Source organism: Pezoporus flaviventris, unplaced genomic scaffold (assembly GCF_033815535.1).
Source record: "Pezoporus flaviventris isolate CSIRO_AGI_PZ_B2104156 unplaced genomic scaffold, CSIRO_AGI_Pfla_v1 ptg000047l, whole genome shotgun sequence".
Classification (NCBI taxonomy): domain Eukaryota; kingdom Metazoa; phylum Chordata; class Aves; order Psittaciformes; family Psittacidae; genus Pezoporus; species Pezoporus flaviventris.
Window position 1 is genome coordinate 431,102 of NW_026892595.1, and position 63,878 is coordinate 494,979.

Below are 63,878 nucleotides of genomic sequence, written 5' to 3' on the forward strand. Positions count from 1 at the left end.
ACAGATAGGCCATGCTGCCAAGCAGCAGTTGGAGAGTGACTTCTCCAGGCCTTTAGTAGTTCAGGATATGTGTCAGCAAATGCTTCTCACTGCTCCTTCTGCTTGTGCAAATACATCTGTGATGAGTTAGGACTTTTTTCACAGCCCATCAGGTTTCTGGGGTCTCTAGTCCTTCCACATTTCTCTATCCTTCTTTCAGCCTATCCCTGAGTGTCTGATTTGTGGGTTAGGTTGTCTCTGTCAGCTCTCATTTCTTTTGGGCTGGTTGGCATCTCATAAGAGTGGAAGCACATCCTGCTTTCCTGGCACTAGTGGGAGAGATCTGTCACTACCATAATACAGATTACACATATACACACACTCTCTGTCTCCAGATGCCAAAATAGTGTGTGCATCATCGGGTTTATTGACTGTCTCAGCTCGGGCTGAGGACATTATGAAGTCTCTTCTATTGCTGGACTTGTGCACCCATCAGCACAGGATCTGCCTTCTGGTGCTTAGGATCAGGCACCTGAGATATGGGTGTTAAATGACCCCGAGGGAAGCACATTGCCAGAGCCAGCTGAACTGCAAAAGCGGCTCCTCCTGAAGAGGAAAACAAATGCCATTTCTTAGTCTTTGAGCTTGGTCCTCTATTATCTTTGCAAAGCCCCCAGAATAGATTAAGAAAATACAAGGATTGTGATAATTACACAAAGTGAACAGAAGGCAAATGTTGGTTGATAATGGAGAGTTATTGTCAAAATGCCATTTTCACTTGTTCATCAACAGAACAAGCTCAGTTATTATTAACAGCTAAGGACTGTGAATTCCAAAAAATCATTCGCTTCCCAGAAAACAGCCATATAATGACTGCAGTGACATTTTAATACCACCTTTTATTACTGCTGAAGAAATCATTCACACCAACACACAACAGTCTCCCTCTCCCCAGCCTCTATAAAGACAGCAATTATAAAGTGCCACAGATAAGATTTTTCTTGGGTGCTGCTAGGGAAAAAATGCACCATTTCTGGTAATGCAATGATGTGAAATACTTCTACATATGGCCTTGCCTACATTTGCTCTGTAATGGACTGTGGGTTTTTTCCATAAAGTTTATTGAGGCGTTATTTTAAAAGTGAGGTCTTTGAAACAAAATGGCATGCTGGTTCTCAGTATAGATGAAGAACAAGGGAATCTGGGAACAGATAAAGGTGCTGAGTTCATCAAAGCTTTAATTCCAGTTTGTAATGTTCTTTATATTAACGATGCCCACTCAGTCTGGCACAAAATGTATGGTTTTGAAGTTTCCTAAACACACTTGAATTACTGGGATCAGTCCTATAATATTGTAATACTAAAACAAACACCTGCATTGATAGTTTTGCACCCTTTAATGTTTGCAAAGAGTATACCATAAAAATAAGAGGCTGGAAGACTTACTAGATTGAATTGCAACCAGATTATATGTTGATAAAAGAACTTTTTATCTTTCATTTTGTTTTTACAAACTCATGAAAAGAGATAAAATTTTGCTCTATCTGTCTACTAAACACACCCTGAAATAGCTTCAAAAAAGTAATTTCTCCATTTGACAATGGAGAATGCTGTGAGACATCTCTTTTTAGAGAGGGAGTAGTTTTAGAAGACGGTTTTGGTACTTCCAGGAAACTCCAACACACAAGTGCAAAGCAATCATTGATGAAACTTACCTCAGCTCAGCAACTTGGTAAGTTTTCCTCCAGGCTTAAAAGCGTGGATGTGCACTTTGTCTGCTATGTTCTGTGAGTAAGTGGTCCTGAAACAAAATACATGTCTCCTAGGAATATCTATGTGCATTTCTAACAGGAAGTGTGAGATGGGGCATCTAACATGATTGGAAATTGTAGCAGTAAATGCTATGGCATAAAATCCCTCATAAAAGAGTGAGCTGCACCATGGCAACTCCATCAGACTCTGAACCTGTATGATGGTGTATTTGTAGACTCCTGGGAAAAAAGAGTCAGCTCCTTATATTTAAGCAACACATTCATCACTATAGAAACATAGGACATGGACTAGAACACATACAGCCCTAAGGCCACAAGTTCACTGGTTAACCATGATTTCAGTGCTGTGCAGATTTTTATGTCAACCATCTGCACAGGGATAATATTCACCCTACAGCAAATATCAAAATATAAATTTAGGCAGGCAGCAAGATTTGGGGGGTTTGCCCTTTTCCTTCCAGAAGGGCTAGCATGATTCATCTTCTCTTGTAGTTTCCCAAGTAAGCCCACAGCAGGTTGTGTATATAAGCACACTTGTTGAAGCATCTGTACTTTGCTCAGGCTCATAGAAAGGTTATATATAATTTGTGGTCCACAGAGTTAAGGGTGACACAGAAACATAGAAAGTCAAGGTAAGGACTTCTGTCAAAATAGAGAGACTGTGGGAGGATGTAACTTTAGACTGACCAGGGCAGATGTGCAGGGATTGTGGACATGTAGCAGATATGATCTAGGAGTGGAATAGGTGTGTTGTATTAATATTAATTCTTTATTTGTACTGTGGTAGGATCAGAAAGCCTGTATTTGGTTATCAGACCCTGGTGCTGAGTTCTGTATGAACACGTAAGTAGGCAGAGTCCCCATCCCAAAGATTATACCATCTAATTATAGTCAATATTTCTACCATCCCTGAGGAATCATGATTGCAGGGTTCAGGCCCCCAAAACCTTGAGACTGGCACAAAAATAATGAAAATGAAAAAAAATAATAATACTGCAACTGGGATTATTTTTATTTGCCTTCTGGTGTCTATGCCTTTTCAATACACTTGAGTCATGTTTTCTCCACAGCCCTAAAGACTAAAAATGTAGGTCTTGCCTACATAGGATTATTTTTTTTTGGCTTAACCTTATGTGTGAATTTAAAAAGATATTGTTAGATCAGTATAACCCTTTCTTCCAGCTGGCCACTCACACTGGGACCTAGATGATGTAGTTTAGGCAAAGTTACAATTTAACTCACTTCCAAAAAGCAGCTAAAACACTGCCTTGTAATGGAGTCCCTATCCCAAGATAGTTCTATCAGTACAATTTTGTATATTCCTATTGCCATGAAATACAGCTGTGAGGATCTTTTGGCAAAACAAGGCGCTACTTAAACACCCCCAAAAACCCCAAGTCATGAAAAACACATGACTCCAGGAGCTGAATGCTAAATGCTGAAGAAAAAGATTTCATGCGAGCCTCAGATGTCAGCAGTGCCTCTGCTGAAGGCAGAAAATGAGTAGGAAGGAGGACAACACGAACTGCGATTAAATCCAGCTGGGACAGAAGCCAAACTCTTCTGGGTCACTCACACTTAGCCTATTTATAATTTTAGTACAATACAGATCATGAACAATATCAAAAGAAATAACATGTGCTTTAATGACCTCTTCTTGTCCCTGAATTCTCTAATTCTCTGCCTACTGTCATCCTCACGTTTAATTGCTTTTACACTCTGCCCTTAACTACAACTCTGTCTAGCATAGTGGTATACAGATTTAAATGTTCACACTTTCACTACATTTAATTCTAGCAATGCACAGAACTTCAATTATCCTCAACTGGCAAAACAAAATAGTGATACAAGCTGACAAAGACTTTACATTTCTTGGGTTCTGAAACAAAAGGGTTTCTAATTCATCAAACTTACACTTTACATTTGGCTTTAAGATCATGAATGCTCTTTTCCTTTGTGACACCCAGTTCCTCACTCGCAACTGTGTATAAAAGCTGGTTGTTTTTCTGTTTCACCCCTCTAATCCTGTGCCAGTGTAACCCAGTTGATTGCAGTTGGATGAACCTAGAGGCAGAGCATGGAAAAGCAAGCACAGTGTATTTCAGAGAAATCCTAAGGTTCTGAGTGTGACCAGTGTTCACTGATGATTTGCTATTATTAACACAATACAAACAACCCCCCTTTCTTTGTCACCTCGTACCATCATTTACCTCCACATGTGGATACCACACTCCCTTGTTCTTATCACTCTGTTAAGATGCTGTCGAGATATATTTTTTATGAGTTTGTTCACATGTTGTGTTCTATTCTCAACGTGGCTGCATTGCTTTTTTGGAATTTAGTGTCCAATAACAGTGATTCTTGCCCTGTGAAGTTAACATACCCCATAAGTCTGCCTAGAAAGTAGCTAGAGCTCGCAATGAACCCCAAGGTCATTTTCTAATAAGCCAGATAATGTTTGATAGATGGGTAAACAATAGATATTTATAGTTAGGTTTTCTTTCAGGTTACTTATCTAAACCTCATTCAAATCTCCTGGCACTAATTGAAACAGGCCAGAAATCCTGCAAAAATTTCTTTAATATTTCTTTTGATGGCAAATACAGCTAATAAAAGCCTGAGGTTTTTTGGATATTGCATTCAGGCATGGGTTTTAAAGTAACAGAATATCAAGAGAAGATAGACTGGAGGCCAAAATCCTCAGGTGTCCTCACCTTGCAGCAAAAGTTTGTTCTACATGTTGCTACATGAGAATTTCTCCCTTCGGTCATCTACCTGTCTTATTTCTCATTTCTATTTTTTTTTTGTGTGGTATTTTATTTTGTAATTTATGTATTTATTTAGGCATTTTTTTTTGTTTTCTGATGGGTAAATGTACTTCTTACAAATGCTGTAAAAAAATCATGATGTTTACATGAGAAGAACATGTGAAATAATGTGGAAAGAATAGGTGCTTACATTAAGAAGTCTGTTAAGAAATTTTAACGCCCACTATGTTAAGGTTTGGTACCTATTTCTTAGTTGTCACACAGAGATGATAGGTGAGTGCATGGATCCCAGCCAGCCCTTGTAAGTGACCTAACACCCTCTATCAATGCCTACCCTGTAATATTACTCCCACGTAGTGAGTATTTATTAATACTTTAACACTTGTACCAATGTGCCTCTAGCATAGTTTACTGCTGCAAACAAACCAGGGCTGCACTTGGAAGCACTGTCAGCCTTTAATAATACTGGATACAAACTTTGTAAGAAAGGTAAAACACTAGAACTTAGTTACCTGTCTTTTGAGTTTTTCTCCTTTTGTTTTTTTCCTGGAGTTAAGTTGCAGGATGGCTTAACTTTGCTCACAATTTGTCTGGGCATGTGAAGATGGAAAAAGCAAAAGCATTCATTGTCTGATCATAAAAAAAATTACTTTCATTTAGTATTTTGGTTCTACAAGAGCTCAACTGATCTGACAGAATTTCACTGTAAGAGAAGCAAATGTCACAACCTCTGCAGGGGAAAAAAAAACCAAAAACCAACAAACTGCAAAGCCTGGGCAAATTATTAGATATATTCAGTGAGGTTTGAATTTTTCAGTGTCTCAACAGAAAATGAAGTGGTTTAGAAAGAATAAAAGAAATCTGAAAATAAACCCCTATCAGTAGTCATCAGACTGCATTGCATAAGAAGTAAGCCTGGGTTCTCCTAGTGAGCTCCCACCACCACCACCTTAGAAGTCTAAGGATCTAAACATTCAATTTCTACAAGAAGAGGTCTCCACTGAATGGTTATCTAGATCCAAAACTGCTTGTAGTGATTCTGTGGCAGCCTTAGAGCAGGTCTAAAGCTCTGTTTGCAAAGAAGAATAATTCCACCCTGCTTAGTTATGAATCTTAAAATTAGGAATGAATGCCACCTGTTCCTGTTGTCCTGACATTTTTAACTTGCTGAAGCTGGTTGGAGATCTTCACCTGTCTCCCACAAGTCACACAAAGGATGTATCTAAATATGAGTAAGCACTGGGGCTCTCAGATTTGGCCTTTCAATGTTTTGGGGTTTGGGGTTTTTATTCCAGATCAGTGAGATTGTGCTAACCCATTATTTTCCTAGGCTCCCCATACACATACAAAAGAAGATTTCAGTTCATTTGTTTAAGACTAGGCAACCCTCTGGCTAGCAGCATTAAAACCCAGAAGTTTCTTCTACAACAGGGTGTGACAAAGGAAGGATGTGGATAGCATTGTATCTGGCCACTGTGACTCTCAGATGAGACCATTTACCTGCAGGAGGACTAGCTGCCACTGCAAGACAGCAAAGCTGAAATGCACATGCTGAGAGTGGCAGTAGGGCATCTCAGGCACTGCACTGGACCCTGCATTCAAAGCCTGTAAATCCTTTTCACTGTTTTATAAAGGTTCTCTCCTATTTAGTACTACAGAGATAAAGGAAATAAAATCAGTGTGTGCGTTATTATCAAACAAAAAGGCCACATTAAGTCTCTTCATGTATCAGAATACGATTTCAGCATCAGAATCTCTCATCTTTTATCTGAATTATTCTTTCAGGAAGACAGAGGGTCCTTAACTCAAACAGTCATCATTACATGCTTCAAATATTCTCATGCCTGCCTGCTTTGTCTACCTGAAAAGAACACTCTAATGTTAAATTGGCATCAAGATTTCCCGTAAGATCTGCAAACTTCTGTGGAAAAACAGGGCAGTGGTTATGGGACTTAATGAAAGACACTAAACTCATTCTGTGCTCAGAGAAGGAGAGTCTGAGAGGATGTGCACATTGCCAAATTATTCCACTTGCTATTCAAATACATGAAGAAAAAATGGGCTTAATGTTTAGAGAAAGGGGCCGAAAAATACAAAAGCAAAATTGAGCACAGAAAGAACAAAACACAAGCTAGTTTACTCATTACAATGATGTAAATCAGCATTTAGAATAATGCTGGGGAAAGAGAAAACATCACCAAAAAAATCTAGTGCAATAGGACCTGTGCTGTAGAACAGAAAGAAGCAGCTGAACGCTACACTGCAGCTCTCTTAATATCTGTGGGGACTTTCTTACACATTTATATAATTTATTGTGCTGTACGTGACCAGACACAAGTGAAAAGAAAGACTCAACAAAGGACATTGCACAGGGGCTGATGGGCAGGAAGAAAGTCCAGCAGGGCTGCACGGTGCCACAGCGTCAGCTCTGTCTGCGCGCTGAAATGCAAATGTGCGTCGTTGTCAGTTACAGTGGCAAGACTGAAATTGGAGGAAGCAGATGCTCTAATCTGATGATGATGTTGTTCTTGCTGAGTATGAAGAATCACTTCAAGAGCTAGTAATGAGAGTCGCTGAAGCTAGTGTTGATTACAGACTACATCAGAATGTAAAAAGATAAAGGTGATGACACTTCTGAAATGGCGTATTGCAGCCACAATATAAAGAAAGAAGTTGAGCAATGAAGGAAATTCTGTTTCTAACAGACAGTGAATAAAAATGGAGAGTCACAGTTCTTGGAAGAAGACATCTCACTCTATATTCATGCATATGAACATTTGACTATTAAGGATCCCCAAAGGGGATGGTGAACACAAGACAAGGTGAATCTCTTCACTTATTTACTCTGCTCTAGGAGGGAAGAATATGAATGTAACAGAAACAAAGCAGTTGTTAGAAAAACTGTGAGGATTTGTAATCTCAGGCTCCCTCGAAATGCCATCTGAGTGGACTCAGGGGTAAATAAAATACTTTAATTTAATACTTTAAAATACTTTAAATACTAAAAAAATACTTTTAAAATGATGTCTTCACAAGGGGGCAGAAAGAAGCAATGCAAGAAGGAAGCAAAGGGAAGGTCAGTGGCTGTTTTGAGATGGCTACATGTTAGCTGGTTTAAGATGAACAGTGATCCCAGATGGAGGCTGAAGCTGTTTCTAAAAAGGCTCTTGGGCAGGTTTTACAACCAGAAAACCCCTTGCCTCATGGACACGCAAATTTTTCAAACAGATCCAGCTTTAACAAAAGCATATTCCCACTGATCAATGGACAATCCTGAAAAATCGCCTGCTTTTCCAGGGACCTAAGATGCTGCTGATGTCCCTGATGTCTCCAGTCTTTCCTGTGACAGAGATGTCCACACTTTTCTTCCTTTGCCATAGGTTAAACAGGAGGTTGTTGAAAGCGCGAAAGTTGCAAGGTAGACATGGGAGACTGGGGGAACATATAACGAAAAATAGTAAAAGCTAAACAAAGGATTATGGGGGCTATCTGCTTCAAAATGACACTTGAAGAAGTGGTCAAAAGGCACCAAATTCCACAGTGCCACAACCAGCAACTTGAGTAGCTGAATATTTGGGCATTAGGATTGCTCCTGCTGTCCAACCTTAATAGTGCTCTGTGCCTCACCTTTTTTATTTTGTCACTTGGATTCTTGTTCTCAGTGAGGGCTGTACCTGGGCACCATTTCCAGCAAGAGTGGGTTTTCTGCTTCTTTAGCTGTGAAAGATTAAGTCTCGTCACTGTAATGTTTTATCATATTCCACATTGGCCAATAGCCACATAATTTCCAGTTCATAAATGCACCACCATCAATCAGATATGAGTGCTGGGGAGGTGAAAAAGCTTTTGCAAAATTAAAGGGATTCCAAAGTCCTTGTTCAATAAGTGACTCCTTGTTTCTACTTGACCATTCATGAAATGAGGATTCTTTGTGAAAGCTCTAGAACATGAGTTCTAGAAGAGCTGATGGCCTGGCTCGTGTCCCTTTAAATGTCACTGCTGTGTCACACTACTTCTGGCACATTATGTCATGTGTGGTGTGATTTCAGAGAGCTGGCAGTATCTGAGCCAAGCACACAGCAGATGTTGAAGAGACCAGGTGCCATAAGAAATGGGTAATTTTAGATCTCTTCAAATAGTTCAACAGCCAGGCTTCTTCACTGCTCGTGCATCTCCAGTCCAAATCTCTGACAGCAACTTTGATTTCCCAGTGAGCACCATCAAACACATCTAATTGTCTCTTGATCCTTAGGGTTTATCGACTTGGGTTCATAGCAGAACAGGTGAGGAACTAGCAAGGTGGGTAATAACAGCACAAGTATCTCTTAGCTAGCTACTTGTTAAGTTAAATGCAGTCACAATTGCCAACCTGCATCTGCTGTTCCAGTGAGGCTGATTTAGTTAACTTTGCCAACTTCCCACTCTCCACCCTCTCCAATACAAGCAATTTCGATATTGCCTCTACTCCCACCTTCCTGCAGCTCAGTCATTTCTTATTCTCAACTCTGGTAGAGTTCAGGGCGAGCTACTGCTGACCATTTCACTCCCATCTTGGTGCTATAACAGCTATGGTTATCCATACTAGATTTGGTGCATGGGCCCTCTAGTATGAGTGGAGTTCAGCTCATGTAACTGCAGCCATCTAAAAGTCAGGTGTTTGCTGTAAGCAAGCTGACAAAGCTCCCTCTAGTCCACAGAAAGAGATGTTTTAAATTTTCACCCCACTTATCCCAAATATCCAGCTTAGGAGAGGAAAAATATCTCTCCCCTCCATAGAAAGACTATGGAGGGAGCCTAGATGATAAGCACAAATTTAAAGCCTAATTTTTAGAAGTGCAGTAGGATAAATCCCACTGCATCCTGTCCGTCATAATATTAGTTTCCATGCTGCACTCTCTTGTTGATTGTGCAAGTAAAGCGTGTGCAGAAATGATCTCATATGTAGCTTCTACTGGCAAGGGGTTTGTTAATAGTCACAGCCAAATAAGAACCACCAATTACGTACTGATCTTTAGGTGGCTGAACCAATTATCAGCAATCGGAGAAGCAACTGCTCCCAGAGAATGTTTCTCCCCTTTCCTACTCAATGACTATACATCATGGCAGAAGCAAAGATTTCGGAAAGTTGGGCAAGTTGATGGTTCTGCAATCCTCAGTAAATCTGCATTGTACATCGTGTTGACTTAAGCAAAGCTCCCTGGATTTGCAGGAAATAGACTGTGCTGCACCAAGGTCTATCTACACATTTGCTATCAAGAGCAGAACTCCTTTTCATCTCTAAATTTCAGCTCCTTTAAGTTGTTCATGTCACTGCCCAACTTCTGTAGTTATAGAAGTATCGCTTTATTTTTTCTTGTATCCTGGAGCCCAAGAGTTCATTTTAGGTAATAAACCCTGCATAATGGTAGTATAATCCAAGGAAGCAGTAACTGCAGTGATAGAGAAAAGGTACTATTTTTCTCAGTCATGATTTAGGTCACAGCTACATCAGATTGGTTATTGCTATAGCAACCACAGCTTTTGCTTTTGTACAGAGACTTCTAACAGTATTCCACAAGGTAAAAGAAACATTCTGAAACACAGGAGATAAACCAAAGATATAAAGGCATACAGTCCATCAAGGTAAAAAAACAAAACAACAAACCGAAACAAAACCAATCTACTCTTTCCTTAAGGACTGCAGTAACGCTTCATTGCAAAAGAGAAAGAATGGCAGTATTAAAAATCAATATATCAAGTGTTTCATGGACTCTGGCAGAAATGAAACCATGGTAAGGCTATTAGAGCTCAGAACACAAAGGACTCTTTCCTCTGGTACAGAAGGTCATAGATTTAGCTCCTGTGAAGGGAAAATCCAAGCATACTTCATTTACAGAGCTACTACACTGGAATAAGTACCTTTAATTATTTTAGTCTCTCTCTCTCTCTGCTTTCTAGACAATGACAAAGCCTTGTGAAGGCAGGGTTTTTATTTATTACCTCTCTCCTGTGGTAACCAGCCTTGTCAACACAATGATTTCCTTAGGAAACTTTGTCCCTCACAGCAAATTACATCCTATTAATTTAAAGAAGCAGAGACAAAAATTAGCTTTCTGCCCTTTCTGACATCAACTTGCTACAGACCATGAAAAATATACCAACTGTACTTGCTAAATGTACTTTAAATCGGGTTGTTTAAATTGGCAAACCCCTGCCTGTAACGGAAAAGTTTTTGAGTTGCTTGTTTCTTGGGCTAATGTATGAAAAGCAAGAGAGGACCTAATACCAGCTATGGTGATCTTTTACATAGTAGAGCAATTTCCATCCCTGGAGTGCTTTTCAATATTAATTAACTAAATTTAACCCACTCCTGGAAGGGGGACATTATGAATTCTTTTATAGAGCAGATAAATGATGGTAAAAGTTTGAATGGTTTAATCCTTGAAGTCAGGTAAAACCAATGAGAGCCAAGGCTCTGCAGTGACTTATAAGATGTTCTCAACATCTCAGGTTCATCCCTTCCTAAGGTAGTAATTAGTGATAGACCTCAATGGCTCCCCTGGGCACTTAAACAATGGGAAAATACAAGTTTGTTGAAAATTGCTACTGAGAAGTTTTGTTTTGCAGACAATGAGGCCCCAATCCAGCAACGAAATCTGAGTACTGTATTTATCCTGTAAAGTCTGAGCTGAAGACTTAGCGCTTGGCAGAGTGCTGTCTGTGTCATACAACCCTAACAAAGTACAGAAAGCATACTGCTTAGCAATGAATATCAAGGGATGAGTCCTACTCTAGTCATTTCATATAAAAATATATTTCTGCAAACATTGACTGAGGTTTGGGCTGAAATAATTGTTCCTCAGTATGCCATCATTTACAGCCGTACTTTCATTCCTTTGGCCAGCTGACATTTGTTCAGATTTCATAATATTTACTTACTCATGTTTCGTTTTCTGGCTGTATTTGCTGAACTATATAACTTTTCTTTTATCTGTAGATGTAACTGTATGCATTGCTGCAAATTGGTAAGTAAACTTAATGTAACCACAGCTCTAAAATCTTCCAGCTGTTACCTCAACTAGATAAAAATTAAAATAATTATATTAAACTGTTTAAGTATTTTTCCAGTACAATAATTCTCAGGAAGTCCCCCAGGACTGTCCCAATTTGTTTTCTGAAACTATCACAAGCTCATGTTTGTATTACACCCAGAAACTAAATTATTTGCTTTATTTAATACACTGTTGTCTGTCAGTCCACTTGTACTGCATCCAGTGTAATTACCTGCCTTCCTGACACAGACGCATCGACATGTATTTTCAGTCTACATACCAGTCTCTGGCTGCAGTGGTCAGACATCACCCTGATCCCAAAGATTTAGACTGTTGTAGGAACTGCCATGAAATACAATTTCCATTTAATTAAAGGCAGTACAAACATTCCAGTCTCTATGGCTACATCTATCTTACTACATAAAACGGGCCAGGGCCCGTTCTTTGCCCTGATGGCAAGTGGCAAGGCATGGCTTGTAACTGTATGGTTACATCCTCTTTTTTCCATCTTGCCTACTGGGAACAGTCCCTGGCTAAGGCTTTTGACTGCATTGTGTCTGGGCATCATGTGGAAGTGTGATGGCATGGGGCAAGAATGTGCCAGGGAAGTTGTTAATAATTAAACAGTATGGACCACAGCAGGAAAGTGCTTGAATCCCTGCCCTGTACCTCTTAACTGTACGAGTATAGACATGGGCTATGGCTACATCTGAGTAAATAAAACAAACTGGAGTTCAGAGAGTGACTCTCATCCCCACAGCAAAACCCTCCAGGTCAACCAGGAAGGGCGGCTAACCCATGCAAATCCCCTGTCATGCCCAGACATCGAATAACGGTGTGGATCATCAGCACCTGGCCTCCATCAGCCATGTTCAGTTTACTCCCACAGATGCAGCCTATGCGTCTTTTCAGGCCACAAGACAACATGGCTGATTTCAAAATAAGGAAAATTTTATCACGAGTTTAAGAGAAACATAATGCGCTTCAAGCAACAAACACGTGGGTTGCCAAAGTTGTATCTAGGTTCCTTGGGCAATAGTCTCAGAGATGACAGACAGGACATCACATTTTGGCTTGAGTAGCCTCTATCATTCAGTATGAGACAACAGGTTTCCAAATTCAGTAACACTTGGAAGAGGATGCAGGAATATCTTGGCTCAGCAAAAGAAAATTACATGGTAAGCTTGCACACTGCATTGAAGTTTCCATCAGGATGGAAATGAGGCCACAACCACTGATAACTGCCTTTTGGGTAGTCCTGTAAGTGCTGTGGAAATCAGCCTGCCTCTGGTGAACTACATCATTCGTCCTTCTTCCAAGGCAAAAATGCATTAAAGACATCCCTTATTCATTCTTCATCCCTTATTCAAGTCTTCATTGCCATGTGGCACCAGTCTTTTACACGTTGCAGTTGCGCTACAGATAATAGTGTCAACCTGGGATTTGCTCCTAGTCACATAGTTGGTGGGGAGGATTAAGGATAAGATCCCCCAGTGCAGATGCTCAGCTGCCATAATGTAAGAGCTCCCTTGTTTTCAGCTGAAGTGTTTTAATATTCCAGTGCTCTGCATTTGTGCCTGGTCTTTCAGCTATCAATTTCTTTTTGTGCAAGTATCTGATTGCTGGTTGTACCTGTGTGGTGTTGGGTAGGACAGGGCTGTTATGAATGCTAAACAATTGAAGAAGGAAAGGGAAATTGAGAAATTACAGGCTCAGCAGTAGAGGTTTTTCCCTCTGTCTTTTAAAAAGGAACTTCAAAGCTAACTTTAACAACTGAAATCACAGGCGGATATGATTCAAAACTATTCTGGGCTTGTTAAACTATTTTTAAAAATGCAAAAGCTTTTATTAGCTTAACATACTATTCCAATCCACATGAGTAAAATGAAGCGTGTCTTCGTTATTCAGTCAAGATTATGCACATTTCCCTCCTGACTCACGACCACACTGATCATAATGGCTTTAATTGATATTCATGTGCATGCCATATTTACTTCTGCAGAGTTCCCGTGTAATTGAGCAATAGTTAATGGGCACTTAGGACTCTATTCACAAGAGATTACAAATGTGTGTGCAATGGGGAGCTTTTCCCTGTGGAGTTTCCATGTGTCTGGATAGGTGAATAATCAGCACGCCAGTCATCAGACAGAGCAGCTGACACTCGTGGCCCTGGTGAGGGCTCAAGCGAGACAAATTCTCAGCCCCTTCCCAATTTGGATGAGGAGGGGGAGGGACGGGGACTGCAGTGGGGGGAGATGATTACTAGCTGGGGCTGCTCAGCAGAGCCAGAAATGGCATTCATGAAGATTCAGGATTTAGGTGAATCATGGCTACAACCTGTGATAGAACAGGGCTGTCTCCTTTCTCCTCCTGGGCAATCAAAACTCTCCTTAATTTTCTCTGTCTTAGGCAACCCTATAGCCCACATGAACATTCCCCACGCTCCTGTCAGTGGGGCATGTGACATCCCTCAGATCAGTCAAATGACCTGTTTCCCCTCATTTTCAGTGTTTAGACATATCAGCCATTCACAGATGTCCTTCCCCGAAAAGGATCAGAAAAATCAGAAGCACCAGGAGGAAGCAGTGCTCCACTGCATAACCTTTAAGATGCAGCAATAACACATTTAGATAACAGACTTCACTGAGTGGAACCCCAAAGCACTTTACAAATTACAGAGAGAGGAATCACGTTAACTCCCTCTTGATAAGCTGTCATTCCTGGTCTGCAAAGCAGCAGCTGGTTCACAGCCCACAGCAGCACTCCACAGCAGTTCTGGGCAGGCAGTGGGGCTCAGTACAGCATCCAGTGACACAGCAGGAGAAAATAAACCAGGCATGGTGTGACTCCTTGGATTGGGCACTGTTTTTTATGCATGCATTTGGGGAAGGTTTCAAAGGAGGTTGAGTGTGATGGGGTGGTGACTTCCCTGGGATTTGTGAGTTAATGGAATGAGGGAGAAGAATGAATAAAGATGAGTTTGCTAATGCTACCATATCAGTGTGTTAAGTGGAGAATAATATAGTTTTTAATTTTCTTTCCTTTTTTTTTATCTTCTTTTCCTTTGCTAACCAGTAGAGTGCAGAGCTCATTCTGCTCTGGTTACTGGAATTGATAATATAAAACCCTTGAGGTGGTAAAAAGGGAATTTTTATTCCCTTTTTTAAGTTCACTTACAGTTTGTGTATCAGAGGCTTCAGATTTGATTGTGTGCTTCCAGACTGTTTCTATCTTGTAGTCAAGCTTAACAAAACTTAACACCATCACTCCAACCTGAGACTTGCTCTTTCCTTAGAATCATAGAATTATAGAATCAATTAGGTTGGAAAAGACCTTTAAGGTTCTCAAAGACTGCCAAGTACACCACTAAACCATGTCACAAAAGGCTTCGTCATGGAACAACTCCAACAAATAAGAATGAATATGGAAAGCCTTTCTTACATTTGTCATGTTAGGAATAAGTCTCTCTTGTTGAAAGAACAGTAACATCGTTTCTTCCTAGCCTACATAGCATTATCTTTATCACATCCATCATGATGCTAAATGCAAGCCCAACGTTTTGTAGAACTTTTCCAGTCCAAAAATTGATTGAAAATCAAACCACTGACACTGCATATCAAAATCTTGGCTGGATGAGATATTTTTACAGCATGGAAGCATTTAGGATTCATCCGACAAAGACTGACAATGCTGTTTGCTTCACCCTGAGACTAGCAATCTAGGTTTCAATGCAGAATCTGGTGCAATATCTTCCCCTTCGTTAGATTATGTCTACCTTCACTTTTCATTTGAATGCTCCACCCTTTGAGGCAGAAAGCATTCTAGGACCAGAGTTTTCTCTATCCACACTTTTAGAAGATTTCCTGTGGAAGATTGATATATTCCCTGGATATTATGGATTCCATAGGACTTGCAACCATGCATTTATGAATTAGATATGACACCACTCAGGAATACCGTGCATACAGCCCCATCATAGATGTATCCTAAAGTCTAGTGACTAAATTGTGCTAAATTATATAGTTACTTCATAATTATCTGTAGTAAAGGATTTGCTTCCTTTATAGAATTATCTCCAGGGATGCTAAATGACAGTTTGTGACCTTATCAAGAGTTCTCAGGGGGAATTGTGCATCTGTTCCAGATCCAGCCCAAATGGGCAGAGACATTATGCTGTACAATGTTGGTAATGTTTAGTATGGAAAAGTTACTCATGGTTAGGTGATGACCTTTAGTAGTGACAAAATTGAGGTGCTCCTGGCACATCTTAACAATACAAACCAATCACATCGGTTGGCAGAGTTTCTCCTCACTGTGTAGGCATAGCTTCTTTTTTATTGAGGATCAGATGTCTGGGGGGCTCTCATGCATGTGGTTTTCCTCTCAGCATGACAAGTAACAGTAGTTTCCAGGATCCAGATCATCCCCATTGAAACCAAAGCCTTTCCAGTGGCACGGACAGAAGAGGAAGCAAAGGCTGAAAGCCTGGCATTTCAGCAGGACAGGTGAGTGTCACCCTAAGAGCACTGAGCCCAGGCTTCAAGGACAACCAGTAAGAGGCCGACAGCAGTTTACTTCCAGGTTGTTTCCAGGGTTTGTAGTCACCAGCACTTACTTGAATCTCAACTCTTCCCTCATCAAAACCTAAACTTTCCTTGGAGCAACTACATTTTTTACTTGGCCAGACACACAGTTTTGGCAATAATTATAAAATGAAATGTTTCACAATGACGAAATTGACTTTTTTGTCTCCATAAGAGAGAAACTATTTTAATTCTTATTTTGCTTTGGCAGTACACTGAATACTGTTTAGCATAATGTGTATACAGTTATCAGATTTTAAATGTGCTAATCTCTTTGGCACAGTAAATTATTTCATTCTTCCAAATGAAGCACACTTAAGGAATCAATTAATGTGAAACATTTTAAGTTTATGAATTTTGGGGAAAAAAAATAAAAATCTTTTAATCAAAGCAAAATGCCAAATGTTTGCATTTCCCAGGAAGGTGGAATCTTATTTTTTTGCAATCTTTAATTATATCTACCAGAAGTTTTCCATGCCTCTGTACAGAAGGTGAACTCTTACTGCACTGAGAGATGTGAAAAAGTTCTCAGTGTCTAAAGCCTGCCTCAGATTGAAAACCTTTCAAAACTTTGAACAGCAATAAAAATATCATTGTTTTTTAAGATTGAGAGAAAAGAAACCTTATAAATTATTCTTTCCACTTTACAAAGAAAATATCTGTAGACATTTTGCTGGGAAGACCTCACATTTCCAACTGTCAGAAGGGATTGATTTATGGGACAGTCCTGTACATTTGTGAATATGGTCCAACCAATGAAGGTGAAAGACTCTGGGCAATGAAAAGTAAAAGTCTGGATGTGTTCAATGGACAACTGTTAAATGCTGGCAGCTGAATTTGCCAACACTCTTGCCTGCTTTACTGAGCAGCAAGCAGAGGCTAACCCAGATCGAAATGTTTCTCACAAATCAGCAATAAAATTCTGTGCGCATTTCAGAATACGGCCAATGTTTGCTATTTGCAGTGGAAATGTTAACAGGTCATCCCATATCACAACTTACCTTGGTTATCCCATGACCACAGTATCCCTCCACGCTACATCACACACTTACCATCCCTCTGCAGACAGGAATAGCGATAGCATGGCAAAAATTAATCTTACTAGAGCTATCCCATAGTGGTCTTTATTGAACATAGCATTCCTGTGAAACAAAATTCAGCCTCTGGTCCCCCTCTCCCTCACACATGTACAAATCTTCAGAAATGATTAGGCACAGATTAGGTAGTGAATTGAAAAATCTCTTTTTCTGCCCTGTACTGCACCTCACTTAATCAAAATTCTTTCATTTAATTCAGTACACTTCTGTAGAAGCTCCACTGCTGTCACACTCATAATCTTAAAGTTTAATGACAGAAATTGTGATTCAACAGTATCCTGAAGCTTTTGTTTAGCTCTACATGCAGGGTTTAGTGGTGTTGTTCCACAGAAGGAGCCAACTAACTACCCAGCTGCAGGGAGCTTCTAGTATGTTAAAGAGGCACTGCAGAGCATTATGTCCCAAAACAGGGGAAAAGAGCATATGACAGGTTAGCTTTACAGCCAGCTAAGTGTATTTGGCTATCTGCTCCACAGAAAGGGTGTTAATATCAATTAATTGCATCTTTATAGAAAACAGAAGGAAGACATCCTGGTTTGAAAGCACTTAAGTGCCCTGAACATTGACTGTAGCCTACAAAGGCAGTCAACAATGATTCCTCAATGGAAGTTGTTAAAATTGTAAACTGGAAGCTTATGATTTGTATGATTGCAGGGTATTGCAACTTAGCATGATATAAAGTCACAGAGGGTTGCATGGAGTTCATGAGTAACCCCAACCTGTTTAGAATATAATTACAAAGTTTAAGGAGTTGAACGAGTTGTGTAACTTAGTATGAAGATAGCTTCTAAAGCACTTTTCCTGCAGGGCTACCTACCTATCTATAAATATTTGTATATATATATATAATGCAATTAACAATTAAAAAATGCATCTAATGCTCTTTCTTTGTGTAAGTGTATATAAACATGTGCAAAGCGAGAGTGAATATATGAATATATGTGGCATTTTTTCATTTTGTTTTAAAACAACTTTTTGTTAATATGTTTGAACAGTCCCTGGGAGTCTTTAGATTTGAGACAAGTGGATTTTGTGACAATAGCAAACATTAAACTACTGTCATTTAACAAAGTTGGTTAAAAGTAATTCTAAAGCCATCATATTTCTAATTAAGTTTGAAAGTGATTCATAACAAAAGGACTCAGAGAAACTTTAATTTCATATTCCAAACTAGTTAGTCCTATTTGTTTGCTTTGAATCACTCATTTCAATAAGGTGAAAACTTGTGTTAATCCTCCATTCATCAGTTGCCTGGGTGCGTGTGAAATGAGTCATGTGGACAAAATAAACCACTGCTAGCTGCAATATTCTATTGTCTGCTAAGCTTCTTCAAGGGGCCTCTTCACAGGTACCAAAAAGCCACTCTAGACACTTCACATATTTTTGAAGATCGTCCCTTTTTTCACATCGCACATTACTCACTCATTGAAGAATAGCAGAAAACAGGCATAAAATGAAGGAAAAGCTGAAGTAGGCCAAACTCATTTTCTACACAGAGAGAGATAATTGGCACTGCAGTAATTTTGGAGAACTGAATTAAATGAATAAATTGTGACATGGGAAAAACTGAAAAGGACAACAGTTTCCTGGCTTGCACATAATAGTTACTTTGGACAGCATTTTTCCTGGAGGCCAATTGATAAAACAGGACAAAAATGTTTTTGCCATTAATTGCTTTCAAACATTGTCCTGCTAAATGCCCAATTAAAAGGTAGAAGTGTGAGCTTCTTTTTTGCTTATAATGACCACATATTGGGGGGAAAAAATCAGTAGCAATGTCCTAGCATTTTCTTTTGTGGTTGTGGAATACAAAGATCAATGGAAAAAGGTTCTTGGCTTACCTTAAACTAAAACAGCAGCCTCAAAGCCTGCAGACCAGCAGGGGGGTAAGGATGGGGTGTGGGGTGGTGGATAGTGGAACACATACAGTATCACTGCACTATGCCTAAAATATCATTTACACAAAAAAATTTAATTTCATAAGTGGGTAAAATACATAAACCTAAATACATAGATTGCCAACTGATACTTTGAATGGATTATTAATGGGGTTATTTCATGTATAAAAAACAAACAAATAGGCATAAAAACCTTATACAAAAGTTTTCCCTCATTTGATTTTTAAAGGCATGGTTCTCTGATAATTAAAGAAAAAATAAATCTAATGGGTCAAATGAACAAAAGGCACTGGAGTCAAAGCTATCTCTGAGATAACTACTGAATTAAAAGAGGGTCAATTCATCACCTTCTTATTAATTGTATTACTTGAGCTTTCGAAGAGCTGTCACTGACAGTCAATGCTATAAACATTCATTACTTTTTGCAGTGTTATTTTTAACAGCAGATTCACCAGCAGCAGGAAAATCTTTTCTAGATGAGACTAACCTAAATCTACCAATATAATTTTTATAGGAACATCTTGATAACAAAGTAGCTTTTATCTGTCCGTACATCTTATCTGTACATCAATAACACCTATGTTTCACAGGGCTTTAAAATTTCTTGCAGAGGAGCATGCACACTAATCACTAGCCTTAAACTGAAAACATTGTGAAAATGAAATGGTTGTACAGGTTAGTTGCAAAAGACCTAATGCAACCTTGCGCCAACTGGTAATACACAGGGAATCAATAATGTGTGCGGTTCTACTTGGCCAAATCTAGTAACAAATCCTGCCCCTTATGAAAACAATCTCTAATTTTCAGGTTTCTGGGAACTCTATGCAACAGAGGATACACAAATGGTTCTCCAAAATGAGGCAGAATCCTCATCTTCTTCCAGCTGTGTACAGGCCCTATCTAGAGCTGTCTCTGGACTACACCACAGACAAACCATTGATGGTGTGCATCTAAATCCACTTACGTTCTTGCAAGGAAGGTTAGAAGATAGGTTAAAAAGTGGAAGGACAGTCCCCTCTTGATAAAGGGAAGTAAGGGGTGAAAAGTCAAATCTTTAGAGCTCCACATTTTACAAAACTGATTAGCAGTTTAAAACCTCAAAATCCAGCTGAAGGGAAGGACACTGAAAGGTACATTTGCTCCTGGAGATTGCATGAGGCTGCTGTGTTCCCACTGGAGACCTCCTGTGATGTACTTGCACTTGCCCTTGTATGGACTAGCCATGCAGCCCCAGTACCATCATGTCAAAGATGCATCCATGGCCCTTTTATAGCCATTTCTAAGACAGAAAGAGAGAAAGTTTATGAAGACATCCAGATTATAGCTATCCTTCCATGTCTGGGTGTTTTTTTTTTCTCAGCAGTCTGTGAATTATCTGCCCTTGTCACAGGAAGAAGACTGGTCCCTCTGGGGCAGTAGATTTTTCATCATCCTTGTTGCCCGAGGCAATGATTAAATGGAGTACTTAAGCACCTGAGTGACTATAAGCAAATGAGCCATTGCACTGAGTCAGTTAAACTTAGTCAAGTGCAGAAAAAGGACCTTGCTAAGAGAAAGTTGCTGTGCAGAGCTATCTATTAACAGGAACACAAAGCAAAAAGAACCTGCAGGGTTCTACACTTTTTTGCATTATTTACTGGGATTTAAAGAGCTCTGTGAACAGACCTTGATGATAATGAATTTTAAAGGATTGAGCTTTACAGAATAATTCTCTTTTGTTTTAAGGCAATATAAATATGACTATATGAATACAAAACCACAGTATAAATCATAATATATATTCACCCATGTAAAGGTTTGGCTTCATGACTTAATTTTGAAAGTCAGACATCATTCTCACGCACAAGATGGAACACAAATATAATTGTTAAATATTGTAAACAGTAGGCCAAAAGGAAGCTGGGTAAAGAGTTTTTAAAATTTATGTACAATTTATGTGTTACCTTGCTGTACTGCATACCTCATTTGGACCAGAGAGTGAGTAAAGTATCACAACAAAATGCCACGGCATTTCCATCTTGCAGCAATAATCCTCATCTGCAGATGAAATGGTTATTTTATTAAAACAACTCATTTTCTTTAAAAAGATCCCATTAAAGCATATGTTACCTGAATCTTCAAGAACTACTTCTGGCGCTGCCTGTGCTGGAAGTAAAACTCTGCTTTGCCTTCCCTACTTACTCTTCTGAATGAATAGCAAAGTGTCTCTTTGCTGCTGCAAAAGATGGATTTCTCACTGAAGCTGAGAAACATGTGCTAGAAATTTGGTTCTAATATTCTAATGGGGAATATTGATATTTCTAGAAAAATAACCAATCCAGGTTATTTTTACTGCTTGTGTATTTCATGGGAAGGTCTGCATTAAAAAGTAATGTGCATTTTCTATACTTGAAACACTGTAATGGTACTAATTTAAATTTTTTTCATATACATTTCCCAAAACCTGTGCTTTGCATGCTTTGCCCTCAACTGCTTATGAACTCTTTTTGATGGCTGTAGATCACTAGATATCTCTTTTAAGTAAAAATCTACTGACATAAAATGAGGAAAAGTCCAGTTACAACTCATCATTAAGGTCTTCTGTGTCATCAGATCCATTATACATTAATGGATCCTCCAGATAGAGCTGAAGAAGGTTGAATTTACACATACATTGTATATCAATAATAATCACAGTAGATACTAAAATTATTGCATGCCCTTAACAGCATCCTGATGGAAATTATAGCTTCTATGGGAATATAAACCAGATAATTTGTGTCCCTCAAGCAATTTATGCCATATGATTTTTTTAATGTTTCTGTCACTTTAAATGAAATTAGTGAAGGCAGTATGTTATCCTCAGTCACTATCCATCAGAAGTTACGTTAAAATTGATTAAAGTATTACTTATCTTAAGTACTGTTGACCTATTTTCTTTCAAACCTGTCACACATACATATAAGATTAAATATACAGTAGGAACCATGCAAGGATATGGGATGAAAACTTAGATTTCATAACAAAATATAGCAGCTGGCTGTTTCCAGAAGAGTAACTTTCTGAATGCTCAGGAGCTGTTAATAGGATGCAGTTGTAACACTGCCTGGACAGCAGAGGTTTTCTTATGAATTCATATTTCTATTTCTATCCTCCATATTCTTAGTTTGCTCCTTGCCCTGTTTTCTATGCTGTTGTCTCTTGCCATCTCTCTTTGTGATTACAAGCCATAACTCCACCTTTGCTTTTTTAACGGATACCTGAAGAAACCCTGCTCCTCACATTCTTTCCAAAAGGACCATGCTTAGAGCAGGGTTCATGACCATAGTAGGCTGCCAAAATGAAGGAACAACAAAACAAAACCTGACCATAAATAAAACCAAAACTCTCCCTTGATCCATCAATTGCCTCTTCATACCCACTCTTAGAAACCAAGTAGTTCCTGTAGAGACAGATATCATAACTTGCCATTCTCTTATTTCAAGGCAGGCCCCCAAACGTGTTCCAAAAGCAGACATTTATGAAAATCTTGCAGTGAGCATAAAACTTTATTTTTTTTTTTTTTTTATAAGAAGAAATTGAGCAGAAGATGAGAGATTTTAAAATATTTTCCACTGTGGCCTACCCTTACAATCCTGAAGTTAAGTTTTTTAATGTTTCAGGTTTTAATGTTTCCTGCCAGCTTTGTGGACTGCAGATGAAGATGTCTATTTTACATATTTCTGAAAACTCAAGACTTTTGAGAGGCATCTCTTGGAAGAAACATCAAAAAATCAGTAGTTACAATAGAAAATTGTGGTTATAAATTTGTCCCACAAATTGTTTAGGAGGTCTGAGGACATGCCCCTATACATCTGTAAAATACTGGGGATCCTTGGAGAAAGGCATGAGTGAATTTCAGTGTTGACATTTTTCTTTCCCATTCTCCTACATGTGCTAAAAGACAATGTCTTCTCAGTTTCCCCGTGTTGCGTCAGCACAAGCTAGTTCATTAGATTTCATAAATTACAATTTGTCTTTTCAGACATTATCTATCAAAACACAAAATAAAATTGCTGGGACAATGGACATCTTTTGGTGACACTGCAGACATTCACAGGGCACTTCAGTCCTGCCTGTGAAAACAGAGATCCCAGACCTGTCCCACCACATCCAGAGGCTGACACATGCTTTGTTACATGTTTAGCCTGTTACCCATGTCAGAAATAAAAGCTAGCTTACTTGCCAGCAGAAAAGCAATTTAACACAAAACCCTTAAAATAAACCATTAACTTCTGCATCGTCTTTTTGACAATAACAGCTAGCAACAAGAAAATTATTGTCTGCCTCTTCTGTCAGTAGGTAAGAGGGATTTTAAAGCAAAATACTGGTAAGTTAATGACTTGACAATGCATCAATGACAGAAGTAGAACAGAAAAACATCTTATCCTGGTTAGTGTGAAAACAGGCTTAGACTTAATATGCTGTAGGCCGAATCCTTGTGAATGCTATGGTTAACAATCCTGAAAAAATATCCTACAGTATTGTACCAGGCACCTTAAAATTATTTACCTTTTAATTATTAATTTGCCTTAGTACTCTTTATATAAATTCATCAAAGCCTAGAAATAAATCAAAACATTTAAATTGAATTTTTAAAATGAAACTTTTCATTCTGCTTAGAACTGATCAATATTTTTCTCTGACCATCTCAAATTTTCCAATACACAGACTAGTCTGTGTAGAGTCAAGATCACATACCAGCTCAGCAAGTCCTTCCTCGTGGCTGCACTAAGCCAGCCTAACACCATCAAAGAGCAACAGTCACAAAGCTGTATGCTAACTATTCATACACATTTTTAGTGAAACATTTTGTAAAGGTATATTAAGCTATATCATGGAAGGGAGTTTATGTAGCCCATTTTGGTGAAACAAGGTGCGTTGCTCTCAATATCTCAACTGCATAAAGGTAAATCTTCAAGCTATGGATGCAGATATTGGCAGTGTCCTCTAAATTGGGCTCAAAGCTTCAAATGCTTCCCACAAAATTCTTCCATATATGTACTTCAGCTTCTCATACGTACTTGCCATAGCCCAGTGTTGACGGCCTGCAGATCACACTATGTATGCTTTACCCAAACAGTATATGAAGAACTTTCCAAATGACTAGTATGAATTACTTCCTAGCGAGACAGTAATGTGAAATCAAATACAGTTTCTCTTGTGATGCAAGGACATATGTATACTTCTTTTTCTCTCTTAACTTTCTTCAACTGTCAATTCAATGAGACGTTGTCGGTTTGACAGGCTACCCAAGCATTGCCAAACACACAAGAAAGTCTGCCTGGGTACCTGGCAGACATGATCATGTGTAGGGTTTTTAGAGCAGGTTGGACAAACATCTGTCAGGAATGACGCAGGCAGACGTGATCCTCCCTTAGGGCAGGGAGCTGGACTAAATTGCCTCCTGTGGTCCCTTTCAGACTTTTATTTAATGATTTCACTGCCTTGAGGTAAGGTGACACACTGGGTCTGATCTTTTTTCCTGGAATGTCCAAAAAATTTTACATCGGTTGCGTGTGGCTACATAACATCATGCCTTTCTGGCCACCATTACTTTATTTCTCTCTCTTTCTTTTATCTAGGGTCTGTACACAAGCTCACATTCTTCCTCAGACTTTTTATTAAACTATTATTAAACCATTCAAACGAAAAGCATAATGACACAATGTGAATATTAGGAGGTGAAAATAGCCTTTGGCATTCCATCCATTTTTCAGTCTGTATTTTCCCTACTGGAGTTTGCTGTCAGGAACACTACTCACATTTTGGATTTTGACATGGTTTGTGGTCTGCAGTGTCCTGTTGGTGTTGCAACATTTGTGAAGTTTCCTGGCTGGTTCTTACAGTTTATTTCGCAGAGCCAGAAGTTTGTATTCTGGAATACTAGGAGACAGGAGACTGCAATTGAGTGAAGGGAATGTATTTGTCAAGGGGACTCTATAAATGCTGCTTCTGCCCTCTTTTGGAAGAATTCATGCATCTTTAATGTCTGGAGTGCTTTAGGTGCTCAGTGCTGGGAACAGAACCCCATGTTTGACAACGATGTGGGAACACCTCTCTCCTACCTCTTTATGGTCCATAGCACTGTTATCACTGACTTCAGGGACTGTAGGTTTTGCTTACACTGGTTTTCTTACTGAGTTCAGCTACTGCAGATACAGAATTGCCACAGAACACCAGGACTTCACACAGGGCCACACTGCAAGTAGGCAAAAGAAAAATAATAAATTACAATTAATTAAAATATAAATATAGATGAGCTAAAATATGTCCTGTTTATTTCAGTTTGTGAAGTACCTGTTCGTGGGCCTATCAGCAGGAAGGAACCTGTATCACACCGTTTTCTGATGAGTCTTTTCTCTCTAACTGGTCTGCAGTCTGTTCACTTTCAAGCACATGGTTATGAATATTCAATTCTCACATATAGTGACTGGTATCTGGGCACTCATTCTGGGACTGGATTATTCCTTCATTCTCCCTTTTCCTTTAAAATAACTACTGTCCTAAGAGAAAAAAAAGAAATTAAAGAAATTTACCATTCAAACTCATACAAATATTGTACTACAATCAACTGTTTCAGATTAAAGCCATAAAAAAACCACCTGTCCTGAAGGGAAATACACATTTCCTTTTTAATAAATAAATAAATGTAGATTAATTGGCAAAAGAAAGTGGTCTCATTCTGTTCTTTATGTCTTGATTTAACCCCTGACTAGGCACATCATTGTCATGGCATTCAACTGTCCTTTGCTTCTGAGTATAGCCATTTTTTAATATGTGCATTTATTTTTATACTTGAGTTTTGAAATATGTCCAGTTCACACTTGTTAAATGCTAAAATAGCAATGCAGTAGGACAAGAGGACAGACTCTAAGCATAACATGGCTGCTAATAGTGATAGCACACTGTCTTTATGGCACAGTTATTGTATGTTTACCCCTCCCTGTTTCCCTTTATTTTGTTTCTTGATCACTGGATAACTCGCATCTATTTCTGGTTTGATATTTGTAAGTGTTTGCAAAGTACTTTTTGAGAAAAATTTAAAGGCTACAAGTTCTCTCTCTCTTGCTCCCTGTGAGTATGCACCAGACACTTTCCAGGCTGAACTGGATGGTGATCTAAGACATGTGGAATTATTTAAAAAGACGTAATAAAAAATGATTATCAAGTGACATGTTTTGCCTACCACTTGTAAATATTAATTCCTGGCTTGTATCCATGAATCGTACAGAATACACAGTGATTTCATGATCATGTGAGCAACCATCTGAAGATTCTCTAATATCCTGGATCGCAAGGAGCAGAGGAGTGAAGTGATTATATTTATGTGCTTTTATTTTTTCCATTCGTCAACAAGCTCTGCTTTTAAAGTGTGATAAAAAGATACACAGATGCTCTGTATGCTTATTTTTTGTATTCCCTCACATTCTAAAAAGCTCTCTGGAAAGGCACCTGCGTAAAACAATATCACAAAGAATGGTCAATAACGACTGAAAATAGTGTTAGTACAGGTGTTGTATGAATATCTTTGATCTTGAAAGCTCTGCTTCTTTTAAAAGCTTTAGGAAGAATGAATGTGTTTAAGTCAAAGAAAGAGCCTATGAGTATTGTTTTCTAAAGTAGACAGGAAGAAAAATCACTGACTTCACTCAAATACCTTCTACGCTACAGCAAGAATAAAGGCTGAAAAGAAGCTAAGTCTTTATAAAAAGAAATATGAGTGGATTAATTCAGCTAACACTGCCTTACCAATGGCAAAAAGTGTCATACATAATTCATAACCCTCTGATGAGTTACTTCTAGGCAGCCTCAGAGATGTAATTTCTAACATAAACTTGTTGCATACCCTTCTCTAGGTTCATATCTGTTAATTTTCCAGTAGTGTGCATAGTAGAATAGCAAATATGATTGCACCCTGAAATGCTGACTCTGTTCCCCAGGTTGTAGTGAGATCTGCAGAGGATCTGTACATTTGCAAAGATCTCTGGGCTCATATGGAGTCCTCATGAAAGCTGACCCACAGTCAGGAGATACCTGTGTTCATTTCCTGGAAGCAGCAAGGCAATACAGGTGTGAAAATGCCTGTCTGGCTTGTAGCAAAAGCTGTATGATGACTTGAGAGCATATAGATTCAAATGGTAGAAGGTTACTGGATGATCTAAGCTGTAGGTGTCTGTCCAGGAGTCCTGATTTCTCAAGTTTGAGTTCTAGGTAGATGGTTGAGGTCAGGCATCCAAACAACCTAGCTGCCTGTTTCCTCATTTTGAGATAATAACGTGGTGTTTAGGGCATTATTTTTGCTGGCATCTCAGCCATAAGAATATGATGCAACTGCTCATGGCACAAGTGCTGCAGCACAGCTCAGGGGGTTTATTCGCTTGTATCCTATTCCTTTCAAACCCACACTACTGCCTGTCTTCAATTAGCTCACCCTTATGAACAGGGTAAAATCTCAGACATTAAAAGAGACAAATAGTGTAGCCAGTTCAGGGTTAGAGCCTAGGGGCTCAACAATAACCTGTAGCTCCACAACATGTCATATCTGAAGGTTCATTTGAAGACGGAAGTTACTATCTCCCTTGAAGAACGAACTTAGCTTAATTCTTACATCTCTTGACAGCAGCCTTGGCCAGAGAATAAAGGCAGAGGCCTTCTCCTGAGCTATTTGATCCTTGATTTTAGTAGCTGAGATCAGGGACTAAACCCAATCCTCAGACCAGTGAGCTGAGGAGGTTTTTTTATTCACTTCAATCAGACAAGACCACAATCTAATTCCCAAAAAGCAGAGGAGTGAAAAATAAAAGGCAGATATAATGGCTACCTTTCCTAAATCTTTCCTGTAGTCAAACACTAGATAAGTAGCTCACACATAAAGTTGTTGTTAAAAATTTGTATACTGGTACATCTTGGGAAGGCATAATAAAAAGTTAACAAATAAATAATTTGGTGGAAGTCCAGCCCAATTCAAGAACAATGGTCAGAGTTTCAGAAGAGAGACAACATTATCAACCAGGAATAATGTTTATTAGAAAAAATAAGCAGATTGTTTTGGTTCACTGCATAACAAAGTAGTGAAGTGTGCAGAATGTCCCTGTGCTGAGATCTACCAGCAAATAACAGAGTGATGTTAGTGGGAAATGCAACCAATCTGGCATCCAGCTTTTCAGCTGAATTTAGCCACTATTGAAGATATTTGGCTCCAGAAAGAAAGAGAAGAGGTGGGTGTTGAAACACATCAGCAGTGAGTCAGCAGCTTGTGGAGCTGGCTACTAAAGACCCCCTTTTAACAAGCCAACTGTACAGTGATAATTTAATTTAAATAAATTTATTGTTATGATCTTGTTAGTATTTCTGCTAAAGGGCAAAGTTACAGCTTCAATAAAGCTTAAAACAAAGCTGTACATTTTCAACAGCAACAACACGAAGAAAAGGGAGGACTTTGCATGTCTGGCATTTGTTTCAGAAGGAAAGGCAGGCTAGAAAACAAGAAATCAATTAGTTAAGATTTAACATTTAACTAGAACTTTCAGCTAATTGCTTTTGTTGCCTTCAGAGCTGACATTTTAAACTCCTCTTTATAGTTCAAGGACCTCTGCTGTAAGTTTCCCTTAGAAGAGAAGCTGATTTGAGGATCCCAATTGTAACCCAGCTCCATTGTCACACTAATTCACAGCAATGAGATCCTCAGCCTCAGTAGCAGGAGAAACGTTTTGCAACACCAAATTTTCAAAAAACTGAGGTGGCTAAAAGCTACTGTAACTCCGCATTCCCTGAGGTGTCTTGTGAAAACATTCAGAAGCTTAGCACCGTATTTAGTTGGGGTTTTTTTGAGTTTTGTCTACTCAGCCCATGTCTGCATTAAAAAAAACATTCAGTATCTCGGGATTACAAGAGCAACAATTAAAGTAAAGCCTAAAAGCTGACCTCTCTTCAAAACCTTGAGCTATTGCTGTGCAGGGAACTATTTTATACCTAGGTGCCAAACTTTGCATAAGCCTTAAGCTTCCCATAAGCAAACAAAGACTAAAGAAACATTCATCTCCACCAAACACCAGTGGCAAACATAAACATAGGGGGTTTTGTGTATCTGGTGAAAAGATGGTTGGGGAACTGAACCATAATTCACTCTAATTGCCAGATCTGACTTCTGCTCTTTCAGAACAAAGAGGTAAATTTGAAGCCTTGCAATCTCTTTGGTCAACTCACCTACATCAGACATCAGACTCCTTCATTTTCACATAGGCTTGTGATAAGTTTAATTTGAAAGTGCCCTTTAGTGTCCTGAAAGAGAAAAGCAAAGTGGAGAAATATTTCTGACACGTTAATGCTAGGCCTTTTAAAGCAGGTGGTATAACAAGTAAAGTTGATAATAAATCCTGGCCATTGGCATTTCAAATCACATCTTCATTAGATATAAACCAATTTTTATTCACAAGTCTACTGTGAAGCATTTGCCAAGTGCTGTGTAAAATTGCTTTTTATTAATGAGAGGGAAAGCTCATAGAAAAATATTTTCACTGAGTTGTAATGGTCAGGGATGGAGTCCAATGAGTTGCAGATGTCAATGCTGGAGAGATAAGAATTTGTTGGGTGACCCAGGTACCATTGTCCTTCACAGGGTGATGATACTGGGAAGGAAGGAGTAAACCGGAACATTCCTTTTAAGTTAATACAATAGTGATCACCCACACAATTTAAAGCTATCTGCAAACAGTGGTAAAGTCAGGTTGAATTTGACAGTTAAACCTGGATTCCTTATTCTTCTCACAACAAGTCAGAACATTGCATTGTAAAATTTTTGAATACGTCATTTTCTTATTCATCTTGCAACATTTTCTGGTTGTGATAACTGAAGAATTAGTTGCCCACAGAAATGGGCCGTGTTAACCTGTAGAAGAAAGCCCCATTCATGAGGCATGTTCTGTCCAGGAGGTGGATCCACAGCCTCTCTCATGCCCCCGAGAAGAAGCCCTATGGAGCCAATTCCCCCAAAAACACTGACTGCTGCATGTTGAAAGGCTGAATAATGCCATACACTGACATTAGCTATAAAACAAAGGAGCTATTGAAGCCACAGGAAAAAGTCAAGGTAAAATCCACTGCTTCCCAGTCTATTTCGGACTGAACCTGACTGGGTAAGGAAGACTCAGAGATCAGAGAAGATCAGAGAAGACAAGAGGCCCAGCAATAATGTTTATCCTTCAGCTACTTCATAGAAAAAAGAAATTTTGAAGAATGAAATGGATTTAGCATGATTTCATTTTTGTACTATGAGTAGCCTGGGATTATGAGCAAAGTTCACTTACAGACCATACACTATCCCTGATGGATAGTTTGAAGAAAGGCTGCTCTCCCAAGTCATGGAGGAACAATAATTAGCATTTGGATAGCACATTATGTTAGCAAAGCGCTCATAGAAATAGTACACCAATATTAGGTGAAAGAGACAAAATGTTTTGAAGGATCGCTTCGTTGCGGAAAGCACCATTCAAAACGAAAGAATTATCAATGGCAAAGCTAGCATATAGGATATTTGGCAAAATATGTAATTCAGCTTTGTTTTCTGATGCTTGCCTCCTGCATTTTAGTTGCAGGTAGTTTTTAGTCATATCAATCAAAGAAGGAAAAGAAGGAAAGTTAGTTTAAGTAACAGTTTATAGGTATGAAGTCACACCAACTGGAATAGGAAAAGTCATTTAAAATGCAGTGTATGTTTTATGAATTTAGCACATTCAGTCTGGACACACAGTGGTAATTCTTCTGCGCACCACTTACTTCAAATACCTGAACTGGGGGACAATCAAGTGGGCAAAGACTGCCCACAAGAATTTCCCTTAAGGCTGCAGGTTATTATATAAAACAGCTCTTCAGACATCTTCCACAGCCAAGGAAAAGGAAACATTCTCAAAGGGCAATTAATCTCACTTCCTTGAGGTAGCTGAGGATCCTGGAAGTGAATGTCACTAGGAGTACTTCTTCCCCAACAACCAGGGAGGGAAGCAGATAATCCAGCTGAGGTATCTAATTTGTGGACAGATAAAGTAAACTCTTAGCATTTTGGTTAACATGATTGAGTTTTAGTTTTTTTTTTTTTCTGAGGAATGTTTGCACACTGTCTTTAGCCTGCAAGGAGGTGCTAATGAAATTATCAAAAAAATACAGTGTTTTTGTTTGCTTGTTTGTTTGTTTGTTTATTTTCTTTTTTTTTATTCATCTCATATTAGGGAAAATAGAGTTTTTTAATGAGGACAAGCTCTCATAGTTCTTCCAAAAAAAACTATTAAAATTGAGGATATATCTTGTTTTACTGTGTGAAGCTCTTTCATGGTAAATATATGTCTTTAGCAATCTTTGTCTAACTAAATCAATGCACATCTTTCCTGATACTTCCACTTCACACCAGCTCATACTTTTGTTACAATATTGCTTGATGTGATCATCTCCTGCGTTCAGATCGATGGAGGATGAAGGAAGAGGCAGGGATGTTCCCAGTACCTGTCCTCACTTCAGAATAATGACCAACAAGAGACTTCTTGTTTCTCCCAAAGGATTTTGACTTCTGTTTGTCTTGAATAAGAAGAGGAAGTAGAGCAGAATGTAGAACAAAAATGATCACCAGCTTCCTGGGGTTTCAGAGCAAAGATAACTTTTGATATTTATTAATTGAATTACATATACTATTTCTACTATAAAAGCTTCCGTTTGAAAAATGTGATACAAACATTTCAAGTTTCAAAGAAAAGGCTATCTTTCCCAAATGTGTTAAAGCATATTGAAATAGTCTGGCAAATCAAGCAAACAGATAACTAACAGGACAACAGGACATTAATATCTTTCCCTCACAAGTGAACAAGCATAAAGGTAGGCAATAAATGTGACAAAAGCAAGAGGAAGGAGAAGAAAACACTCCAATGAAATAACAACAAAGGATGCAAATAAGGACATTTCCTCCCTCCCACTCTCGTTTTCAGAGAAGCAGCCTCTCATTTTTTACTAGGGAGTTACAAGAAATAGAAGCTACCCTTTGAAAACAAAATAGTTTGTTCTTGTGCTGGTCTACTGCCCTTCACATACCTAAACTTATAAAGGCTGTAGCACCAAAAAAATGTGAGTGTTGACATTTTATAGACAGTCAGCTGGAGCTTTTTAATGAACACATACGTAAATAGACTGTAATTCCAGGCATGCTAAATTTAGTCCTAGGAACAGGGATCCTGGACAAATTTGAAGACCACTCAAAACTGGCTAATCGCAAACTATGCATTCACTATTTTCACACAATCTGCAAAGCAAAATGAAATAGGTAGATAGGGTGGGATCCACTTACGTACTAACTCTGTGTGTTATCATCTGAGCATATGCCTATACTGCTCATAATGATGGTATGTACCAAGCTGGCAGAGGCAAAGTGGTTGCATTGAGAGTGCACACCACCTCCACGCTGTGCAAAGAAAAAGACACGGTCTATTTACCTGAGTATAATATGGAGCTTATACAACATTGCCGTGCCTGAACAGTGAGCAGGTATCTCTAGACAGAAGTGTGAAATGTCATATTGCAGCCAGCGTGATGTTAGTTTGAAGGTCTCTGCAGGGTGTCCATTGTAAAGTGTAAGCATGATGTAGAGACTGAGTCTGAATACCATTCTTCAGCTAGCTAGCTTGACATAAGCATGCTTGTTGTCATATCTGCTCATATGTATGGAATCAGACATGGTTTGCTCAGTCATCTCTCAGATGAAATCGTATCTCCCCATACCGAAGAAGAAAGACCAGGCCTCCCATTTTACCTTACCAGAAAAAGACACCAGACTGCAGATTGTGACAACGCCACTGTGACACTCAAGTCAAAGAATATCAAGTTCAGGAGAGGTGATCAGCTATATAACTGTAAAAGGTCTGGCCCACTTGTCCCATCTAAACAAAGAACATTCTGGCAGAACATCTACAGACAAATATGCCTGGATGTATTAAAGAACCTAAGTTGTTCCTGAAACTGCCAGACTTCAGTCCTCATAAATTTGATCCAATACCTTTGATGTACTCAGAGATCTAATGGCAAATATGCTCCTGTCAAAAGCCACAGTTACAGAATAAGCTATTACATTTTTGGCTCAAACCCTTACATCTACTCCATTTGCACCCAAGTTTTAGAAACTTGAAATGAGGTAATCAATCACCTTTCATGCTGTTTTGTCCCCTGTTGTATTCAGGGCTTATTTTGGGCTATGAAACCACAAACAGCATGTAATTTGGAAAATAACTACCTATATGCATATTCATATATATACAGCTATTTACAAACATCCATTGTTTTAGGACAGCCACAGTTTCTGACTGTTTGACATAGGATTTTCATTAATAAGGTCAGAAAACCTCCTACTCTTCCTCTTTACTCTTCTGTTGCTAAATTGTAAAATACATTGACTCAAAAAGTGCCACACATGGCACAGATTATGGAACTGCTTCGAGACCAGTCAGTTTAGAGTCAAGACTTAAGAACTGGTATCTGTCTACAGCCACCTTTTTCAATGTACTCTTGTGATGACATTCATCTCACGTAACTTGAGGTATCTAAAAATTAAACATCTAGTTCAAGCTAGGCTGCTTCTCTGGCAGTGAAGAGAGAAGCACAGTTATGATGAACAACCAAATTTCTCGAGGTGCCAACTTCCAGCTGTGAGTCATTCACTGACCATTAACTTAAAATTAAGGAATACATTTGTTCTGTCATCTCTTTTGCGATATCTAGATAGATCTATTTTTGCTGAAGGACCATGAACTTATGCAAAACATCTTGAACCCATTTAGTCTCTACATATTAATCTAAAATTACTAATATCAGATGTCATTGTTAAGGAAGCCCATCAGTAAAAGAAGATGATGCAGTCAGCTTACTCTCACTGGCTCTTAACTTAAATATTGTGGAGTTCATTTAATTCTTCTCAATATTTTTTACCAAATTAATCTAGAAGTTGGAAATTAAAAAGAAAATAGATATTAAAAAAGGGAAGAAGAAAGACCACGAGATCCAGCTGTGCTTACTCAAGAATAAGACAGATGTTTCTTGTGACTTTTGGGTGTGCAGACAGAATCTCAGATATCTCTGTATAATTTACAGCAAAGATATTCAGTGCAAATTGGTCACAGAACCCAGTGACAAAGTTACCTGAATGTCTCAGATCTGTGGGAATTCCAAAGACTAGAAGTTGGGAGTAGGGGGCAAAAGGAACAAGGGGGTACATTCAGAAAATAGCTGCCTACTATGAACAGAATATCAACTCCGCAGTACGTGGAAGATTTCTTGCACAATGGCCACAGAATTATTTTTAATAAACAGTTAAAAGAGAATGAGTGTCTGTATAGAACAGGTACGTAATTAAAATTCTTAACTGTGAAGTCAACAGCACATTGCCAACTACAGACAAAAGTAGGGCTGTACAAGTCTGAACATGCACCTATTTATTAAATCTTATTTAAAACACTGAAGTAAGTGCAGTGTCTGATGAAATATTTAGGGTGTTTAAACGTGCCACAGCTGACAGAAAGCAATTTTTTTTTCTACTGGCAAAAGATTATTTTGTTTTGCTTTTTGCCTTTTTCAAAAAAAGACAAGGTAAATGATTTGAACAGCGCCTAAGTACCAGGTAGGATTTTCATGCCTCTAGTTTCAGCATGGGGCTTTCTAAAAGAAGTGCTGCTGATTAATTGAATAACTTTTTGCTTTGTTGGATTTTAATCCATAGAATTTCCTTTGTATTTCTAAAGACATGAGCGTTTGCATATAATATGACATTGTGCTACTTAATATCACTGCATAGCTGTGGAATTGGCCTCAAGTACAGTTTAAGCCTAGACAAACTATTCTTTTGAAGTGGATGTCCTGGTAGTGTTTCTGGCAAAGAGCAAAAAAAAAAGGACATTGTATTATAAATTCTTCGAATTTATATAGAGGGTTTACCATCCCCCACCCTTCCTTCAAGTGACAGTAAACGTTACTACTACTGCTAACAGTCCTGAACTTTCATATCACATTGCCATAGAATAACAGCCCTACCGATACCAGTTTGGTAAGTCTTTCATGACCTCTTCTGCAAAGCACATTATTCCTTTTGCACGACACGAGCTCCCAACACAGGCGCACGCTTCCAAACAGCTATTCATTCATTACTGACCTATTATGCATACCAAGAAGTGAGCTGACTACCACAGAAATTGACCAGCCTGGACTTTGTGAGCTCTACCCAGAGTGTCACTCCATTTTTGACTTTGTGTAAAGCTGCAAGAAAGAACCCAGAGGTTATTATCATACAACAGATAATGGACTTTTCTGCTTTGGTAAGGGTTGTTTCTTTTACACTGATCACCAACTATTTCATGCCTCTGTGCTTACAGAGAACTTCCTGTCAATGGTAATGGTTGCCTTGGTACTTACTCCTGCAAAATATATACACATGACAGCAATGAGTATTATTTGCATGCACGCACACAACCTTCTATTTGCTTTTTCTTGCTAGCTTACAAATTATTCTTGATAAGGTTGTTAAGACACTGCATTTGAATGTCATGTTTTTAGTTGCTCCATAATAATCACTCAAGTCCCCTCTTCAATCTTCAGTTACTCTGCCTATTTTGCAGGCTATTAAGCATGGGTGTAGTGCAAATTATCCAAGAAAGCACGGAGCGTCTCTTAGGTCACTTTGATTCCCTTCCTATTTACTGAAATGTGAGTGGTCAGCTTTATTGCCCATGTGCATCTTGAGCAGCAGCTTCCACCAACAGGAGATAAAGAGAAATAAAAGCCTCAGTGAGCTCTGTCAGGTCATGCCACAGCCACTGCTCTTTGGAGTTGGTCTTATTTTTAAGACGCAAAACCAAAGATGAGGAGATAACAAATCAACAAAGATGAGGAGATAAGGTGGAGAAGCAGGATGGGGCTCAGGAAGGAGATGGGTATCTAAGGGATGGTGGAAAGCAAGTTAAGGTAGAAAAAGTAAAAAAAAAAAAAGAAATGTGAAAAGAAGGTGGGAATGCCCATCCAAATAGCAATGCAAAGCGCAGATCTAGAACTCCTTTTTCCATGACCGACTTGTCTGGATGAACAGGTAAGCATCACACCACACAGTGAAAGCCTCAGAAGAAGCTATGGCTGAGCACAATGACTATTTCAAACCCTTTAATAAAATGAAAGTCTGAAGGAACAATTTCCACAGCTCAGAAGGTTTCATTTCTACTCTGAGTGTTGTCCATGGGAGCTGTGGACTTCAGCACAAAACACCTAAGAGATGCTGTGTTGAAGGCCCTGAGGGATACCATGTTTGTCAGCAGAGGCACCAGCATCTTGGCAAATCAACCACTGAAATGACACCTAGAAAACATGGTCCTATTTCATTCCTGACATGCAGAATCATCAGTGGGCATTGCTAGTCCATGAGGTCCTATCCATAAAATTTGCCCCTATCTTCCCTGTTAAGTCAACACTTTTAAATTCTGAATGAGCTTCTTAACAGGCTTAATCCTATACCTACTGGATTGAATGGAAGGATTTACTTTGACTGCAGCATGTACTGGAACAGATCTTAACAGAATACTCTAAAGACTTTCCCAATTTATAGCAAACAGCCTAAAAGACTGCAAAAGATGAGGTTTTCTTTTTTTCTTTGGACACTTTGTGTATATATCATAATCTTATAGATGCCATCCTAAATTGATAAAGTAACTTATAACTTACACGTTACAGTTAATTATTTCAGTCTGGTCTACTAAACTTTTGCAGTTTTCTCACAATTCTTCATCCTTCAGATTAAAAAATATCTGTTTGTTATTGGATTTTTCTGATGGCTCACTGATATGAAATTTGGAGTATTTTGTTCCTTTGTGACTAGTCATAAAAGTCACACTTTCTGTGCAGTTTCAAATTCCAGATTGGATAAATGCAAAAGCAGCCACATGATCAATTTTAAAACAGCTTTTATAGTTGGTTTTTCACAAACATTTCTACAAGACAATTGTCCACTTGGAAGTGAAAATGAACTTCCTTTCCAAATTTTTTAATTATAACTAGTTGCCATAACAGCTGTTACCCGAAAAGTGTCAGAGATAGATAGATAGACCATATTTTGTGTTTTAATAGCCTAATGAAAATTTCAGATTTTACAAAGAATATATCAAAGTGAGATAACAAAAATGATATTTCATCCTTGTAGTTTTTGCCAGCACAAGAGTACATTTAGATTGACGTGAAATGTGTAATAGTCTGAGGACAACCCAGTTTTAGCAAACATCAGGATAGAATGCTGCTTCTTGTATTTGCTGGCTCCCCTCAGAAGTGACAATCTTTCCTCTGCAAAGAGGTGGACAAGAAACTTCTTTAGCGAAAAACTGAAAGCCTCACATAATAATGTAACACCATGACTTAGAAATTTTAAAAAACAAGTCTACGTTGAAATGGTGACAGTTGTAAAGCAAATATCTACTCTGCAGCAAGGCAGAAATTATTATTTAATGTAGGCTGCCAAGACTTGGAGAGGAATCAGGTCTGCATGCAGGCTGGCCCCTGACACGAGAGGGACTACCATGCTAAGTCCACTGTAGGGCATGAAGCACCAAATGCAATAAAACAATGTACACAACATGCCTCTTGATGCCACTTGAAACTGAATTTGCTGTAGGCCTTTTGGCAAGGATACCAGGCTTTGTGTTGGGAAAGCTGTTTCTGTGCCACTTGTCCATATGCTGGGGAAGGGAAAGGCTTGCAGTGGCGGGCACCCTGGGGCTGCTAAGCCCCCTGCCTTGCAGCCAGGGAGCAAATGCCTGGAGACCTGTGGGCAGAGAGAGGGTGGCTTGGGCTGGTCACAAGAAAAGGGGAGAGGCAAAGGGATGGAGAAGGTGCCACTGATCCCAAATTTACAGCAATTGTCACTCTCCCTCTCCATATAAAAAAAGAACATCCTGCTTCCCTAGCAAAGACTGAGATTTTCTGCCTTCCTGGTTGCTTTGCAATGGGCAGAGCACATGCTGATGCAAACTTTGTAGGGTATTTGGAAATCACATGGGATGTTTCATTTATGAAAGCATATAAGACTGCTAAGGTAATATGTCTGTAATCATTCCTATTCCTTCATAAGGGGAGACACTACTCAGAGAACCATGTCATGGTAAGTGACATATATGTGTTTTTCAAAAATCCCAACAGTTTCTCCTTTAAAGATCTCACCATTTTAGCATGGGATGAAAACAACAGGTGGATACAGTGAAGAGGGAAATAAAGGAGTCAGGATAACAGCGTATTTATTATCTTCAGAAGAATAAGTGGCAGCACACCAGCTGCTGGGCTATTGTCGGATGTTTTCCAGCCACCACAGAAAAAGTGAGTTTTAAGGAGGGGTTTGAAGAAGAATAGATTAGCAGCCTTATGGCATTATTATGAGGAGTTATGCATATGCATAAGTAGTAGCTCTGAGAAAGTAAGAAAGCTCTTGGACTAACAAGAGGAGAAGAGAGGCATCATGGGGACGCCACAATGTGGTGCATATTGAACCTGCTTTCATATGTAAACATACAGCATGCTACAGTCTCACAAGATCACTGTTGCCTTTTATTCAGCACCACAGAACTGCATACAGTGGCGGCTGCTATGCCAGTGATGTATTAAATGCTATCAGTTAAATAAATATAATTAAAAATGCCACAGCATTTGTATACAGAGCACAGCTACAGTGTGATGAAGAAAAAGGAAGAAAATGGTAACTATGACACTCTAGAGACATTGGAAATAATGACCAATTTGCTATTAACATCACTGGAAGCTAGATTTCACTCTAAGCATTTTGGAAGGGATACAAACCTTTAAGTTTCAGGGCATAAGCAAGCTTGCAGTTGTACTTAGGGAAGGTTTTCCTTATTCATTGGTTATTTTACAGGTACCCTTTGCAAGATTTCCACCTTCCACTTGAACAGGAATGTACAAACCACAGCGTTGTCTCCTTGCGGTGAGCCTCATGCTTCCAAGTAATTTATTGACATAGCTGCCTCTTAGCATGGAAATTTAGGAGAATATTTTGGAATAAACTCCAAAATAATTAGTTGAAACTTTCTCAATTTTCCAGATAAAGATGATTTTTTTTTTTTTTTTTGTCAGTCCTTAGCATCAAAAATATTAGGAAAATTAGGTGGGTTCTCAACGACAACATTTACTTTAGGTCAGTGAATATGCTTCCATGAAACATATGGGCCATGTCAGTACATGTTCATGTACTGCACATAACCTTTTTGTTTGAATTGTACATGTGTTATGAACATATTCGCTGGGGCTACAGTAGATGATGAACACTAATATTTGCACAGGAGGTTCTGTTCCTGCATTTATGCCTCAGTGGGCAGGCTACTGCCTTCCTTTGAAGCCATTTGTAGGACTGTGTTTCAAACAAAATGTATACTGCAGACTGAAACGACCTAGTGCAAAATAATAAATGAAAGCTATTTGCTGTACTGTGTACTGTATGATCCTGAGACTGGATCATACCACTGTGGGAAGCCATGGGGACTATGTTGTATTTTCATTAGGTACTTTTAGATTTTGAATTATTTCAAGTAGAGGGAAAATTTACTGAATGGCCTCTTCGCCTGTGTTGGGAAATCTGTGAGCTTTCCAGTATTTCAGATATTTCCACAAGCAAATAGGCACTTCTAGAATATCTCTTACAATTTATCATCAGCAGTGCTCTATATAGAAGGCCACTGGAGTGCCTTGGCATTCTGCAAACACCCTGAACAATTTAGAAATGTTATTTTGCCTCCTTATCAATAGATGGAATACATTACAAAGCCCAACCCTGATAGAGAGCTGCTGCTCGCACAAATAGTGGACCTAGCATTAAAAGAGAAAAATTTTTAACTCTTTCCACTCCCCTGTCACATACCACACCAAGTTCTTACTTCAGGGCTTTTACAGACAGGTGAAAAACAAAGAGAGACATCTGGCATGGTGACAAGCATCCGCTGACCCCATGAAACATGTCATGCTGGGCAGCCCCCTCTTGGGCTGCCGTGCCACCCCTCCAAGGGAGATGTGCAGCAGGGAGAGAGGGCAGGGGTCTGCTCCCTTGCAACACCGGAGCTTGGGCATGAGGCCAGAACTGCAAACCAAGCAGGGATTTGCCTGCACCATTTTCAGTGTATTTTCCAGGCTGCTTCATTGTTCCAGCTGACCTGACCCCTGCTGTGTTTCCTAGCAGTTAACACACTTTCTCAAGTAGTTTGATTTAGTTTTGTGTGCATCTCTCAGTTTACTTTTACTTCCAAAATGGCATAGGCTGCATTTACCTCTCTGATACAACTTCCAGAGCAGCTGACTTACTGAACAACAGGTCAAGCTATGAAAGACCAGGCGGTTAGGCATCTCTCTTTATGTTTAAGAATGTTATTTAATTTCTCTCCAACAGACTCAGGGGCAGAGACCTGTAGAAGTTTGAGAAGGGAAACTGAATTTCAGTGCGGATGAAACTAGTTCATCTCAGTGTCTCATTTCTTTGTTGTCTTTGTTTCTTTCTAATCAATGTCATGGCCAGTATTGACAGTGTAGCCTTATCAGTTTCTATGTAGCATTGGAGGTGCTCAAGCCACCTTATCATCCTCATGGCTCTCCTCTGGACTTGTTCCAACAGTTCCATGCCCTTCTTATGCTGAGGACACCAGAACTCCACACAATACTCCAAGTGAAGTCTCACGAGAGCAGAGTAGAGGGGCAGGATCACCTCCTTGGACCTGCTGGCAGCCCAGTGTGAAAGCTGAGGAGCCACGTGGCTGTGGTAGCAGGCACGGGATCCAATTCCAGGCAAGTGAAGGGCAAAGTTTGACAGGGAAAAAACTACCTTCTTAACCCCCCTTCATGAAGTACATTCCAGTTTGCACAGAAAAGTCCTTTTGTTGCTCTTCTGCCATGACCTCTGTCTGTCCACCCAGAGACTGAAAGTGCCAAATCTTCCTGAAAGCCTAGAAAGTGCCTATAACAACATTGTGGGTACTACCACAAACAAACATTAGTAAAGACAAAGTCCTGTAAGATGTTAAAAGGAATGTGAAGGCAAATAGTCTTGCAAAATGCAAGAGATCAGACTCAGTTATTCAAAGAGTCTTTCCTGGACCTCGTTGTTTATCATTCCATGATAAGGGATATATTTATCTTTTAAATTCTTACTAGTCAAACAGAAGAGCTTTGCTTTTCCAGAGGAATGATTTCCCTCCATCCCACTGTGAACACTGCTGCCTCCTCCTGCCCTCCCTTCTTCCCGATACACACAGCTCCTGGTGCGTGGCAACAGCAGTGGAACATGTCAAGTACATTTTTTCTCCTTAAAGCACGTGTAGCTGGGAGGTCACAATCCTTACAAAGTCAAAGTTTTGTGTGTTTGAGAGCTTTGCCCTACTACCATGTAATTGAAATCAAGCTTTTAAAAGCTCATGGCAATGTGTTTGTTCTTTAACCTCACCCAGCAAAAAGAGAGGGCTTTGCTGAGAGAACCCATTGTTAAGCTCCTGCACTTAACTGATAAGGCACTGATACAACCAGTAGCAAAGAAAGAAACTAATAATGAAAAAGAAAAAAGATTCACATGCCTTCCTTCCCCAGTACATTAATGCCCTGCCCAGATTAATTTCCCCAGTTCTTAACAAATGAGGGTCAGCATCTTTAATCATATTAAAATATTGTTATGAGACTTATTTAATAACAGTCAGAGGTAATGAGTTTTCATGTCAGAAAATGGAGGGTTTCATGCCATTTCAAGGTCTGCTCATTATCCATTCTTACATGTTAATGATAGATGTGTCTGTTACTGAAAAAGGTAGAGGATTTATTTGGGATTGTTGTGAGAATAAATGACTGAAACAATACTTAAAACATCTTACATCATCTCTCATGCATATGGGACACTTAACACTGTTATGTGAAAACCGCTGAGCGCATGGGGATGCAATACAAAAATTTAAAAGAGACTGAGGTGCTGTTTCTCTGATTTCAAGGAGATGACATACAGGTTGTGAGAGTGTTTACAGCGATCAAACCAATTGCATCCTTTCCCATCCAGTAACTAGGAGCTCATGGGTGAACTTTGCAAGTATTTGGATTCCATTTTTTTTTTTTTAATTCATGTCAAAGACTGTTCACAAAAGCATTTGTTTCCTCAGTAGGTTTGCAGAAGTATGACCTGACTTTACCAAGTCACACCTCTGGCATAGAATCATAGAATCATAGAATCGTTAGGGTTGGAAGGGACCTTAAGATCATCTAGTTCCAACCCCCCTGCCATGGGCAGGGACACCTCACACTAAACCAGGTCACCCAAAGCCTCATCCAACCTGGTCTTGAACACTGCCAGGGATGCAGCATTCACAACCTCCCTGGGCAACCTATTCCAATGCCAAATGCCACACAGTTTGCAAACCCAGAGATTTCCACTGGCATGAATATATCTTGCAAGGATCCAACCATTCCCAGCTACCTAGCTTGCTGATCCACAAGTTTTAGTTTCCTTACATCATGGTGTCTCTGTGAAAAAAGAACAGGATTTCAGTACATAGTTTCTACTGGCCTCCCAGCCTTTGATAACATGAAATGATAGCTGAGATCCAGCAGTGGAAATCCTAGAATGATGGTATCATTAAAGACAACAAGTTTCCAAGGACACTAATTGAATTCAACATTCAAACATTTTTAAATGGAAAATTGCTAGTAGCCAAAAGGTTTTTCCTGGGAAAGCACCCAATAGAACTTAGAGCTGACTTCATCAAAGGAGATTCTCAACTGTAAAAAATGATAACACCCTAATGGCAAGAAATGCTTCAAAATCAAATAAGCCTTGGAACAGTAGTAAGTGGAGTTTGTTGTAATACAGCAAATATCCATGTGCTGCATCTGCAAAGAAACACTATAAGATAGTCTTTGAAAGGGGAAACTTCCACATCAGCATAAAGTCCTTAAAAAAAAGTAGTGAGCACTAAGGACCAAAATGTTTTTATTGAATGGAAAGCCAAGCCACTTTAATAATAACAAAAGTCTATACAAAAATACATTCCTCTTAGCATAGGTAATTAATAAAAAGGAAAGAGAAAGTCTAAAAACAACACCATTCCCAGTAGCTTGACTCATCTTTACAGCTGAAAGCTGCACATGTCCTTATTTAATGACTAGTCATATTATTGAAATGTTATATTTTTCCTTCTCGACCAGTGGGTAAGGAAGCACCCTCAGAAATGGATCGCTTAACTCAGGAACCCAAGTTGGAATTCTGCTGACTTATACAATCAGAGAGCGATGTAGGGAGGCCTTTTTAATTCATTACTTTATTTGCTGCTTTATCATGGCAGCAGTGTAAACACAGCACAAAATGGTCTGATTCCCACAAGGCTGCCATCTACCTCCACAGCTCAGAAGACAGGTGGATGCAATGAGCAGCAGTGCAGTTTTGAGCAGCCTGTTAGGCAGCAATCACTTCACACCACCTAAGTGTTATGAGGGATTTCAGTTGCATCATGGCCTAATGGTAAATAATTCAGCAGAAACCAAAATTCACATACAAACACAGACATAGCCAGAAACATAAAAGAGATCAGAGGAGAGATCCATGTCTAGGTTTGAAAGGTCATCTGTAAAACCCTATTTATAGGCATTTCTGGCCAGCTGAAGCTCTGACCCTGGAGGTAAAAGCTCTCTGAAATGTCCTCATGTGGGCAGAGCAAACAGAGCCATTCTAACACGTGAGGAAAGGTTAGGCCCAGGGATGAGTATGAGTGAAAAATATTTGGCTAGACTCCTGGTACAAACTCCCACACAATGCTTTGAAAATCTACCCCTCTGTGTCCTTAGCATTGGTTTTCAAAGTACAGCAGCCTAGAGACAGATGTGCCATTATTGTTTATGGTTCAAAGGCAGAGAACTCGTTTGGTGGGGAAATAAAATCCATACTAATAGAGCAAGTACCAAAAAATGTTCTAAGAGGGAATAAGCATGTTCTAAGGTGTTTTAACAATCTTCTGGCTCCTAGCCCAGAACTCAGTTGGAACAATTGTATTCATCTCCAGGCCACCATTCTTTGAACTTATGGAAACCTATGGTTATATTTAGCTAGTTTAAAGATATATATGGCCAGCGCACTGTAACCCTTTTGTCAATGACTTGCCATTACAACTCTTAATTTTATTGCTTTTTAACCACAGTTGCTTAATTCATGGGTTCAGCTAAGAGGATGGAAGGCAGTTGATGGATGCTGTGACAATGGCAATCCTGGCTGCTGTTAAGGCATTCATCATTTTAAGAAGAAAAGCCAGCTTGCACCACTTTCCTCAATGGCTCATCTCAAAGTTACACATGCTCTGGACCAGCCCAGTCATGAATCTGTGATAACCAGCCCATTTATAGTCCCATATTAATTTGAGACTATTAATAGATCTGCTGTTAATAAGACAATTGGCAGGCAGAAAATCCCCTTAGATATGCAGTGTACACTAGGCATTGATGCTGACAGATTTTAGAGTGTAAGCATGAAATTTAGCAGTCTCTAATACTGTACAGGTGCTCATTTATATGGGGAAATATAAAAAAAAAATCACTAAAGAAACATGAATAAAAAAAGAACTTGTACAGCAAGCCCGTGCCTAAAATTTTTCAGTTATCATGAGCTTCATGTTCTTTTGGTTATACAGGGGTTAATCAGGAGCAGATGAAATCTTAACGAAGAGAGAATAAAGCAGAGTAATTTCAGAATATTCATAGAGCTGGCATTCTCTGCCTGTATGATTATAAAGATCAGCTCTGCAGATAATGTGCCAAAAGGTCAAGCAATTAAAACCACTGAAGCTCCAGCCTACTAATAGGTCTGGTAAAAGAAAAGTTCAAGTGAGAAGCTGCAGAAGTATCATAGCTGCTCGTCTGGGCAGACGAGGTTTCCAGCAAGCCCAAAATAGCGTTACAGATATTAACGCTAATCTCTTAATGGTAATAGTGAGAACTTGGAGGATAAGGGACAACTTTTCTCACTTCAGCCTTCCAGTTCTCAGGGCCAGCCCTGAACAGGTAATTTCATCCAGACCACCGGTGTTTTGTAGCTACCAACCAGGACTGGGTGGCATCACAAAGGATGAAATGAAAATTTGAGGTTGAACATGCCACAGGATTGACTGGCCTTTTGTGTGTAGCCTTTAGGCTTGTATTGTGGCATTTTATTGCTATAAAATTTATTTTACAAGTCCAAAGAAAGTGAAAGGAACCAGAGGAGAAAGACAGCTTTTAGTTAGGGTGCATCACACATGTGGAGCAAAGCAGCTGAGACTGGAGGGCTGAGGTTGTTTCAAGCAGATATAATTGGAGGCAGTTGTGACAAGATACTTCTTTCCTTCCTCTCTCACCTCCTTCCTGCTGAGGGCTCCTATACTGCCAGGATCGGTGTCCATGCAGGTAAGTGAGGAGACAGATAAGTTCCCTAAAATCAACTGGGGGAGCAGGGTAATTTTCAACCCTTACTGGGGTTTGCAAGAGTATGGGCTCAATGGATGCATCAGGAACTCATATTTGAAGGAAGGATAAGATGAAATTGCACCTTTCAGCAACAGCCCACACAGCCGTGCTTAAAGCAGTCATGAAATCACAGCTTGCTCTTCATTAGATCTATAGATCCCTAGGAGGAGGAGTATGGCATAAAGGGAATGTGTGCTGTAATTCTTTCTGGTGTTTTACTGCTGTTGGTCAATGAGGACAAGCAATCTTGCAGTTACCATAGATTACCTGCTTGAGAGTTGAGCCCATCAAAGCATTCAGAGAAATGGTTATAAACAGGAGTTGAAGGCAATCCTTCAATTCAGTGCCTAAGTAACAAAGCAGTTAGACATATGTCTGCTGTGAAGACTGTGTCTGAGTGCCAGCACCATGTTAAACTTCACATTCCCTGTTTCACTCAAAACCAAGAGGTTCACTAGCTGTGGGTTCAGCAACTGCAACCACAGCTGTCTACAAGGGCTCCTGAACTGCAGCTTCCTTGAGGAAGCTTGGAGGCATCTAGATTTCATTTTCTTTTGCAGAAACCTAGGAAGATGTGCAAACCACCTCCGCAATAAAATCGAGTGAGAACGTATATCAAAGAATACAGTAACATATAAACTTTTTGAAAGCATATCAATATGTTTACTGCTTTCTATTTCCATATCTTTAATAAGCTAACCCAAAGCATTCCTAAAACTGCTTGTTTATATTTTTGAGAACGTATTAAGTGCTCGCTAGCAGTTGTCTGCTGCTCTTTCTAATGCCTTTCAACATAAGGTATTAACAGCTAGGATAGGGATTTCACATGGAACAACCTTGAGATGTAACCCCATGTGCAATCCATAGTTCGGACTGTGCTCATTAGAAAGGCAAACTAAGGTGCAGGGAAAAGTAGACAGTGAGGGCGTTGCATGTATTATTTCAGTTCCGTGATACCCCTTGACTGTTGTGAATGCTTACTCATAATTATATTCCAAAACTCACGAGTGTTAATTAGTCTTCTCCGATGAAGCACAGCATATGGCAACTGTATCCGCCTCTCCGCATCTATCACTGGTAGGCAGCTGAGACCTGTCCTTTGAACCTTAAATGTTTTTTCTCTAATTCTCCTTTTACCCCTATTTCTGTCTCACTTCTTCAGTTCCAGCTCATCTTCCTGACCTTTGACCTTCCTTCTCAATGCTGACACAAGGACCATGCATTGTATAACAGCCAACACCATGTTACAACATGGTCCTACTCAGCTTTTTTTATGGTACCATTAAAGAAGGTGCCCCAGCAAGAGTTAAAAAAAAGTAGTATTTTCTGTCTGTCCGCGTATATATATTCATGTATCAGGCTAGGAAAGCATATTTTAGTCCTTGTCTTACCCCCAAAGCCTGTATTCTTTTCATGAGCTGTCAGAAGCCCGAAATCCTGTTGGAAGAGAGCCAGAACCTCCACCTTCAGAGACACAGGATGAAAATATGCCTTTCCCAGAGAACTTTCATTTTCTGGTGTATTCTTTATAATCTTTCCATAAGAATGTACCACATAATCCAGTCAGGAGCAGTGTTTCCCTTCTCACAGCAAACGAGTAATTCAGTTCCTGCCTCCTCTTCTTACCTCTGCATGATGTATGCAGTAGCCAGATTTCTCCCCCACCAAATGTCCCAGTGTATTAAATAGGATATAAAGAGCTGTGCACTTCAGTGAAAACTGAGAATATTCCTACAGGTTTTTGTCTTGTATTTAATTAAGCGAACAACTGCCACAGCGACATATTCTCCAATATCAGTCAGAGCAAATCTAGCTATCTGACAACAGACTGCTAATGGGGAGCTGTGACAGAATAGGTATTCAAAGGAGATAGGATTTGGAGTAATCACATGAACATCTTGCGGTGAGCAAGACACCTTTGGTCTCACCTGGATTATGCGCATAGCCTATGAAAGTAGAAACTGCTTCATGATTTTATAGCCTAAAACCAATTTTAAAAATACATAACAAAGGACTGTAACAACTCTATCCAAGTTAAACCAATGAAATCTGCTGCTACTGCACACCTCTGAGCCCTAGGGAAAGCACCTCAAGAACCTGGGATTTGAGTCCGAGACAATTAAAAAGAAGTTTATTCATCACAAGTCTGAAAGCAGAGGGTGGGATTCAGCTGCCTAAACATACATGTCTAATGCCATTTTTGATGCCTTAGGGTATTGCATCTGGCCCCCAGCTGCTGCTCCAGAAGGGAGTAGGTCTTTCATTGATCATGTCTCATATCTGCCAGTCCTGTGTGAATGCCTCAGGTGGCCTGAGGCATTGAAAATGATGCTACATGCTTATGTTTTGGCACTTGAATTGCTCCCATACCGTCTATAAGTAATTTCCGGTTCTCTTTATTTAGGGTTTAGCTTTTTCTGTTGTTGTTGTTTTCCCCAGTCTTCATTAAATCATGAAGATTAATTGTCTCCCTCAGAACCCCTTCCTACATGCCTCAGCCCAGGAGAAGCTGAGCTCTTCATGTTCTCATGGACTTTGGTGGAGCTGAAGCAACTCAACACATCTCTGAAGCCTTCTCCCTGCCCCTGGAGAGATGTGGAGGAATAATTCCAGCATGAATCACACATGGGCCGCACAGAATCACACAGCTTTCAGTGCCATAGAGCTTTTTCAAAGGACAACATTTTATTTCCGTCTGTGCTATCTGCAGTTTGGCCATCTGCTGCTGGCAGGTCAGGCTTCTGGTTGTAAAATATATCCCTTCCTCACCTTTGTTATCAGAACCTCACCTTTTTGAAAGTAAAGTGATAATGATTAACCCTCTGTAGGCATTTGAGCCATCATCTTTTTCTCCAGGAAAACTTACTTTTAGTTACAGATATACATGCAGGTGACATTGGCTGATGTTGTAACATGGGCACAGGGATTTCCCTTCTGTTCCCAAAAGGTTAAGTTACACCTTTTGCTACAGACAATTTAGGTAAGCTGTCATCACGCGGGACTGTAAAGGGGTGGTGTGAGGAAGATCTTCACCATTTAATTCAATCTATTTATGTAGAGGGAATTGTTTTCCAACAGGGACTTTACTACATCAGAATAAGATATGATGTCTTTGAAGCAGACACGAGAATGGTGAAGATACTTATTGACCCAGAGTAACTTTTCATAGACTACCTCCACTACAAATAGCTACAGAACAGTGAAAGCTTACTCTGACCTGCTAGTTAATCACAAAAAACCCCACATCAGGTTCTGCTACAAATAGCACATATTCAAAAGCAAACCCTAACATATCAGTGAGTTAACCTCCGTAAGCTACTTCAGTTTGATCGCATGAGGAAAGCTTCATAACAGCACCTACAAGTGCCAGCGAAGGATCCTGATGCATTGATTTGCCAAGACTGAAACAGAGCAGTGATCACAAGTGCTTATTTTGCCTTTTTGTAGTTCATCAGTGTCATGCAACTGTTGGCATAGTCAGCAAATGTGTCAGGTCTTGGAATAACATCTACTTGTGTAGCTTAGGTACACTGCCAAAAGGTAAGTGTTTTTAAAGAGTAAAATCATAAAGTATTATGGACATAAAGCCTGTGATAGTAAAGGTGACTCCTTAGCATTATATGCCACAGCAGCACATTTTACCAAGGGCAGGAAAAGTAAGCTTTATTTTCACCACAGTCTTAAATACTGCAGTTTTCTTTTGGATTTAGATGGGTGCTTTTCCAAGCTATAATTTTTGCTCTATTAGTCTCTGTTAAACATAGGGTTCCCAGTAAACAGTTGTGAGTTGCTCTCACATGGCACAGACCTATGACAAACTTATGCAATAATCCATGACTGTGCTCTGGGCAGCACTATGTGCATGTTGGTATAGAAGCATGAGGTTAGGGACAGTTCAGAAAACAGGTGGTAAGCCTGGAAAAAAACAAGCAGAAGGCTTACAATGTGGTCAAAGGCCAAGAGCACATGACTTAGAGGGACAGGCTAAAGAAGCGGGTTTACTTAGTCTGGCAAAGAGGATAAGGGGCAATATAATAGCTGTCAACATCTACTTGACAAAGAGTTACAAAAAATGACAGAGCCGGACTCCTCTCAATGGTGCTAGACAGTATAACAAGGAGCAACAGCCACAGAGTGCAGCTTGGCATGTTCAGGTCGGACCTCAGAAAAAAAGTGCACTTGAAGGGGGGTGCAGCATTGGAAGAGGTGCCCGGAGAGGTTGTTGAAACTGTGACCTTGGTGGTTTTTAAGACTCTATTAAAATCATGGTAGAACTCATCTCCAGCTGGCAACAGTCCCACTTCTCATGGAAGCTGAATGAGACACCCCAGAGTTTCCTTCCAAGCACCGTTTCTGTTTCCTGTTTCAGTTCTTCACCTTTAGGACTCTGTAGGGACTTACACCTTAGCAGAATAATTCACACTGCTTTTTTTCACAGCCTGTGTGAGTCTCTCAGGCCTCAAGATTTAGAGTAAGAAGGTCAGGGCTACTTCTTCCTCTAGGTGTGATGTGTGTTCTATGAATCTCCATGAAGTGCCTATGTTCAGAGGACGTCTTCCAGAGTTGAGCTTTGCTGTGAGGGCGGACTATGCTCATGTATAAATAATCTGACTTGCTGGATGCCATTATTAGGACCAGAATGGTTCTGATGTGCTCAGAAGCAAAACTTCAGATGGCTGCTGCTTTCAATCACTTGCATCTTTAGGTAGTAGCAGTGCAATGTTATTGGACTTGGGCTACTGATGATCTTGTTCAGCTATGTGTGATTTAGCAAATAATTTAATATGAACTCTTAGGAATGAATCAGTATATGATAGCAGTTACACCTGAGTCTCTCTGTCTATACATACACGTGGTCTGAGAGTTTTGCCTTGAAGAAGGTGTAGCCTGTTCTCTGATCTGAACTCCACCACACAGTCTGAAATATCAGCCATTGGTTTGGACCTTTATGTCATCACTGGGGGTTGGTGCCTTTTGGAGGCATATATCAGTGCTTCCATTTTCATCTTTGAAGGGAATCTAGGTGGCATGCAACAAAACCATACTTTCAGCTCCAAGAGTGATAAGTTCATTACAGCAATAAGAGCATTTGTCTGAAATCTGCACCAGATTTCACTTCCAAAGCAACACAGATAAAACACAGTTCTTCCCCAGCATAATTCATCCTCCTAGTCATTCTGGATTATGGTCTCCTTGAAAATGTGACTGTATCAATGTTGTCATACATAGTCATCAAAAAATCTATTCTTTATGAATTTATTCAATTCTCTCATGATTTATACTTTTGGTTACCACAGTTTCAGTGTCAAGGTGTACCAAGGTATACAAATTTTAATCATGCTTCCTAACAAAAATGAAAGTCCAACTTCTTTTTGTATGTCCTAAGCTTCATAGTTTCACTGCATACCCCTTAATTCTTGCATTATGAGAAACTGTGAAGTAGTCAGAGAGGAGTGCTGTAATGACTGCACTGAAGTGCTCAAGATGAGTAATTTTGAGTAATCTGTCCTTTGATTACATGATATTAAAGCAGAAGGAAAACCAGACTCTGCAAATAATTTATATCAATTTGCTGGTAGCTTTGATTTTCTGCAGAAAATATTCTACAACTAGATTCAGGCTGACAATGAAATTTCTCTTTGTGAGAAGCAGCATGAGCTAACAAAGCGTATCTATGTAACATATGCACAGCAGTTGCTTAACTGTTTCAGAGTGCTACCTTGATGTTATAAGATAAAAGAGAGCAGAATGATGAAAAGAGGAATGATGAGGATGTCAGTGCATTGCAAACAAATCTCTAGAATGGCTTCATTTAATTTCAGAGTTGACACTGGTAAATCACACTGTAAAATCCTCTGGTGTCCTTTATTATGCAGCTTCGTAAATACCACAGATTTCACTGATTTTCATCCCATACCTGCAAGATGTATGTGTATAAGCTACTGCTCTTTGTGTTTTTCTTCTTCATAAAAAGCAATACAAGTTTTAGAGCATCCCTTTAACTTCCACACCAAAATCTGATCCAAGAGAAGTCATGACACTCTTTTAGCAATATTAATAAGTGCCAAGGGTCATGGTGAAACCTCTCTCCTGAGGTATCACTCTTTTTTTTGCAATTTGTTTTGAGCATAAGCTGAAAGCAAAGTGCATCCACACGACAGTTAAAGGTTAGAATGATTCATGCCTGCTCTTTAACAATAAATTACCTATGGATTTCTGAAGACCCCAATTCAATTCTCATTATAATCTCACAATAAGCACTGCCATCTATGTCCTTCAACGTTTGACATAAATGATTTGAGGCAGTATGTGTTTCATCTTCGTTGATACAAGAAATTACAAGTGGCTTAATGGTTAGTGACAGAAGTTGACATATCAAAGGATTCAGAGAAACATAAACAAAAAATAAATCACCATCCCACAGCCCCTCCCCAATGTTAAATTCCTCATTTTACAAAGACCATATAATCCTTTCATTTTCAAACAAATACCACTGTATCACTGTTATTCTAGCATAAGCTAGCATAAAGCTTACAATAAGGACATGTTTAATGTGCTTTTTAATAGCCCTGTTTGAAGGACTTCTTACTGACATCATATCGCTTGGGCGATCCAAAAGGGATTACATGTGTCAGCCCAATCAATTGGTGGTAATTGTAACACAAAAGACCTATCTGAGAGCTCACACAGACACTGTAAACTGTGCTCCTATATTCACCTATCTTGTTTTAAGAAATAAATAAATAAATCAGCTATTAAATTAATTAGCAGTAAAAGCATGTAATAGTTATCTAATCTATTAATTTTTAGTTTAATATTAACTAGGGTGTCTCCTATGACAAGTATTTGACCTGTAGAGAAAGAATGGAGTAAGATCACCTGTGCAGCCTTTCAAGTTAACAAAATAGTTGCTTGAAGGAAAAAGGTGAAGGCATTCTTTAGCCTCTGCCTCGTACTCTAAGATTTTATTTGTTTTCATACAAGTATTGACTTTATGTGGGGCCAGCCCAGTTGTGCCTGACGCAGCATGTTTCTCTGCAAACTTCAGACCTTTCAGCTCAGCCTGGGGAATAGCAGAGGCCACATTGCCACTTTGCAGAGCATAGAGGGTGCATTCAAACTCTTGTCAACTGTTCAGTGGCAACTGACAAAGAGGCGACCATCCTGCTTGTCAACAAGGTCTGTGTGCCTTTGGCTTGAAGCGTGGACTCAGGAACCCTCATTGCCTCCAGGATGCCAGTCCATGTGCAGGGGCCAAGGAAACAACCTAGGCATCAGCATGCTTTCCCCATCTCCATCACTGCTCTTTTCTACTCTAACCCCAGGATTCAGGATAGGAAATCACTAGCCTGCCCACAGGGCCTGACCCTCAAAGGTGCTCAGATTTCACGCATTGTTGCTGTAGGTACGTTAAGTTCTTCTAGCATCAGCTCACTATGGCTTAACTGTTTCCAGCTCAGTCTGTGGCACACCCATCACACAGGTCAGAGTCAGCTCTCAATACCATCACAGTTATTCTGATTTATATTGGTGTCACTGAGGTCAGGTTCAGTCCCACTAATTCTGAGCAATGCAAGATTAGACCTGACACAAGTCCAAAAACCCTTTAGCAGTTAATTAGTTCTAATTATGACAAAATTATTTGCTGCCTTCTACTCCCCTTCAAGGAGAGGTTTGGGGAAAGCATTAGAAAAAGAAAGATAAATATCCAGAACACAAATCATGGTTTCACCCTTTTGAAAAACAGCATTTAGGAGGCTGACAAGATTTATTGATCTCAGTAAAAACACTGTTTCTGGCTGGAGTGCTACAGCTACAGGGGAGTGGCTGCCACAAGCAGTGCATGCACCTGCAGTGTTATCCGGCATGTCCTCTTCACCACTGTGATAACACACCCTGGGCACTTCCAGCCTTGCCATAAAGTTGGCAGAGCTGCAGGTTAAATGCAGTAACACATAAGTGAAGGGTTTCAAAGAGATAAATACATTCTCTAAGAATACTCAATCACCAACTGATCTCTCCTATTTCAAATAGTTTTAAAATAAGAACATGTTTTATTTATATGCAGCCTACCTGCCAAGGCTTTCTAAATACCTCACAAAGCAAACAAAAAGCATTAAAAAGAACCAAAATGATGGCACAGGGCAAAACTTTCCAAAGTGCCAACACTGCCCTAGCAATAAAACTAACACCCATTCTTGCTCTGCCATTCTTGGGCAGAGAAAGTCAACAAAGAGGGTTAGAAGTTATATCCTCTTTAGAGGCTAAGTTAAATGACCCTTTAAAAAACTATGCTTTTCTATTTGTGCAAAAATATATGCTCCTGTGCTTTGACATTGACTAGGACTGAACAGTTGCTTGTGGTAAGTGCAACAACTGACCATCTCTTTCACCAGCGATGCACAAGCAACTGTCCTAAACTTGTCTGTAGTGAAGAAAAATGAGAGTGGAAGTCAGGTTTACAAACATGTCTTCTGAAAACACATCTTCCACTGTTATCCCAGCAAGGGAAGCAGTAAAAATAAAATTATAATTTTCAGAAAACTAAGTTGATTCATGTGTCTGAAAGCCCTCAAACCCTTCATGTGGCAAGGCAACCTTAGCTTATTAATCTAAAAAATATTACTGTTTTTTGGTGATCCCATCCCCTGCAAAAGTACAATCCACTGACACTGTTTCAGTGGAAAATGAAACTTAAAATAAAACCCAAGTACGGGTACAAATGTGCCAACATATCACCTGTACTAAAGAAACACTGAGTGCTGCTGGAATTGGCCAATACCAGGACCGTACAAATAGAATATAAAAGTCAGAGCCACTGAGAAGCATCATACCTGAAAAATATGAATATTGCATAAACGGGATTAATTTTTCAGGTGAAAGACACAGAATATAGAACTGGTTTTGTTTATTTCCTTTAGTTAGATGACAAGTTATTATATTTTTTCCTAAAGGTTCCTTAATGGTGAGGAGTGTGAGTGAATGGTGAATTTGATCATATTCAGGATTTAAAGGTAAGGTTTCCAGAATTTTACTTTTTCCAGAAAGGAAACGGGAGGTATTGTACAACAGACAAAATTATTTCTGTGTTTGTCCCCGTTGCAATTAAATTATTGCATTATTGTTTCATATAAATTACTCTTTCTAAAGCTCGGCTGCTTTCCCATTTTGTCAGATTTTTCTTTTCTTACCGTCATCTCATGCAGTGTTTTCTGTGGACACTATCATTCATCCCTCCAAAACCCAAATTTAAAGAAGACAAAGAAGGGAGTTTTAAACTCTGTTAAGCCCAACTCAGTGGACAGAGCAGAAGGCTATGAAAGTGTAGAGAGAGCTGATCTTTCACCGCAAAGAACAAAGACTTCTGCTGTGCCTGGCAATGGCCTTCTTGCTTCTCTCTGAGCACCTGCAGACTGGGCAGGTTACAGTCTGGACCATGGTTTGGGAAAAGGAGCTTGAGAATGGGTCTAACCTTAACTGAAACTTCGAGAGCTACTGCAGTATATAAAATAAAAATATTTAGGGGAAAAAAAGTGGTAATAAAACCCACAACAAACCCAAAACAAAAAACAAGCAAACAAAAAAAAAAACCACATCAAAACCAAAACAGGCTGTGGTCAGATTTTAGACCATCTAAAGTAGAATTACAAGCCCTCATGGCATTTCAGCCTAAGATGTCAAGGAGCAGATCGCAAGACTATCTATTCAAAGCCACTAGACTTTGGTTCACCTGCAATCATCAAACATGCAAGAACTGTAGCTACACTGTCGGCTGTGCACATATAGCATAAAAGCCACACTCCTTTTATCCATTAACTTCCCAGAAACTGAATCCACAACCCTGGAGAGCAGCTAATCTGAATTGTACATTCTTTGCTTGAGATTCAGTGCCATTCTCAGCCACCACATTAAGCAAATTAATGAAGACCAAGAACGAACCATTTCAGCACTGGGTTTGCAGGTCATGTCTTCCTATCTTGTGGAAAAGGTTTCAACCTTATTCACCATATTGTTTGTTTGTCTGTAATTTATTTGCCAGATGCAGAGCAGTGTGTTTTATTCCAGGTGGATATACTAGAGACAGTCAAGATGAAGATTTAATAGTGTAAAATTCCTCCCATTTCCCACTAGTAATGTAGCACCCAATGGTCACAACAATTAGGTGAAAAGCCAGAGATCAGTGGTGTATCTATCTCAAAAATCAATCAAAATTGACCTCGCTTTTGATCTAAATGATAAACAAAATATATTTTCTTATACAAGGACTGTTAAGCATCTCTGCTCTTCTTAGAGTAGCTTTAACTTACTATGAACAACAGGGCCAGGATCTCAGCAGCAGAACTTTCTTACATTCTTCTCTGTTGATTTGCTAGTGCTCTTGAGTGATAAAAATAATGATTTTTATAATATGTGGAGTTAGTGAAGTATGTTTGGAATTTGAAAGAGGCGTTGAGCTCATGGTGTGCATCTCATTCCAGTTAGGCAGCCTTTTGCAAAGGAATGAAAGGCTCAAATGCAAAGTACAAATTATTCCTTGTCCTTCACAAGTGCCTGACAGCATTGATCCCTTTGAGACTGCAGCACATCATTAGTTTCTTTGCAACACCAGTCCTGGCTGTGCAGTTGGCACCAAGGTTATCTTGGTAAGTTGACATTAGCGGTGACATTAGCTAATGTCACTAGAATTCCAAAAGCGTAGAAAATAAGCTTCATTAAAACAAATTAAACCAAACCACATCAGGATTAAAGGGCATAAGGTCTTTGCTTTTACTGTTTCTTAGCCATCTGAACATTTCTGCACAGCAGAATTTCCCCACATGATGGGTCAGTGTGCTGCCTACATGGTCAGCAACTGAGTATTATTTTACACAGCAAAATGACAGAAGGAAAAGACAGGGAATATTGTGGTACACCAGAATACAATTCAGGAGATGTATGTAAAACTCCTCATTCTACCATAGATCAGCTTCTGTGATCCTGAGCAATTCCTTTCTGTTTTCAAAGCCTAACTTCACACCATTGCTCTAGTGTTTTCTGCTCCTTTCTCCTAGTCTTTGTATGTCTGGCTGAGCCAAATTGTAGCTGAATCTGAAACTGAACTTCAGCTTACTGTATTTTTTTCTATGCCTTTTATAAAAGGCATCCCTTCCTCTAGGCGCTGCTGTAGTACAAATTATCATTAATAATAATACGTGCTTTGCAAAGAGTCTTAATTCCATAATTATATGGTTAATTATATCAAGAAAGCAAGTACTCTAAATAGGTCTCATTGTGTTCTGGCTAGAAAAGTGTTTCTCAGACTTCAGAGCTTGCCTTTTCTGGCATAGGAGATGCTCAGGTAGGAACTATCCGTAACACACACCACAAGCAAGATGTGGCACTGTCCCTGCACAACATCCAGATGCAAAGGGGAGCAAATAATTCCTGAAGTAAATAGAAAGTAAGAGGATTGCCATTATAATGATAATAGCCCATACTGCTTAAAAATTAAGCAGGAGATGAACAATTGTACATTGTCTGATAGCTGGAAATTAAGTGAAGTCACAGAGGATAAAAATGTACTTTGACTAGTTTCCCTTTTCCTACCAGACTCACACACACCCAGTTGTTCAGCAGCCAAGAGCTTGACATTAAGAAATCTGGCAGTCCTTGAACTTTTTGTTTGCCAGCCAACAGGTCCATCTATCTATCTCACCAGCACTCAACATGGTTAATGGAGAGTTTGGTTTGATGTTTCCTACCACAGTGCAACTGCCCAGCTGTGCTGAGGAAGGTTTTACGCCTCTTCATCGTTCAGCAGCTGAAATGGATTGATTGGAAGAGAAATGAATGGCAACTTGTGTTAGTAAGGAACACTGGTCCTCAGCTAGTTCCCCCAAAGCCATACACTAGTTGAACAGTAAGGGAGAAAGGACCAGAGGATCCGCTCATACAAGAGTGTTGGAAGTGGAAGAACTGGCATGGATTTGGTCAGAATCAGTTATGGGTGTTTGCATTCATGCACCTACCTGTAAGGTCAAGAGCACCAAAAACCATGGTGAGGTTAAGAAAACTGAGCAGGAAATCGATTTTCACCCACCAGTTAAGAAGCATAAAGATGCAGACGAAGAAAGATCACCAGCACCTCTGTTGTATTGTTCTCAGCAGAGAGGATACCAGGCATTGGTAGACCATAATACAGAAGCTGAAGGAGTCTGCAATTTGAAGAGAGGGAACATTAACTGATGTCATTGGAATAAAACATAATTCTGTAAGCAAGTAGCTTTATGATAGGACAAAACAGTATAAAATCCAATAAAGAAGAATTCTTTCAGACTTTTTACTATTAGAAATAAACTTTTGACTACCCATTGTGAGACCTGTTGTCACAAGAAGACAGATGGTGTTGACACAGCATGTGATTACTGAGACAGATTTTCTTGGCCAAGACAAATATTTTAATTGAAGAGAAAATAAATATAATTTTCATTTCTTTTTAGAGCTGCAGTTGTTTGAAATCCACTGGGTAAAAACAACTATCTCATTACTTTTTTCTTTTTTTCCTGCTTCTTTATCAAAGAAATAGTGACAAAAACACATTCCAAATCTGAAAAATCCAACCAGCTCTCATGTTCCCTCATGTATCCTGTATTCCTGGATTGCGGCAGTTATGATAGTCAGATATGGCGTGAGAAGGGTGTGGAAAATGGAAACAGAACATACCCAAGCCCTGCCTTCAAACATCAGGAGCTTCACCTGCGCTCAAATGGAAGATCTAGGAAACCTGGCAGAGGAAGGTAACGCATCTGGAGTGTTGTGGCTGTCATGTAAAATGTGAAAAAATATATAACCCTGTTACAGAACTCGTGCATTTTAACAACCTACTTTATTAAATTCTATTGATTTCTGAAATTGCCTACGGACTTCTGTTAAATATATAGCAGTTTCTTCTTGTCTCTTTTCTTTTTCTTTTTATCCTTTATGGTTTCTATCCAAAGGAACATACAGCTCTTGAGAAAGATGTGGACCTGCAGCTCATATCCTTTTGGCTGTCTGCTCTGATGCTCAGAGAAAGTCTATCAGAGCATACTGAAAAAGAAACTTAGGGATAGTTTCTTCATTCTCTGCCACAGACTCCCACAGATGCCCTTAGTCAAGTCACATAACAATAGGCATCAATTTATGGATTGGAAAGATCTGCAGTGCTATTGCAAGGCTGCAGATGCAGTTATGCTCTTACTGGCCTCTGAGGCTGTGCTAGGGAGCCATGTGTTCAGGTTGTCTCCACTGCAGGGATTCCTTCTGCTGCAGCATCCCGCCACGTCCCTTCTAGCAGCACCTGACAGGATTCCAGTTGGAGCTTGCACTTTCAGTCAAAGGCTTTCAAGTTTGATCCCTTCAAATCTCTGAAGCTCACCCGTACAATTACCTCCACTGTTCAAAGCAACCCAGGGCTTAGATGGAAATAAAGAACACGAAAAGATTTCCCAGGGTGCTCTTGGAAACGTGAAAAAAATGGGGAAAAGAAGAAAAGAAGGGAAAAAAGAAAAAAAAAAAGCAGCACTACTCCTTGAAGTTCTTGCAGCAGTGACTGTTCATCTGACATTAAAAGGCCAAATTCTGCTTAGGGTAGTTGTGGCCAGCCTGAGCTGCACTAATCTGCCATAGACATCAGTGCATGAGCCATGAGTCCTGATCAGTCCACATACACAGCAAGAGCAGCCTCCAGGATACCTGAGGATTTGGAAACTGAATTTGCCCTAAAAATCGCAGAGGATCATTGGTGGCAAGCAGACACCCCCTCTCAAAGTGTGTGTCACATTTTTAGCTGGAGACATTAGAATTCAAGTTCTGTCAGACTGAGGCTCCAACACAGTGATGGATTGATGTAAAAATACCTATTTATAGGACATACCATATATTAAACTGTATTGCTATGCAATAAGCAGCACCCTTTCCTTTAAATTGCTACCAATGAACCACAGATTTTAAATATTGCCTACACTTTATTCACTTCCTAGCTTCATCTGTCCTGTTTCCAGCTTTGACCTTACTTCCTGCTTTGGTCTTTCTTCTCTTGCTAATTAGAGATATTTGTATTTCTTAGGAGGTAATCTGATCTTGCTGCTTATTTCCCACATGGATCAAAACTCTTAAAATAAAGGTTTCAGCTTTTAAAACATATTTTATGATATCTATATATATAACTAACCTCTTAGGATCATTTTTGACCTACGTCTTTTATTCTATCATAATAGGCTTATCTTTACCTGATGCTTAAAATATTTTTTTCACTGGAGTGATTCCGTCATTTACACTTTCTTTCTCTTTCTGTCTGTTAAAAAAAACATTACAAGGAAAAGAAAAATCGTCTATTGGATACAGCCTGTTTGCACTGGGCACACATGTTTATGAATCAGATAAGGCCTTTGTGTGTCAGGTAGGTGGTGGCACTAAAAGCTTTATATATCACGACATCAAAGCACTGAGGAGATGAAAGAGCATATTTTTTGCATCATAAACAATATTTACATATTGTGATATTCCAAGAATCTTTCATTTAAACAGGTGGAAAAACAGGGAAGCAAGCACACATGTAAAGCAAAGTCTTACTTGTGGTTGATGATTAAATTTTATATGGCTTTGATATAACCACTGCAATTAAGTGCAGTGATGAGCGAGGACTTGTTTTGTTCTTTATAGGGTACATATTGTTTACTAATCCTTGGTTCAGATGATAAATCAATCATCATCTGGGCACAGCTGCAAATAAAATTTTAAAGGGACAATTTTCACCCTATGGAACAAATTTCAGACTTTTTCTCTCTCCTGTGTGCTCTCCATCTCTTCTTTCCTTCCTGCCTTGAAATAAGGTATTCTTTAAAAAACTCAGCTTTTATATATTCAGACGTTCTGGATGGCGGTAGCTATTTTATATTACAAATTCTACCATTTGTCAAGTGCCAAATAACACATATGCAATGTAAACAGAGGCTGGAGATTCATTTACCATTTCAGACGAAGGGGGCTGTTAAAAACTGGAACATCCTCAATCACTGCAAATCAACACACTGCAATTTTCACTTTTCCTGATTTTGAGCATTCATCACCACTTGCTCTTCACCCTTGAAAAGAAGGGCAATAAGACAAATTACTTTAATTAGGAATTAGTTATGAGAGAATGAGGTGTTCTAATTATATCTAGAACCTCTTAGTTTCACTAAGGCTTATTTGATTTCTTAATTACTGAAAGAGAAAAGCCGCACACAAATTGCACCAGTTTTTGAAAACAGAAATGCTGTCATTCATTTGATATTATGGATTACTCTACAATGAACAGTGGTAAGGCAATAACACCTCCAAGACAGCACATGCATTAGCACAGGATGAATTTTTTTTTTTGCTGAAACATTAGAGAATCACCTTCTTCCATATCTCAAAATACATAATTTTATACACTATGGTGTGAAAACATAGATGTGACAGGCTGTAATGATTTATTTATGAGACATTATTCTTTGATGCAAGAATACATTAGGTTATAGATCCTGTTTCCACAAATATAATATGTTATGCTCTGCATCTGAGCTCCAGTAAGATACTGTAAGATGTGAGGTTCACTTTATGTATATATAAAACTGTGTATAAATATATGTTTTATGACTGTATTAGTGGCCTAAGTTGCACAAGAGTTTCTCTTTTAACAGATCCTTCAAAACATATTTTTCTCAAGATCATCTGAAAATATGGTGATACGGTCTAGAAGAACGTGTCAGGGACAGTATTTGATTATGGATGATTTGAATATTTTTCTTTGCTACAGACCTTGGATGTATCTAGTTTATCCATTTCAGGAATCTTTAGATTGTTTTGAAAATAACTATTGCGATTACCAGCAATGTTTTTTTAGCTATACGCTGCCTGACCAACCACATCTGGGTCACAGAGGGCAGCTCTAATTTTAAACCTCTCTAAAAATTACTTTTTTTTTTTTTTTAAATTTCTCCATTCTCTTGCTGAGAGTCCCCAAAATTCTCACTGTTGGTTGGACTCTTCTCCCAGCAAAGCCACTGGGCAGCATTTACCACATCTGCAAGCCCACTCAGGTCAGATCAGGACTCAATGGCCAGTATCTTTGTATCAGGAGTAAGGAGAGACTGCAAGGTCCTAACATGTCATCTCTTATGGAATATTCCTGTTTGAGCAGTGGCAAATGGAAAGGCTCATCACAAAGTGATCCATGCAAGGGAAGGAAAATGGGCTAGGAAAAGGTCAGGCACATGCCATGCATCTTACAGAAAGTTTTAACATCTTTTGGAAACTTATTTTGAATTTGTGATGAATTCAGAATTCAGGATGAGGTCCACATTTACTCAAAAGATCTCTAATTAGTTTGCTTTCTTTTTTTATGTGTGTGTAGTGATTCAGGGTCTTGTGATAGAGCAGCCTGATTCAAGGGACGTCAGGATCAACTACTTCCTCTCTTTATCACCATTTGTCATGATAAGCAGTATGTGCAACTGGAGGCATGTTTATTTTCAAGCCTAACCTAAAATACTATTTATTCTTTTAACATGTCTAAGGTGTAGTAATTGCAGTCATTTATTCCCGATAGGCTAAGTATGTGTGACAAATATTTAGGCTTTAGAAAAACAGATATGTGTAATAATAGAGGGAGAAAGGTTCAGGTTTCCTTGTTCGCTGGAGTTGCTTATGTAGTTCAAAAAAAGCCCGGTGAAAATAAAATGTCCACTTGCACAGGAGAAAGCACTGCAAGGTGGCACTGTCAGGAGAGGATGAGAAACTTGCAGCATCAGCTCTGACATGGGAACTGTCCCATAATTAAAAATCTGGAGTTTATAAACAAGAGCCAGAGCGGCTGAATGAGGCAGACGTGTCATGGGTGGTTCACGTGTGTGTGCTGGTGAGAGTAAAAAGCCAAGTATAGATTGCGTTATTTCACTCTTGTGTTTGGAAAAAATCTTTAAAACAGATTTTTTTTTTTTTTGGCAGTAGAATTATGGTTTATTTTTTTGCTTTGATATTTTATTTACATGATTTTTAATTTTTCCTTCAGAACAGCTTGATTTTAAATGTAACAAATTCCATAGGAAAAATATCAGAAATAAAAACTGCCCTGAAATATGCCATAGTTGTCAAATCAAAACATTTTATTTATTCATTGTTGACTCATAAACTTGTAACAATTTCTGTTTGCATTACAGTTCAGACAGGAACATTTTCAAAATGCAAACTATTTTCCAGATAGAGGAAAATTAATTCATCTCAAAGCTTTAAAAAACAATTTATTGTCGCTATTAAAATCTTCCTATGAAAAACATCTATCTAGGCATCTTCTAGAAGTGTGTACTCTGACTTCAAACGCCTTAGAGTTTATACTATCCATTAACTTAGTTTTAGGGTCACAGTCTCTCTACTGCTGTTTACCTAAAGACCTTGTGCTTTATCTGTCTACTTTCTCAATACATCAATCAATCAGGCTAATAAAATCTATTTCTTCCTCCTAAATATATCTTGCCCTCTTCATATCTTTAAACCTTCATGACTTCATTAATGCCTCTATATTAAACATTACGAACCTTCATGGTGCAGTATAAATTAAAAGTAATTGGAATAATTCATCAGAAACCTTTTTCTAGGCATCATCTGGGGCTCCTGAGGAAATTTCAAAGTCTTTCCTTGAAGCCCTTCCATTGTTTCAAGGGCTATTTCTTATTCATTAGCATATCTAAATGTACACACAAACATAATGTGCTCCTCTACAACAGGGTCATCCAAACTTTCAACATCTGTTGTATACTTTGGAAAGTATATATTGAAAAGTATAAAACATAAACATGGGATACAGAAAATGAAAACCAAAACCAACTGCACGACACCATGCACCATTTGATACTCCAGGTCCCTCACACTTTGAAGGAAATGAAGTGGGGCTTTGGGAAAAAGAGGCCATAAAGGACCACCAATGCATCTTAGGGTGAATTGAAGGGCGGGAAGCGTAGGCTCAGAGGTAGAAGCTGGATTTTGGAAAGAGCCAAAGGTGGGTGTGGGGGCTGTGTTTGGTTTTAGGAGCATCTGAGAGGCTGGAAACAGGCACTGGGACACATGGAGGTTTTGCACCTCTGGAGCAGGCATTGGTGGGATCTCCACCTTATCCTTCAGTGCATCCCCAACCAGGTCACCCACATCCCTCAGTTCTTTGAGTGTCAGGGAACCCT

The 63,878-nt window shown here is 39.2% G+C and overlaps 1 long non-coding RNA gene across 1 annotated transcript; it reads left to right on the forward strand.

The window, feature by feature from the left end:
• The first annotated feature begins 45,526 nt into the window (after positions 1-45,526).
• On the forward strand, positions 45,527-58,347 carry LOC133276851 (uncharacterized). The gene is made up of 3 exons (XR_009746035.1): positions 45,527-45,600; positions 54,615-54,674; positions 58,220-58,347. It is a non-coding gene; the product is annotated as an uncharacterized LOC133276851 (long non-coding RNA).
• Positions 58,348-63,878: the final 5,531 nt, after the last annotated feature.